The 72,089-nt window shown below is 45.8% G+C and overlaps 2 long non-coding RNA genes across 3 annotated transcripts in view; both read left to right on the forward strand.

The window, feature by feature from the left end:
* The window catches only part of LOC146056003 (uncharacterized), an 18,176-nt gene extending 16,629 nt beyond the window's left edge, over positions 1-1,547 (forward strand). Inside the window, exon 3 of one of the 2 annotated variants that reach the window (XR_014469047.1) lies at positions 1,316-1,547. This is a non-coding gene — a long non-coding RNA (uncharacterized LOC146056003). The remainder of the gene's footprint in view (positions 1-1,315) is intronic. The other variant, XR_014469048.1, reaches the window with a different exon arrangement.
* Positions 1,548-27,550: 26,003 nt separating this feature from the next.
* On the forward strand, positions 27,551-59,700 carry LOC146056004 (uncharacterized). The gene is made up of 4 exons (XR_014469049.1): positions 27,551-27,726; positions 29,121-29,254; positions 38,159-38,186; positions 57,998-59,700. It is a non-coding gene; the product is annotated as an uncharacterized LOC146056004 (long non-coding RNA).
* The last annotated feature ends 12,389 nt before the right edge of the window (positions 59,701-72,089 follow it).

A 72,089-nucleotide genomic window follows, 5' to 3' on the forward strand; every position in this document is an offset into this window, starting at 1 on the left:
ATTCGATTGGGGTGTGAAAACCGGAATCTGGGAATAACTTGTACGCAGCTATGTGCCTGGAGGGTAAAATCTGGAACCTGTGATGAAATGTTCCTGACTTAGCAAGGTGCTTGGGGGTTGAAGCCGGAACCGACGGATGAGATGTTCTGGCCGTGACGAGGTGCTTTTGGAAGTGAAAGCTGGAACCGACGCATGAGATGTTCTGGCCGCGACGGTATGCTTTTGGGAGTGGAAGCCGGAACCGACGCATGAGATGTTCTGGCACGCGATGATGTGCTTTTGGGAGTGAAAGCCGGAACCGACGCAAGGAATGTTCCGGTCGCGGCGTGTGAGTTACTTATTTTCTACAAAAGTAGGTGAAAATTGTTATTTCCACCTACTTTGGTAAAAAAAAAATGTGATCATTTATAGGCCCCATATACCAATTTCACACCGCTGTACCCTTTCACATTTGATTGGGGTGTGAAAACCGGAACCGGCGAATAGCTTGTTATGTACGCGGCTATGTGCCTGGAGGGTAAAAGCTGGAACCTGTGAATGAAATGTTCCCACCTTGGCAAGGTGCTTGGGGGGTAAAGCCGGAACCGACGGATGAGATGTTCTGGCCACGACGAGGTGCTTTTGGGAGTGAAAGCCGGAACCGGTGCAGGAAATGTTATAACATTTGATTGGGGTGTGAAAACTGGATCTGGCGAATAACTTGTCGATATGCAGCAATGTGCCTGGAGGGTAAAAGCTGGAACCTGTGAATCAAATGTTCCCACCTTGGCAAGGTGCTTGGGAGGGGTTGAAGCCTGAACCGACGTATAAGATATTCTGGCTGCGACGAGGTGCTTTTGGGGGTGAAAGTTGGAACCGGCGCAATAAATGTTCTGCCCGCGGCATGGTGTTTGGGGGGTGAAAGCCGGAAGCGGCGCATGAAATGTTCCGGCCGCGTTGAGGTGCTTTGGAGAGGTGCCAGATCCGGTTTTGCGATGGGCTTGAAGGCGGGTGAAAGCCTAAACTGGCGCATGAGATGTTCCAGGCACTGTGAGGTGCTTTGGGGGGTGATAGTCCCTGACAGCTCCTCAAGACTGGCTGCTGCAGAGCACATACCCGGGGACCTGCTCAGTTTGTAAAACTGAGTAACGGGTCCACAGTTAAGGGTCTAATATGTGCTGTAGCATGTATTTGCAATCACTGGGCAGGAACTGATAAGGATGACTTGTGTTGTCTGTATAGTACTGCATTTATGTGTGTTACGATGTAAGACACATTATTAATAAATATGCATGTATGTCATGAACATATTATCGCGCCTCCTTCTTTTTTTCAGGTAGACCTTCTCCACGAATGAATTGTGATGTCAACTGCTTACCCAGCTACGTCTCTGGACTACTGTGACATCATTTTTACTACAGCATATTCCAAACGTCAAATTGCAGGAGCAGCTACCCACAACAGGTAAGCAGGCGCGATAATATCTTCCTGGCATACATGTATATTTATCAAATATGTATGTTCTTCCGTAAATTATGTTTAAAGTTTGATGAATTGAGGTCCTTATATTATTTGATGCAGACAGCGAGCCAAATCAGGGCTGATATCAGTGCGGGAGATAGCAGTGATATTGTCTGCATTGCTTTTTTATTGAATATCAGTAATACTTTTTTCTACTAAAGTAGGTGAAAATAATAATTTTCACCTACTTTGGTAAAAAAAAAAAGTGATAATTTATAGGCCCCATATACCACTTTCACACCGCTGTACCCTTTCACATTTGATTGGGGTGTGAAAACCGGAACCGGCGAATAGCTTGTTATGTACGCGGCTATGTGCCTGGAGGGTAAAAGCTGGAACCTGTGAATGAAATGTTCCCACCTTGGCAAGGTGCTTGGGGGGTAATGCCGGAACCGACGGATGAGATGTTCTGGCCACGACCAGGTGCTTTTGGGAGTGAAAGCCAGAACCGACGCATGAGATGTTCTGGCCTGCGACGAGATGCTTTTGGGAATGAAAGCTGGAACCGACGCAGAAAATGTTCTGGCTGCGGCGTGATGGTTGGGGAGTGAATGCCAAAAACGGAGCATGAGATGTTTCGGCCGCTGTGAGGTACTTATTTTCTACAAAAGTAAGTGAAAATGATCAATTTTTACCTACTTTGGTAGAAATTAAGTGATAATACTGTATATAGTCCCCATAAACCACTTTCACACCACTGTACCCTATCACACTTGATTGGGAAGTGAAAACTGGATCCGGCAAATAACTTGTCCGTATGCAGCTATGTGCCTGGAGGGTGAAAGCTGGAACCTGTGAATGAAATGGTACTGCCTTGGCAAGGTGCTTTTGTGGGTGAAACCTGGAACCGGTGAAAGGAATTTTCCAGTAGCGGCGTGGTGGTTTGGCGGTGAAAGCCGAAACCGGCGCATGAGATGTACCGGCTGCTGTGAGGTACTTATTTTCTACAATAGTAGGTGAAAATTGTTATTTCCACAAACTTTGGTAAAAAAAATGTGATCATTTATATGCCCCATATATTACTTTCACACCGCTGTACCCTTTCACATTCGATTGGGGTGTGAAAATCGGAACCTGGGAATAACTTGTTTCGTACACGGCTATGTGCCTGGAGGGTAAAAGCTGGAACCTGTGAATGAAATGTTCCCGACTTGGCAAGGTGCTTGGGGGGTAAAGCCGGAACCGACGGATGAGATGTTCTGGCCACGACGAGGTGCTTTTGGGAGTGAAAGCCAGAACCGACGCATGAGATGTTCTGGACGCGACGGAATGCTTTTGGGAGTGAAAGCCGGAACCGACGCAGAAAATGTTCCGGCCACGGCGTAATGGTTGAGGGGTGAAAGCCAAAAACGGAGCATGAGATGTTCCGGCCGCTGTGAGGTACTTATTTTCTACAAAAAGTAAGTGAAAATTATCATTTTCACCTACATTGGCAGATATGAAGTGATAATATATAGGCCCCATATATCACTTTCACACCATTGTACCCTATCACACTTGATTGGGATGTGAAAACTGGATCCGGCAAATAACTTGTCCATATGCAGCTATGTGCCTGGAGGGTGAAAGCTGGAACCTGTGAATGAAATGTCACCGCCTTGGCAAGGTGCTTGGGGGTAAAGCCGGAACCGACAGATGAGATGTTCTGGCCGCGGCGATGTGTTTTTGGAATTGAAAGCTGGAACCGACGCATGAGATGTTCTGGACGCGACGGGATGCTTCTGGGAGTGAAAGCCGGAACCGACGCAGAAAATGTTCTGGCCACGGTGTAATGGTTGGGGGATGAAAGCCAAAACCAGTATGAGATGTTCCAGCCACTGTGAGGTACTTATTTTCTATAAAAGTAAGTGAAAATTATCATTTTCACCTACATTGGTAGAAATGAAGTGATAATATATAGGCCCCATATATCACTTTCAAACCATTGTACCCTATCACACTTGATTGGGATGTGGAAACTGGATCCGGCGAATAACTTGTCCATATGCAGCTATGTGCCTGGAGGGTGAAAGCTGGAACCTGTGAATAAAATGTTCCCACCTTGGCAAGGTGCTTGGGGGGTAAAGCCGGAACTGACGGATGAGATGTTCTGGCCACGACCAGGTGCTTTTGGGAGTGAAAGCCAGAACCGACGCATGAGATGTTCTGGCCTGCGACGAGATGCTTTTGGTTTTTTTTAATTTATTCTTTATTGAAAGTTTCTGACATATACATACATTCACCTCGACAAAACAATACATTACAATATGACAAATTCATCTAACATACGACAAACATAATATAGTGCAGCATAAGACTATTCTTCAATCGAATCCGTTAAAAAGCCAGGACAACTGTAATAAACAGACCAGTATGTCCTGCAGTAGACACAGTATCAAATCAATCACCTTTATATCGTACACTGGCCGTTACATGCAAACATACTTCCAGGAACTAGTTACCACTTGATTAATCATTAGTTAATTCAGCTAAGTTCATCCTTTCCCTTCCTCCTCCCCCCGCCCCTAACCCCCCCCAAAAAAATTTCCTAACTACCATATGTGTGGGTGTGTCCGCCGAAGTGCAGGCCTAAAGTTCCGCTTATTTATAAACCACCGGACTCTTTTATGTGGATGATTATATAATTCTTCTGATTAGAAGAATTTCCTTTAGTGTGCTAGTGAGTTACCCCCTCCCGCCGCCCTCCCTCCCGTCCCCGTTAACAACCTACAGTGTAAGACATAAATTATCTAAGAATTTTCTAAACTTACTTTAACCATTCTAACATACATATTGAAGTTGTTCCTATTTGAAGTGTCTTTTTTTACATGTGCTGGGGCGTCTTTTCCCCCTATTTTAAATTATGTGGGGTGTATTGGGGTGAAAACTCCAACCTCCAAAAAAAAAAAAAAAAAAAAAAAAAAAAACATCAAGGAATAGACCTAACTAGTATAGTATTTTGAATAGTACCACTTTTCCCATATAACATAAAATTTATCTACAGCGTTCCTGGAAGAGTACACGTAACGCTCATGCATCATGTTTGAGTTGGCCAGGGCAATCCATTCCTGGACTCCAGGGCTTTCTCTCGCCATCCACCTACGGGCGATAATGACCTTTGCTATTGCACATAAGTTTATCAACAGCTGTCGGAAACCCGATGGTACGGAGCTCGGCCATACCCCTAGAATAATTGTCAGGGGGCGAAGGTCCTCAGCCTCTAGCCCAATACTCATAAGTACCCTACCAACATCCTGCCAAAACTTCTGTACTTCACAACATTCCCATAATAAATGCCAAAACCCACAACTAATATTATGACACTTCGGGCACCGACTACAGTAATCCTGTGAAAATCTTGAAATCCTATCAGGTGTTAGGTATGTACGGTAAAGAATATTTAGCTGAACTTGTTGGATTCTTATAGAATTAGTAGACATGCGAGGGGCCTCTAACGCTACACTCCATTCTTCACTATCAATCTCCGGGATATTTACCAACCATTTATTAGTCAATCCATCTCTATTGTCTATTTGTGTATTAATCATAAGAAATTTATACCATTTAGAAAGAGTTTTTCTATTCCCTATGGTTTTCACAAATTTTTTCAGAGGGGATTCGGCCAGAACAATTTGTTTCCTGCGACTTTCTTGCGCTAAAGCACTTCTCAGCTGCAGATACCTATAAAACATATGTTTAGGGAGTGCAAATTCCAGCTGCAGCTGAGAAAAGGGCTTCAACACATTCCCCTCAAAGACCTGTCCCACAGCATTTACTCCATAGTACTCCCATAATCTCCCTCCCTGATTTGCATTTAAACTTGAAAGCTGGGTCATGGAGAAAATATATGTATCCGGATCTATCCCATCAAACCCCATTCTCTTGCACGCCCATTGCCAAATAACCCGTAATTCTTGCATGAATGGGGGAACTTTGTGATGGCCTCCCTGCTTTAGGACAACCTGCAACGGGGAATGGTTAGGAAAAATATTGGCAACATACTTCCCAAGTTCTGCAGAATACTCATTACCGCTTATCCAGGTTACAAGATGAGTTAGTTGGGCGGCATAATAGTATATTTTAAAGTTGGGCATAGCAAACCCCCCCTCACTTCGCTCTCTACACAAAGACGACATTCTAATTCTCGGAGTTTTATTTTTCCAAACATACGATGAGATCACTTGACGAATTTTACTAAATATTGTTTCTTTTATTAGAATGGGAGAATGAGTAAATATATACAGAAGTTTGGGAAGTATTACCATTTTTATTAAGTTAACCCGTCCCAGGGTGGTTAATGGGAGGTGTTGCCAATTTTTGCATCTAATTTTACACTCTTCAATTATAGGGTCCAGATTGTGCGCAATATAGTCAGCTGGATTACTTGAAACCACTATTCCTAAATATTTGAACTTTTCCACCACTGGAGGACAAAACTCGCAGTCAGGCCCATTTTGGTTTACTTTCCCAGTTATTAACAGCTGAGATTTACCATAGTTAATGGTCAAACCGGAATACCGATCAAACTCCCGTATATCTCCAATAACCTGAGGTAGCTGACTAATATGGTCGTTCATGCCGACCAATAAATCGTCTGCATATAGCGAGATAATATTGCTAATGGGACTCCGGCTCTCACCCGTTAGGCCCAGTAGCAGTCGCAATTTACATGCCATTGGCTCTATGGCGAGCGCAAATAATAAGGGAGAAAGTGGACACCCTTGACGGGTGCCCCTAGACAGTGGGAACAGTTCGGACAAATAACCGTTGACCAGAACTCTGGCTTTAGGAGATTGATATAACCTGAATATCCAGTTTATGTATCTAGGGCCTATCCCATACGCAGATAGGACTAGCCTCAGATACGGCCATTCCACCGAATCGAACGCTTTGTTGGCGTCGAATGATGCAATAGCAACTGGGGTTCCTAGCATATCTGCCATTTGTAAATACATAAATAATCTACGAAGGCTTATTGCCGTGGACTTACCGCACATAAACCCGACCTGATCTGGGTGAATTATCTTACCGATCACGGCATTTAGTCTGGTGACCAGAATTTTAGCAAAAATCTTTGCATCTGTCGTGATCAGGGAGATAGGACGGTACGAATCTACTATTGATGGATCTTTATCATTTTTTGGGATGACACTGATGATTGCCTCTGTCATTGAGCTCGCAAAGCCACCCCCCTGGTCCATTTCGCAAAAATAAAGTAGTAATTAGGGGGCAAAAATCTCTTCAAATTTTTTATAAAATTCTGCAGGGATTCCATCTACTCCCGGGGCCTTACCAGTCGGAAGGGATTTGATAGCTGCCACTACCTCCTCAATAGAGATCGGGGCATCAAGCATCTCACTGTCAACATTAGAAAGGACTGGAAGGTCAATGCCCTGAAGATAGTTTTTAATCTCATCATTGCCGTATGTATTTTTTGTAGCATAAACCTCTCTAAAATGTGCACAGAATGCCGCTGCAATATCCGATGCGTTAGTGGCCACCTTTCCTGTGTCTAATCTTATTTTTGTGACTATACATGATGGTCTGTCCAATTTTGACAGATATGCCATATATTTACTGGCTTTGTCAGTGTTCATATAGAACTTGTGAGAGTCATTCAACATTTTATGGGTCATCATGGTCTGTAAATGTTCTACCCACGCTCGCTGGGCATCCACCCATTCCTTTCTAGTGGTCTCGGTATCTTCTCTCAAATATTTCTGTTCCTTAACTGACAACTCATCTTCTAATAGCACGGCAGCTTCACGATACCTCCGCTTGGCTTGCGCAATCTTTTTCACACAGATCCCACGTATGTAGGCCTTTGAGGCATCCCAAACCGTCGACGGCTCAGCGGAACCAGCATTTGTCCCGAAAAAGCCGTCGACCATTGAGTGCACCTCCTCTATGTTATTGAATTGCGACAGCCAAGAGGGATGAAGTCTCCAGAGTCTAACACCGGTGCTGACCGCTGTGTTAATCTGCAATAGCACTGGGGAGTGGTCCGAAATTCCCCGGGCCAAGTACTCAATCGAGGCTATGTTCATGAGAACATTTCTGGACACAAAAATATTATCAATCCTTGAGAACGCATTGTGTGGAGGAGAATAAAATGAGTATTGTTTCACATTAGGGTGCGTCTCACGCCATGCATCCCACCAGTCGAATTCAGTTATAAATTCAGCCAGTTTTGTTTGGCGACCATCACTAGGTCCCCTTCTACTCCATCTATCTAAGTTAACATCCATCACGGCATTGAAATCTCCCAGGCAAATAACAATACTATCTGGACATGCAGCTGCGAAGTTGACCGCCAGCCGTAATACCTCTAACGAAAAAGGAGGGGGTATATAAATGGCTAGAATACAATATTTAATTTCCTCAATTCGTCCATCTAAAAAAACAAATCGGCCCCTTGGGTCAATATTAATCGCTAATAATTCAAAAGCAACATTCTTTTTAATTATAACAGTAACACCCCGAGAAGATGAGGAGAATTGCGAGTGAAAGGTTCTACCGATCCAGGGCCGCCTTAATGCTAGTGTTTTATCCCCATAAAGATGGGTTTCTTGAAGGCAGATTATATTCGCGGTAGATATCCTGCATTGGTTAAGAACCAAGGATCGCTTGATCTTCTCGTTCATTCCTCTAACATTCCATGTCATAAACCCTACCATATCTAATCATATATATATATATTTTCCCAGCCAGACACACTGGTCCTGCCAAATCTGACTATACCTGTCCTCGCTTTTCTGAATTCGTTGATCATAAGTAAGCATATACATTTTACCAACAACCTGCACTACATACATAAACCCCACACTATCCCCACCAACAAAGATAAGACTTACAACACTAAACATTCACCCACCCACCCTGTATTACCTCCCCAATCAGGTATACCTTTACTCTTACCCCCCCCCTAGTAGTAGGACTAATTACTTATTAGCCACCTTTCTAACGCGTGCCTGACCCTCTGGTTTGTACTTAACCAAACATTATATCCCTCCCCCACCCCCCATCCCCCCCCCCATCCGATGCCCGGTACTCTAGTGTTTTACATTTGCCCGATATCATGTAGACAGATTTTCATAACATTATTTCATAAACCCTGAGATAAATAAACAATCAATCAGCATTACAGTGCAGGATAAGATATCTTTTCATTCCAAGGACACACAGAGTTCCCCAGGGATGAAGGTGATTTCCCATGTAACAGAGCCAGTCTACTACGTATGAGAGAGCTGCCTCCGACTCGGGAAAGTCCTATCAATCCAGGCGGCCGCCTCTTCTGGGGAATAAAAGAATTTAGCTTCATCATTTTGTATCACCCGGAACTTCACAGGGTACAACATAGCATATTTAACATTCAATTCCCGCAGCCTTGCTTTAATTTCTCGAAACCCGGCCCTTCCCTTCTGAACATCATATGGAAGATCGGGAAATGCTGCGATTTTTTTCCCATTATATTCTAAGTCCCCCATATTGCGGGCGAGTCTTAAAATGTCATCCCTGTCCTTGGACTGAAGTACACGAGCGATTAGAGTCCGATGAGGACCCCCCGGTATTGGTGGCCTTGTTGGAACACGATGCGCCCTCTCAATCGAAAACATGGGTGATAGGGCCTCAGTCCCCAAACATTTACGGAGCCAGTCCTCAATGAACTTTTCAGGTGAGGTCCCCTCAACCTTCTCCTCAAACCCCACAAAACGAATGTTATTCCTGCGCATTCGTCCCTCCATATCCGAGATTTTTGTGCGCATTTCAGATACTTTTTCTGACAACATCTTAACCTGGGTAGTTAGGGGGTCCACCCTATCCTCAATTTGTGACACCCGAGATTCCACCTCTGATACTCTCTGGCGAACTTTTTGCATATCATCTCGTATAAGCATTACGTCTGATTGGACCTTATTCAATTGCTCAGAAAGCCGTGATTCACTGGTACTTATAGCTTCCAGCACTTGTGACAAGGTAACTTCATTTGCAACTGAATCGGTGCCAGCTTTAGTGGGGGTATTTTGGGGGGTAACATTTCGTGAGGCATTCGCTCCCTGAGCCTGCGTTCGGGCATATTTCTCCAGCCTTGCGGCTGCTGCAGACTGGCCCGTCTTCCCCATCTGAACTTGTAAATTTTTTTTTTTTTTTTTTTTTTTTTCACCACACGCACCCTATGAGGGGATATGCACTCTGTACAATCACACCCTATCAAAGATTTTAATTATACAGTCCCGAACCAGTCACTGTCAATTTATTAGTGCGTGTGGACTTACAAAACACAGCTCAGAGAGAAAAAAAAAAATGAATACAATTATATTCTGTTTCACTGAATACAGGTACTTAATACAATTGGAAAGTCCTGAGACACAGCCTGTTCTCTACAGGTCAGTTACAATACCCTTGTCAAAAAAAAAAAATGCCAGTGATACTTGCTGTTTTTTCTTTTTGAGTAGGCTTCCACTCATCCACCCAATGTCTTCATGCGTGGGCAATCTGTCCTCACAGCTGCAGTAATACTCTCTGTCTCTCTGGCCTCTCTTGCAAGCGTCCTTCACTCCGGTGCCAGAGCTTCACATAGGAGGTCCCCTGCTGCCGCAATATACTGCACACCTGCTACACCGATTGGTATAGCGTAGCCCACCCCGGTTATCAGGCACAGAGGGATGCGTCCTTGAATTCTCCACCAACTGGGCACACGTGGCAATCTGCCCGCCGAGCAACTGGAGGGGTAAGCAGGTTTCTGCCGGCGTCTCCGCAGCAACTATATCACAGGGTCGCGGTAGAGGGGCTCTTTTTTGCCGGTGCCTGTGTTTCAGGGACGCCGCTTCCACGCGTCCACCGCTATACGCTGACCTGCGCTCGCTCCAGGCTCCGGCCTCTGACGTCACCAGCCCAGTCCTTACAGTACGAGAGCGCGCGGCAACCCGCCGACCACAATTGAAGCTCTCCGTGCCTCAGCACACACGCTCCGGCCTCCGCAGCTCACTCAATCGGGCAACAGGTAGAGGAAGGGTGGGAAGAGGGAGCATGAGATTCCCGGCTGGTAGTCAAACTCTCCAGAGGGTCAGAACGACCTCCCTCACGTGCACGCCGTCGTGGCTCCGCCCCCGACGAGATGCTTTTGGGAATGAAAGCTGGAACCGACGCAGAAAATGTTCCGGCTGCGGCGTGATGGTTGGGGGGTGAAAGCCAAAAACGGAGCATGAGATGTTTCGGCCGCTGTGAGGTACTTATTTTCTACAAAAGTAAGTGAAAATGATCAATTTCACCTACTTGGTAGAAATGAAGTGATAATATATAGTCCCCATAAACCACTTTCACACCACTGTACCCTATCACACTTGATTGGGATGTGAAAACTGGATCCGGCAAATAACTTGTCCATATGCAGCTATGTGCCTGGAGGGTGAAAGCTGGAACTTGTGAATGAAATGGTACTGCCTTGGCAAGGTGCTTTTGTGGGTGAAACCTGGAACCGGTGAAAGGAATGTTCCAGTAGCGGCGTGGTGGTTTGGCGGTGAAAGCCGAAACCGGCGCATGAGATGTAACGGCTGCTGTGAGGTTCTTTTTTTTCTACAAAAGTAGGTGAAAATTGTTATTTCCACCTTCTTTGGTAAAAAAAATGTGATCATTTATAGGCCCCATATATTATTTTCACACCGCTGTACCCTTTCACATTCGATTGGGGTGTGAAAATCGGAACCTGGGAATAATTTGTTCCGTACACGGCTATGTGCCTGGAGGGTAAAAGCTGGAACCTGTGAATGAAATGTTCCCGACTTAGCAAGGTGCTTGAGGGGTTAAGCCGGAACCGACGGATGAGATGTTCTGGCCACGACGAGGTGCTTTTAGGAGTGAAAGCCAGAACCGACGCATGAGATGTTCTGGACGCGACGGGATGCTTCTGGGAGTGAAAGCCGGAACCGACGCAGAAAATGTTCTGGCCACGGCGTAATGGTTGGGGGATGAAAGCCAAAAACAGTATGAGATGTTCCAGCCACTGTGAGGTTCTTATTTTCTATAAAAGTAAGTGAAAATTATCATTTTCACCTACATTGGTAGAAATGAAGTGATAATATATAGGCCCCATATATCACTTTCACAGCATTGTACCCTATCACACTTGATTGGGATGTGGAAACTGGATCCGGTGAATAACTTGTCCATATGCAGCTATGTGCCTGGAGGGTGAAAGCTGGAACCTGTGAATGAAATGTCACCTCCTTGGCAAGGTGCTTTTGTGGGTGAAACCTGGAACTGGCACAAGAAATGTTCCGGCATGATGGTTGGGCAGTGAAAGCCGGAACCGGCGCATGAGATGTACCGACTGCTGCAAGGTACTTATTTTCTACAAAAGTAGGTGAAAATTGTTATTTTCACCTACTTTGGTAAAAAAAAAGTGATCATTTTTAGACCCATATACCACTTTCACACCGCTGTACCCTTTCACATTCGATTGGGGTGTGAAAACCGGAATCTGGGAATAACTTGTACGCAGCTATGTGCCTGGAGGGTAAAATCTGGAACCTGTGATGAAATGTTCCTGACTTACCAAGGTGCTTGGGGGTTGAAGCCGGAACCGACGGATGAGATGTTCTGGCCGTGACGAGGTGCTTTTGGAAGTGAAAGCTGGAACCGACGCATGAGATGTTCTGGCCTGCGACTAGATGCTTTTGGGAATGAAAGCTGGAACAGACGCCGAAAATGTTCCGGCTGCGGCGTGATGGTTGGGGGGTGAAAGCCAAAAACGGAGCATGAGATGTTTCAGCCGCTGTGAGGTACTTATTTTCTACAAAAGTAAGTGAAAATGATCAATTTCACCTACTTTGGTAGAAATGAAGTGATAATATATAGTCCCCATAAACCACTTTCACACCACTGTACCCTATCACACTTGATTGGGAAGTGAAAACTGGATCCGGCAAATAACTTGTCCATATGCAGCTATGTGCCTGGAGGGTGAAAGCTGGAACCTGTGAATGAAATGGTACTGCCTCGGCAAGGTGCTTTTGTGGGTGAAACCTGGAACCGGTGAAAGGAATGTTCCAGTAGCGGCGTGGTGGTTTGGCGGTGAAAGCCGAAACCTGCGCATGAGATGTACCGGCTGCTGTGAGGTACTTATTTTCTACAAAAGTAGGTGAAAATTGTTATTTCCACCTTCTTTGGTAAAAAAAATGTGATCATTTATAGGCCCCATATATTATTTTCACACCACTGTACCCTTTCACATTCGATTGGGGTGTGAAAATCGGAACCTGGGAATAATTTGTTCCGTACACGGCTATGTGCCTGGAGGGTAAAAGCTGGAACCTGTGAATGAAATGTTCCCGACTTGGCAAGGTGCTTTTGTGGGTGAAACCTGGAACCGGCACAAAAAATGTTCCGGCGTGATGGTTGGGCAGTGAAAGCTGGAACCGGCGCATGAGATGTACCGACTGCTGCAAAGTACTTATTTTCTACAAAAATAGGTGAAAATTGTTATTTTCACCTACTTTGGTAAAAAAAAAGTGATAATTTTTAGACCCCATATACCACTTTCACACCGCTGTACCCTTTCACATTCGATTGGGGTGTGAAAACCGGAATCTGAATATAACTTGTACGCAGCTATGTGCCTGGAGGGTAAAATCTGGAACCTGTGAATGAAATGTTCCCGACTTAGCAAGGTGCTTGAGGGGTTAAGCCGGAACCGACGGATGAGATGTTCTGGCCACGACGAGGTGCTTTTAGGAGTGAAAGCCAGAACCGACGCATGAGATGTTCTGGACGCGACGGGATGCTTCTGGGAGTGAAAGCCGGAACCGACGCAGAAAATGTTCTGGCCACGGCGTAATGGTTGGGGGATGAAAGCCAAAAACAGTATGAGATGTTCCAGCCACTGTGAGGTTCTTATTTTCTATAAAAGTAAGTGAAAATTATCATTTTCACCTACATTGGTAGAAATGAAGTGATAATATATAGGCCCCATATATCACTTTCACAGCATTGTACCCTATCACACTTGATTGGGATGTGGAAACTGGATCCGGTGAATAACTTGTCCATATGCAGCTATGTGCCTGGAGGGTGAAAGCTGGAACCTGTGAATGAAATGTCACCTCCTTGGCAAGGTGCTTTTGTGGGTGAAACCTGGAACTGGCACAAGAAATGTTCCGGCATGATGGTTGGGCAGTGAAAGCCGGAACCGGCGCATGAGATGTACCGACTGCTGCAAGGTACTTATTTTCTACAAAAGTAGGTGAAAATTGTTATTTTCACCTACTTTGGTAAAAAAAAAGTGATCATTTTTAGACCCATATACCACTTTCACACCGCTGTACCCTTTCACATTCGATTGGGGTGTGAAAACCGGAATCTGAATATAACTTGTACGCAGCTATGTGCCTGGAGGGTAAAATCTGGAACCTGTGAATGAAATGTTCCCGACTTGGCAAGGATCTTGGGGGGGTTAAGCCGGAACCGACGGATGAGATGTTTTGGCCACGACGAGGTTCTTTTAGGAGTGAAAGCCAGAACCGACGCATGAGATGTTCTGGACGCGACGGGATGCTTTTGGGAGTGAAAGCCGGAAGCGACGCAGAAAATGTTCCGGCCACGGCGTAATGGTTGAGGGTTGAAAGCCAAAAACGGAGCATGAGATGTTCCGGCCGCTGGGACGTACTTATTTTCTACAAAAGTAAGTGAAAATTATCATTTTCACCTACATTGGCAGAAATGAAAATTATCATTTTCACCTACATTGGCAGAAATGAAGTGATAATATATAGGCCCCATATATCACTTTCACACCATTGTATACTATCACACTTGATTGGGATGTGAAAACTGGATCCGGCGAATAACTTGTCCATACAGTATGCAGCTATGTGCCTGGAGGGTGAAAGCTGGAACCTGTGAATGAAATGTCAGCGCCTTGGCAAGGTGCTTGGGGGTAAAGCCGGAACCGACGGATGAGATGTTCTGGCCGCGGCGAGGTGTTTTTGGAATTGAAAGCTGGAACCGACGCATGAGATGTTCTGGACGCGACGGGATGCTTCTGGGAGTGAAAGCCGGAACCGACGCAGAAAATGTTCTGGCCACGGCGGAATGGTTGGGGGATGAAAGCCAAAAACAGTATGAGATGTTCCAGCCACTGTGAGGTACTTATTTTCTATAAAAGTAAGTGAAAATTATCATTTTCAACTACATTGGTAGAAATTAAGTTTCAGAGAAGCAGCGCTGATGTCACAATGAATAGATTGAACAACTTTATGGTGAAAAAACAATTTATATCACAAAGATAAATAAAAACATTACATACATTTGCACATGACAATATCGCACAATAAAAATGTTAAAAAGAAGGTCTCACTCTTTGATTGGATATGGATCCGTAAGGGCCAATGCCCTATTGAGTATCAGTCCAGATTGGAAAGTGCACTTAACCAATGGTATATCTGCTGATTGGGAAGATGAATGGGGAAAAGATTTTGGGGGACAATTCACCGGTCCTCTCTATGTTCACGGATAGATGGTAGTAGCCGCTGGAGGAATCAATGGAGAAATGTCCGTATTTTATCCCTTAAAGGACCTCTATTGGCTTTCAGAGAAATTGGTATTCAATACCCCATTTGGGTACCTCCCATATATGAAATTGCAGTGAATGTTGTAAGCACTGAAGGAGGGTGGGCAGGAATTCTCCAACCTGGACTAGGTTTGATAAAGGGGGGATGGCAGAACCTCTAACAGGTGGCTATGATGGTGTTGGCTCACCTGGAGGAAAAAGCTGCTGGTTGCCCCTGGTCACTATTGTGGTGGAGAGTTATCAGTCCCACTTGAGGTATTTGATGAGGGACCACTGTCTCATACAGGTGGCTATGGATGGCGGGGCTCACCTGGAGTTCAGTGTCCTGTAGAGGTCTTGGAGGGTGGATCAGAGTTGAAATTCCCAAAAGTAGGCAGACGATGGACTGGATGGTAATATGGGTCCAATCTGTAGGAGTGAGAGGCTGCACCTGACGCGTTTCGCCACTAGCTTGTGGCTTTTTCAAAGGTGGCTTCTAGTGTGGTGGCTAGGGGTATATATACCCATACTAATGAGTAGCCAATTGACATTCAATCAGAGTAATAATACATTACAATCATAATTTCAATGTTTAATCATAAAGTAGGAGACAAACATACTGATATAGTAGGTATAATACCATAAAACATTTAATATTCCCAGTGGGTATCTGTTAAATCATGAAAATATATTGTGTTAATAATTATCACTTCCGGGTCAAAAGGTCACTTTGTCCATAACTGTGTTACTTGCGGGGAACAGAGGGGAGGACATTTGGTACTAACAGTCTAGGTTGGAAAACGAGTCCTCAGTTAGCTGCCTCTGTGTTATTTTCTAAGAAAACGATATTCGTAAGCTTGGATTCATAGCGATATATGGGTGGAACGCATATGCGTTCCACCTGCCGAGAATGACTTCCCGCTTCCGCCGGAAGCTCAGTGGTTGTATTGGCCGGAATTCGGCCATATGACACGTGTACTAACACGTGGTCCAGGCTTGACAAGCCCTAATTTGTCTAGATGCGGTGACGCTGTATACCCGCGTCATCGCATCTTTAGGTGGTATGTTATGCGTCACTTCCGGGGGAGCGGAGCCAGTCGCCATAGAGATGGAATTTGTTTATCATGGATGGGTGCAGTATTAGAACTGCCCCTTTATTTGAACAAAAGCAACTTTATTTTAACACATGAATGTTACACTCGGATATCGTTTTCTACTATTAACCCCTGCCCATAGCGAAAAAAAGTCATTATTTTTCTGGGGAGCATTATTAGTAAGCAATTTTGCATATATACACAGCAAGGTCATGGGGATGAAAATAAGTACAATATATATAAAAAAAGGTAATAATATTTGATATGGTAGAGAGGGTAAATATATAGGACTTCACATATCATCTTATTATATATGGAAAGAGATGCACAAATACAAATAATAATAATAGAAAAATAAAAAAAAAATATATACACATATATATCCAACATATAACCTAAATGGTATTTTATTACTTATTACTTACAAAATAACGTTAATTGGTGGATGTATGAAGACATAATTTATACGGTATAATTTTTATATATATATAGCAGTACATTATGGAGAGACTCTTTTTATAGTTTATCACCACATAGCTTTTGTGGTGGTTTATCCAGGCTAATATTGTATTAAAAAAAGGGGGGGGGGGGGGAGGAGGGTCTAAACTAATTTATACTAAAAGAGGGGGGTCTTATCGATATTATATGTTAGGATCTCCTGTGCCACGCTGTCTGGCGAGACACCACGTGACACTGGCTGGAAGGAGATAGTGACAGGACCAGGGCAGCCTCGCCAACCTGACTCCGTTGTACTCAGATGGAGTTGACGTGTGTGTGCGGGGTGCTAGGCTTCACCAATAATAGCCGCGTTCGTGGGAGCCCGTTAGTCAGGCTCCCACCTCGATGCCACCTGGTCTTATGTTAAGGACAACACACACGCCAAGGCCAGTGATGAACAAGGGGAAACCTATCTAACAAACAAAGAGGCGAGGACCACCCTGCCCTGCGGAGAGGGGTGCCAGTGGATAGCACTCTAAACAGGAACCCGCTGTGCTAATGCTTAACAGGTGTAACCATACACAGTATGCTGACACACTAAGAACTGCTGACGGGTGTATCAATACACGATATGCTGACACACTAAGAACTGCTGACGGGTGTAACAATACACTATATGCTGACACAATAAGTACTGCTGACAGGTGTAACAATACACTATATGCTGACACAATAAGCAAATGATTAGTAAGGAGACAAAGAGGGGGAATCTCCCAACTTATCTGAACGCCGAGGGATATCAACTTAGCTGGAGCTGAGATGCTGCGGACAAGGCAGGGAACCAGCCGAAGGAAGCACCACGCTGGAGAAGGGATCCCACAAAGACCAACAGGAGCTGCAGGGACCGGGAGACGGATAAAGGACGACACACGGACACCGGGAGGACAGGAGACTGAACGGAGGACACAGCTGGGAATCAACGACAGGATGCAGGATGACAGGGAACAGGAACCAGGAACACTTGAGACCCTGAGGTACAAAAGCTATAACCGGCATGGGCCTGAATAACCAGAGGGTTTATATAGTGAGCACAATGTGGTGCTGATTACACATTGCCTAAAGGTGTGCACTGCAGGCTAGGAGCCTAATCAAGACACCTGAGTCCAGAACACACAGTACTGAAAGTAACCTGCAATGGCCCAGGCTGACCACTGGATGCCACTAGCGAGTAAACACACACACAGGCTGAGATAAACCCAGGGAGAACATGAAACTACACAGAATATGTGAATCTGAGCATAACACAGATCCGCTGGAGGCGGATCCTAACATTATATAAGGATTCTTTATATTGAAGAAGGTCCGCTGTTGTCCTTCATGGACATATTATTATCTTCGACACCTACACATAGTCACATGGTACAATCCATTAAATGATACAGAACCAGACAAGGAAAGCAATAATTGTTCTATAATACTATGTTTAATTCCATTGCCTCGTTGAGGCCTTTTTTAATACAATATTTGACATCCCTTTTTCTTTCTTTTCAAAGGTACAAGAACCATGCCAGACCAACGCACGAAAATCGTGGTGGGCAACACCCACACCCTAAAGTCTCCAGTTGGGATTGTGCGCATTCTGGCAGTCGGGGTCCCCGCCGCCTGCCCGCATCCCCCCCTAACCCCCCATAACCCCGTCCGTCTCCCTGAGGCGGAGACGGACAGGGTTTCCATCGCGCTGGCGACGGAGACTGAGACGCGCGTGCGCGTGAGACGCGCGTGCGCGTGAGACGCACGCGCTTCCCAGTGTATTCGCTGGCGCGGCTGCTGGCGGGTCGCCAGGGCGGACGTTCTGGCGATCCGCCAGCCAGGATGGGACCTGCCCCATCTGTAGTATGCTAATTATTATAAGAACTTAGAGTTGCTTTCTCTTACCATAACCCACTTTTAGGTTCTTCTATTTATCCAATTGTTTGCTATTACATATGGCGTGTATTGGTCCCATTATTCCTGTTAGACCAGGGCAAACACCAACCGAATATAAGCGAGAACCTATGTACAGTATATGGGCATGGTAGCAATGGATTACTTGGCCTAACCAGTCCGCAATACCTACTAACAGTCCCCATTTTCCGGGTCACCTAGCTGGTGCACAGGTTTAGTCATTACTGTCACATTTTCAAACATGCTGCATTAGTTCCTAACCGACACATTTTATGGACCCACAGGTGTCTTGGAAAACATAAACTGTTGGTACCGTAGATGTTGAGGACCGGTTGGGCCACCCATGACTTATCTGTCGGTGTTCAAATGCACATGCCCCGTTTATACTTCTTAGTGATCAATGCAACTCGGTGCAGGATGTGGTTAACATTGCCATCAGCGGTCACAACACCCAAACAGCAGAAACCAAGGGTTAGGTTCCACAGTATGAAGCCTTTTAAGCATAATTTGCATTCTTTGATATTTCACACTTCCTCTCTGTAATATAAAGACATTGCATTGGCTGATATCCCTCTGTCATCACCGTCCTCTTTAAGATTATTTTTGATTTCTGTGGTTTGGTAAACTTGTCTATTCATCCAGATAAGGTTGGCCTTTTTTCCAATGGCATTTTAATTTCCTGCCGGTCTTTAGATTTTTGTTTTTTCTCGTGGTCCTCCGCTTTGTCTACCTCCTCCTCTAACGACATTTCCATATTCTCATCCACCAACGATTCCCCTCTTTAACGTCCTGTGACGTCAGCTGCTCACTCCTGGCAGGCATCGTCCCGTCCGCATAGCCATGGGAACACCCAGTATTTTATGGGGATGTCCGTAAATCGCTGGGCGAACCCCCTCTCCGCTGCCGTCCGCCCCCGGCCCACCCCTGATGTTTGCAAAGAGCTCGGCAACTATGCAAGCCGGTGAAGCCATTCGCAAAGGGGAACTGTACATGTGCATAATCGATCATGCGCAGTCCCACAAACATCGGGACAGAGCAGAATATCGCAGAAATGTGAGTCAATCAAAATGACCCCTTATGTCCTTCTGCCTTTGCACCTCTGCCTAGTGTTCATTCTAGCACCCGCTATCTTTGAAAACCCATGCAGTTCCTCTTCCTTGCCTGGGGTGTCGCTGTCTGCTGTGGTGTTTCTAGCACAGTTCGGGTTTGCATATCAGTGCACAGACCACACTGTGCTAGAAGCACTACAGCAGACAGCGACACCCCAGGCAGGGAAGAGGAACTGCATGGGTTTTCAAAGATAGCGGGTGCTAGAATGAACACTATCTGCCTTTTAGACACTTTTTTTGTGCTCCTCTGCCTTCTGTATGAGTTGCACTGTGCCCAAACCTCAGTAATATTTGTGCTTTATAGCATACACACACTTTATTTTGTGTCCTTTTTCTTTGATTCCTTTGGAAAACAACCATGTTGCAATTGCATTGTTTTTTTCCAAGTCACTTGGCAGATGAATATTTATATATTTAGCCTTTTCCCAGTATTGGCATACACATTTTCTATTGTTCACTTTATAGTGTCCTCATCCAAACCTAAAATTAGCTCTGTGCTACACATGCAAAGTTTAATTTTGTTTTGCACGAACTGTATCGTTAGTATATGCTTTTTGTACACCAGTGCCTCCTGAATAATATTGTAAACCTTTAAATGTATGCTTTTGTTATTGTTTTTTTACCTGAAGTATTATTTTTGTGTATCTCTACTTGTGCTTTTTAGAAAAGATAAATAAATACATTGGTGTATAAACCTAGACGATGTTTATTTGCATGATACTTTTTATTTGGTTTTGCATAACAAACAACACGAAACCCCCCCCCCCCCACATACATGGTATAGTTGAAATGTATATCAGACAGAATCACTAAGCTAATCATACATTGTACAAATTGTTAATGTTCAAAAGGAGAACATGGATGAGCCAGGATTATTTATACATTCACAATATTCCAGAACATCTCAGGATGTATATGTATATACCCGAGGGCGCCTACTCGGGCATAGTTTGAGTTTCCCATACAATTAAAACATAAACATGTTCGCTCAGAACTGGCTCATCTAGGAGGAGCTAATTTGCCAATCATTGCATTGGTTGTCAGTAGAAAGTGATTCAGCAGTACTAGCTATACCAGCCAAACGATTCGGTCCAATCCTATTAGTATATGTCATAAAAAATAACAACCCCCCCCCCCCAAACACCCAAAGCAACCCACCTATATAACCCCCCTCCCTGTACTACCCAACCCCAACTAGGGTGCACTTGGATCCCTGAACTGTACCCCCCCCCCCCCCACCCCGGCTATCTATCTAACTATTCCCTTCCCCCTCCCAACTTGACCAACCTCCCCCCCCCTTGCTAATACAGGATATTGTATCATAGTAAATGTAGCAACTTGGGAGCGTAACCCCCAGACTCCAAAGGCATCAGATCAAACAAAAAAATAAAAAAATTCAGCCTCCCGATGAAATATGTCAGACCACATTATATCCAGTTACCTAATCTAAACGGATATATATAATAGGCATTTTGTGTTAGGGATACAAGGAGACATTAAACACAGGCATCAGCAGGGGCATGGCCTAACTGAGCTAGCGGGTGCACGCGGGGAAGCTGAGCTCCGTACAAATCCTGTACTTCTATCCTGCCTGCGGAGTTTCTGGCTTCCCTGCCCTGCTTGCCTTGATCTCTGGAGACCTCCCGATCCCGATGGACCGCTGAATGCCCACCTGACCGTCATAACTTGGACGAGCAGAGACCCCTGGCCTGCTATCCCTGCTGCGGCCGAGGCTAGGCACCATCTTGGATTTTCTATTTGGCGTCCTGTGTTTCTCTCTGCTTAATCTCCACGTTATTTCTGGGTGCTGCAGCGGGCTGGTTACGGGCGCTGGCTGCTCCCTGTTACAGTGAGCGGTGAGAGCGGGAAGTGTTCCCGTTAAGGGCGCGCTGCCACGGTCCGCGCAGGGGGTGCCTGTGCCATCCTGCCCGCTTGCTCCCTGGACTGTGGCCGCCTGCAAACATCCTCCTAGCCCTGACGCCTCGGACCTCCAACAAATCCTCTAATTTTGGGATACAACTTACCTACGGTGGGAATTAATATTGTACAGCGCCCTCACATTGCCGGTTAGTACCTCTGACGAAACAACAGGTTGCAAAGACCCAACATATTTGGTCTGGCTGTTTTACCCTTGGTAATCATCTCATCTGGGCATCCATTGATCCACTCCAACTGTGGTGAGCTCTTTGGTGAGACTGAACTTTCTAGAAATTATCCCAATCCCGGCGGAGTGCTAGCTTAAGATAAGTAAGGATGGAAGGAAAATATTGGACCACTAAAAAATAAGCAAGGTACCCGGGTAATAGAAGAAGTAGAGAAAGCGGAAATATTCAATTAATTTTTTTCTTCGGTATTTACAAGGGAAGAATTTTCAGAGATTCTCCCACAGATTCAATGATCAGCTCTTAATTGTTCCCAAACGGTATGTTTCAGTGATGAAATAGTCAAAAATATATTAGTAACAAATCTCCTGGCCCGGATGGAATACCATTATATCTGATATTCAATGAATCCTTAAAATCAGGGACAGTACCAAGGGACTGGCAAACAGCCAACGTAGTGCCAATATGGAAGAAAGGTAGCAAAACTAACCCTGAAAATAATAGACCAGTCAGCCTTACATCCATTGTGGGGAAAATATTGGAAGCAGTAATAAGAGATAGTATCCAACATTTCTTAAAACAGGAGAAGGTGATAAATAAGGCTCTTCATGGGTTCGTCAAAAATAGATCATGCCAGACGAGGAAGTCAGTAGGGGGTGCACTTGAGGAAATCTGTTACTGTAATACTGTACTTCTTGATTTCGCTAAAGCTTTTGACACGCTGCCTCATAAAAGGTTATTAATAACACTAGGTAATTTAGGGATAGGAGATAAAATTTATAATTAGATTAAAAACTGGTAACAGAACAGATATTGGTGGTAAATGGCATGCATTCCAGATGGGATAAGGTCCAAAGTGGAGTCATACAAGGTTCAATATTAGGACCCAACTTGTTTAATATATTCATTAATTATATAGGTAGTGACATTGCAAGTAAGATTGCACTTTTTGCGGACGATACAAAATTGTGTAAGGAAATGAACTCAGGAGAGGATGTGGATACTCTACATTGTGACTTAATTAAACTTGAAAAGTGGGCGGAAAGGTGGAAAATGCAGTTTAACGTTAAGAAATTTAAGGTAATTCATTATGGGAACAAAAATGAACAAGCTACTTACAGGCTAAATGGAGTTAATATAGGTGTAGTAGAGAAGGACTTAGGGGTCATTGTAGATGATAAATTGGGTAATAGTGCACACTACTCAAGTACAGCAGCAAAAGCAAAGAAGACACTGGCATGCATTAAAATGGGAATGAATTCAAGGGATGCCAATATGATAGTGCCCCTTTTCAAGGCATTGGTGAGACCACACTTAGGGCCTTATTTTGGTTCATTCTTTCTGACAAAATCCTTGGGCAAAACCATGTGCACTGCAGGTGGGGCAGATGTAACATGTGCAGAGAGAATTAGATTTGGGTGGGGTTTTACTTCAAAGTGAGATCTATATTGCAGTGTAAAAATAAAGCAGTCAGTATTTTCCCTGCACAGAAACAAAATTACTCACCCAAATCTAATTCTCTCTGCACATGTTACATCTGCCCCCCAGCAGTGCACATGGTTTTGTCCAGCTAAGAAGGATTTTGTCAGAAAGAATGAACCAAAATAAGGCCCTTAGAATTCTATGTCCAGTTCTGGGCACCGCACATTCAAAATTACATAAATGAATTGGAACAGGTACAGAGAAGGGTGACTAAACTAGTGAAATGTCTTGAATCACTAGAATACAAAGATAGGCTAACCAAGCTGAATATGTTTTCACTGGAGAAACGGAGGTTCAGAGGAGATATAATTAGTATGTTCAAATACAGGATTGGGAATGAAATGTTCAGTGTCAGGACTATACTCAGTACACACAGGCATGAGGCTCCAGGAAAGGAATTAAGAGGATTCTTTACCATTAAAGTAGTGAAATTCTGGAACAGATTGCCGGAAGAGGTGGTTGCAGCAACTACTGTTAATGAATTTAAATCAAAACTGGATACATTTATGGGCACTAAGGGAATCACATAAATATGACTTACTCAAGTCAGTAGCTACATGTCACATAGATTGACTGATGTCTTTTTTCAACCTTGATTACTATGATTACTATGTAAAATGACTGAACAAAGCAATAAAAAAAAAAAAACTGTGAATACAAACCATATAATCACGTATACATGTGGCAAGCAAAAAGTGGATAATACATACAAATCACATGAAATTGTGCTTGGCTACACATGGCCCAATTCAGACCATATATGCTGATTATCTTGACTGGGCATGTTCGGTGCGCTGTGTGCATGTACGGTGTCCCCTTGTGAACAAGTCAGCGATGGCTGTTGTTTGCAAGTTGATTGTCAGCCGGAAAGCATTGAGACGCGGTGATAGAAACTGGTGGTGCAGTGTTTACCTGAGCTCCAAAGATTCACATCCTAGCAATCAGGTGTCTAAACCAGGCCTGCAATTTAGTTGTATGTACAATATTCTATCAACAGTACTCTATCAACAATTACAAAGGAAGTAACATAAACATACAAGTAATCAACAAAAACATAGGACAAACTCCACTTAATAGTATGTTAAAATGCTGGCATCCGCCCTAAAGTCACCCTTCTCCAAGAGATGAAGAAAGTCCACTAGGGAGGCCTATGGTTAAGCCATGCAAGAGTATCTCTCCAACCCCTTCTGCACTAACTGACAGAAAATTAAAAATATATGTATAAAATTGAACATCTTTCAATGGAGAAACCAAAAAGGCACATGAAACCAAAAAGGCAATAAATATTAGTGTTAGGAAGCAGAAGCTATATACAGAAAATGAAAATACTAAAAGGTCAATAATATATTAAATATTTTAAATAAATAGTGTTAGTGAAGAAAATAAAGTGCTACAGTGCTACCTTGCAGCAACCCCATAATACTCTAATGCTGGGTACACACCAGGACGACTAGGGCCCGATCCCCTCAATCTAGATCCAATTCCGACCAATTGGATGTAGATTGTGTGGTGATTGGGCCCTTTTCTGACCTGGTGTGGACCGATACCGATCCGATGCGCGGTCCCGCGGGTCGGTCGGCCGTTATTGAGATCCTACCTGCTGCAGGTAGGATCTCAATAACGACCATACAGCCAGGTGCGGGTCGCCATCGGATCGGACCCGTGAGCGGGTCGTCAGTGTCTCGTCCGACCCGCTCACGGTGACGCGGGGGGGCACGACCCGCTCACGATGTGCATCGTGAGCGGGTCGTCCTGGTGTGTACCCTACATAAGGGGGATATTCTGCTTCACTCGGAAAGGCACAATCACTCTCTAATGGACAAAACCATATGGACTGCAGGTGGGGCTGATGTAACATGTGCAGAGAAAGTGGGTGTTTTTGGGTGTTTTATTGTTTCTGTGCAGAGTAAATACTGGCTGCTTTATTTTTACACTGGAATATAGATATCAGTTTGAAGTACCCCCCCCCCCCCCCCACCCAAATCTAACTATCTCTGCACATGTTACCCATGTGCATATGGTTCTGTCCATTAGAGAGTGATTGTGCCTTTCTGAGTGAATCAGAATAACCCCCTATGTGGCACCTAAGGACCTGCACATCCTCCTAATGCAGGTTCCTTTCTGCCTCTCACAACAGACATATACTGTATATACTGGCAGATAATCAATTACTTTAGTAAAGCCACTCAGGGGCATGAAAGGGAAGGAAAAAAGATTCTGGGTAAGAAAAAAATACATTGATTCCCTTCAGCACAATGATTGGCATTATAACCGTTTTTTTCTTATCCAGTATCACCCGTCCCTTTCATGCACCTGAGTGGTATTACTAAACTAACTGAGAATCTGCCAGTATATATATATCTCCATATCATAGGCGAATCTAGAATCATGGTAATGGGTGGTCCCAGATCTAGACATAATAGCAGGGGGACCTTTGCGCGGCATAGACGCATGTCAAAAAGGGGGCGTGGCCTCATGGGAAGGAGGCATGTCATCACAAAAAGGGGTGTGGTATTACACTTTAGACCTGGGGTAGCCAACTCCAGTCCTCGAGAGCTACCAACAGTACATGTTTTCCAGATCACCTTACAGAATCACAAATGAAGTAACTAGCTCCACCTGTGGATCGTTTAAAATGTTTCAGCTAGTAATGAGTGCACCCGTGCAGCAGCTAGGTTGTCTGGAAAATGTGAACTGTTGGTAGCTCTCGAAACTGGAGTTGGCTACCACTGCTTTAGACCATACACAGTAATGCCCATTACACATTTTAGCAAACTCCATAATACCTATTACACATAAAGCCACACGCCGTAATGCCAATTACACATAAGGCCACACACCATAATGCCCATTACACATTGTGCCACACATCATGATGCCCATTACATACTATATAACAAACCGTAATGCCCATTACATATTTGCCACATAAGTGCTGCTTACCTACGTGCTCATTGCTAGGGGGTTCTTGCTTGATGGCACCATAGTACCCATTACACATGATGCCGCACACCATAGTACCCATTACACATGATGCCGTACACCATAGTACCCATTACACATGATGCCGCACACCATAGTACCCATTACACATGATGCCGCGCACCATAGTATCCCTTACACATGATGCTGCGCACATAATGCCCCTTACACATGATGCTGCTCACATAATGCCCCTTACACATGATGCTGCACACTGTAATGCCCCTTACACATTAAGCCACACATTATGCGTAATGCCCCCACATACCGCCACTTGTAGCGTCCCTTAAGCAATGCCCCCAAAAGTGTCACTCCATCTCTCCCTGCTGCTGCGACTGAGATCAACCTCGAGCTTCAGTGATGCCGAAGGGGGAACTGGCAGCCGTTGAACTGGGTGGGGGTCGGAATTAGCGGGTCCCATGTTATCCTATAGGGAAAACGTTCCAGCTTTGCCTGGCAGTATCTCCGGTTCCCAGGGGGCTAGAGACACGGGGCTGGGCTCGTTGAAAAGCCCCATCCCTCAGCTACAAAATGGGCTAATGGGTGGTCCAGTGCACCCCCGGATCACCCCCTAGATTCGCCTATGCTCTATATGTCTGTCTAAAGGCCCATACACACTGGATGATTTTGAGCTGAAAGCCACTCAGTTTACTCGTTTGAGTTGCTTTCAGCTCAAAAGCCACTCAGTGTGCACGGGGCAGTGATGAGCGGTGATGCGCGCTCCCGTATCATCGCCACTCATCTGCTGGTATTACCAGCAGATGTGCAATGGGGTGGATGGCTTTCCATGGTGCTCCAATAATAAATGAGGATTAATCCATATGTCCTTAGAATCACATGCATGTAATAGGAGCCTGTCCCTCTTTAAGTACAGTATAAATAAGTGAAATGATCACAAAAGTGATCATCCGTTTCCAGTAGATATGTTGGAAATATTACTTGATAAATAAATAGTGACCTTACTTTAGTCCATCTTATTAGAAAGTGAATACCAGCTACATAGCAACATTAAGGGGGATATCCAATCGAAATGCAAAAACCACCTGATTACAATTTTTGCACTTCTGAGTCAATTGTCGAATAAGATCCATTGTAGGAAAATTCTGCAAATGCATTTAATGGCTACCCCGGAAGGCAAATGTGGCTTTGCACCTACAAATGTCCCTCAAATTGCCAATATGCAACCTGCCATAAACCATTGCAGGGTAGGATGACCATATAACTGTATAGTCCGACCAGGGGCGTAGCTAGCGTGAGGCAACCCCCGCGGCCGCTTGGGGGAGCGGGGGCAGCGGGGGCGCCTGCACCCTCATACCCCACGGTGCAGTGCAGGGACTGGGTCGGGACGCGCTGTCAGTCAGCGGCGCCGGCAGCAGGAACTCTCTCTCTCTCCCCTCTGACGGCAGCTAAGCTCCAAGTGTCATAGAGACAGGCTGCCGCTGGCTGCAGATAGAGGGAGCTAGTGTGCAGATCCTCTAAGCTCCAGCCTCCAGCGTGTCCTGTCCTGTACGAGAGAAGGCCTGCCCTGGAATCTTGTGGCCAGCAGCTGAGTAGGTACTAGGTAGTGGTACACTTTGCTGAAGTTTGAGGGAGTGGGGGAGGACTCGGAGGTGGTATGTTTGTGTGTATATGCTGTGTGTGTGCTTGTATGCATGTGTGTATGTATTCTATGTGTGTGTGTGACTGTGTACATGCTGTGTTTATGTATTCTGTGTGTATGTTTGCTATGTGTGTCTTCTGTACATGCTGTGTATCTTTTTTGTGTGTATGCTATGTGTTTGAAGTTATGCTGTGCTTGTGTGTGTGTGTGTATCTGATGTGTGTGTGTGTATCTATGTTATGTTGGTGTCTGTACATGGTGTGAGTATGCTATGTATGTGTGTGTGTGTGTGTGTGAATGTATGCTATGTGTGTGAATGTATGCTATGTGTGTGAATGTGTGCTATGTGTGTGAATGTGTGCTATGTGTGTGTGTGTGTGTGTGTGTGAATGTGTGCTATGTGTGTGTGTGAATGTGTGCTGTGTGTGTGAATGTGTGCTATGTGTGTGAATGCCCCTGCTCTCCCCTCAGACCATTTGCACTACTAGCAGTAATGGAAGCTGAAGCTGCAGTCATACATATATTTACACAGCAGCTACAGTTAGTAAAGAGTAGACACAGCAGAAACTGAGGTATGTAGTGGGAATAAAGGGGGGGGGGGACTTGTGTGCAGGGTGTGCATCATGTAAGGAGTGAATAAGATATTGTAGGTATAATGGCTAAGAGGGGTGGGAAATGGAATGTCATAAAATTCTGATGACAAATAATTGGCAAGGAGGAAATGTGCTAACATTATGATGAAAAATGTGAATGGTGGGAGGTGGGGGCATGTTATAAAAAATATGGACAGGTAACACAAATATCATGAGAAGGGGGCATGTGAAGAAAAATTAGAATGGTGGGGGCAATTGAGGATAATTGTGATGGGCAGGGGAGACATGTGAAGAAAAATGTGGGAATAGGGAAATTAAATGAAAAATGTAGTAGTGGGCCGTGAAGGAAAATTGAATAGGCAGGGTGTGTGCATGGATGAGAAGTTGATGAGCATGCAAGACTTTCAATATATTTTGTAAGGTCTTTGGTACTTTCTACAGATGGGCAACGGAGCCTGCCTCCGGTCCCCGCCCCCGTCGCCCTCAAACCCCCCACCCTGAGCGTCCCCCTAACCCTGCCCATCTCCCTGAAGCGGAGAGGGGCAGGGACATGCAGCGTCCCCGCCGAGAGACTGGGACGTGCGCGCGTGTGAAATGCTCGCGTGTCCCAGTTCAGTGTAGCCCCTGCCGCCAGTGCTCGCCAGCGGGGAGGGTCTGGCGAGCCCCGGCCAAGGATGGCAGGGGCTCCATCTGTATATCCATGCCTCTTTCCTTTCTTTACCTCTGCCACAATCTACATTTGTCCCTCTAGGCACCCCTCTCCCCACTCGTCCTTCCTCATCTGTACATCTGCTATCTCCTCATCCTCATGTGGGCCTGCGCCTCCTCCATCCATGGCTGGTGGCTGCCATTCAAAGTGACCAACAGAAACAAGAATTATGGCAGGTAAGCACAATTTACATAACACACATGTTGTGTGTGATATATATATATACACACACACACACACACATACGTGAGATGTGTCTTTACATATTGTGTCATATTGTGAAAGGGGGTCCTAAGGTAAGTCGCATATAGTGTAGGTGCACTATTTGGGGGGGGGGGGGGGGGGGCGCCAGAAAGTTTTTTGGCAGGGGGGAGCAAAATTTATAGTTACGCCACTGAGTCCGACAACGACCATCGGGATAAATCACAATAATAACCTGTTTCTTATTTCCCTATTATAGCTTTATTCTTTACATTGTTCAGCAAATTCTAGGCTGTATTGTTTTGTTCCAAGGACATATATGGTCATTTCCATATCATGTACAGTAGAAGAATTTGCTGTCACCAAGTTTTTGGAGAATTTATTTTGTGTAAATGTATTTTTACTGTTACAGTATCTCATTCTTCTGCTCGATGATCAATTTAATAAATTGCCCCTAAGCACAACTGTACAGATCATCCATACATTGTACACTATAGAGAAAAATGGAATTTGTACTCTATGGTGATCCTGCCACCTTCTGGCCCATCTGCGGTATTGTAAACACATGCTCCAATATACGAGACAATGGGCCAAATGTATCAAGCTTCACAAAGTGATAAAATGGAGAGTAATAAACAACCGGCCAATTATCTCTGTCATGTCACAGGCTGAGTTTGAATAAGGACCACTTTAGAGCTTGATACATCTGGCCCATAGACTTGTTAGGTTTTATTTTGTCACATTAGAACATTTTAAATAAAATATCATTTTTAAATACAATTCATACCTTACAACTTTGGCCATCAGGGAATCTGGAATGGCGGGTGTGGCATAGTGCCGTGACCCCTGTTGTTGTCATTTTGGGGGAGTGCTCAGCGCTCCCTGAGCAGCCGGTCTCCCCTCCTTGCACTGTTAGATACCATGAGTGCATCTATTCGGTGATCACCAGCTGCTTTGCAGAGCAGAGGTATGCAGACTTGCCTACCCTCCCACATTCACCGGGATGCTCCCGACTTTTGCATGAGCCTCCCGCTGCCCCGCCATCCCCCTCATACCTCCCAGTTTTTGTGACCCCTCCTTTGAAATCCAGACTGCGTGTGTGCGCACATCCGGAAATGGCAAGTGTCGGGTGTGCCCACGGGAGGGCACAGCTGTGTGTGTGCACTTACAGGAAGTCTCTGCATCAGGAGGAGCTGGAGACTAGAGCAGGCAGCCGGGGCTCTGTTTCACTCAAGCTGGCCCCAACCACCACACACACAGAGCAGGCTCTGGCTCCATGCTTCAGGCCGGGAAACGCTCATTAGGTCTACAACAACTAGGTCGACAAGCATTGGGTCGATGCCATTAGGTTGACATGGGTCAAGGTCAACATGGATTTAGGTCGACATGGGTCTAGGTCGACATGGGCAAGGTCGACAGTCAAAAGGTCGACATGGGGTTTTTCACAGATTTTTGAGCCGACATGTGCCGTCAGGCGGTATTTCATGCCCTACCATCCACTAGGGCGCGGTGGGAGAATAAAATAGTGTGCCGAGCGTAGTGAGGCAACGAGCCTGAAGTATTGTAAGCGAATTGAGAGATGCAAGGGTATGCGGTGCACTTGAAACTGTGTCCATGTCGACTGTGATTCGGGTCAAAAAACTGAGAAAAACCCCATATTGACCTTTTGACTGTTGACCTAGATCCACGTCGACCTTGACCCATGTCGACCTTAACCCACGTTGACCTTGCTGCATGTTGACCTAGTGGTGTCGACCCAATGCTTGTCGACCTAGTTGTTGGAGGTATGCAATGTTGTATCATTGTTCTAAGAGAGATGTATGGGATCAGTAGTTGGGAGGCATTCCGCCTCCAGGTGAGGTAGCTTTCAATTTAGAAATGTAGTAATGTATGTGACATTATTATATACAGTAGCAATACACAAAGGTATGACCCAAAGTGGATAGTATTATCATGTAGTGTTAGGATCAACGTATCAAAGACACTGAAGTGGTGGCGACTTAATGATATCTTTGCAAATACTGTATATTTAAGCAAGACTACTAGAACTGAGCGTTTTTAAAAATCTGAACCTGCCCACCATTATGGCATCTGAAGCAATCCCGCTGTCATATCTCAAAGTTTTACCTTGTTTGGCACTTTCAAAAATTGCCATTGAAATCAACTGGGGGCCGCTGATTGGCTGAGACAACTGGTGGGCAAAATTGACTGTAAATCAATGTAATTAAGGTTAATAATACACTTGTGCCCTCATTCGGGTTGATACACAAACCTGCAAAATTTGCAGCTTTGCATGTTCTATAATGCCACCCCGCACACATGTAAATTGATGTTTTGCATAAACATCCATTCGCAGGTTGCGTGCGGGTAAAAAATCATTCGATGGCCGCTGTATGGGAAGAGGGCGGGCAGCTGACTTACGCTAACATCAGCTGCCCACCCCCCCGCACCCACGTCACCAGCGAATTACAATGGGAACACCCATTGAAACGATGGACATTCCCATGGGCGCGACAACGGCCTGCCGCCCCACACCCCCCACCCGCAGTGCTGTGTGTGAGCAGACGTTGAATAATCAATTCACCATTGAATCAATTCACCATTTAGCCACTAAGCGGCTGCACATGCGCATAAATGATTATGTGCATGCGCAGTCATCAAATATCGCTCACCGTTGCAAATTCGCAAGTCCTCACTGCCCAATTGCAGCACAGCTGTTTCGCTCCCAGGGATTCTGACAACTCCCTTGGGTCCTAGTGCTCTGCTGCTGTTACCAGTCAACCAGGAAGGGCAATTAACTCCATGCAGCCCCAGTCCATAAAGGCTCTATAAACAGCAATTGGCCGCAGTCAAAGTTTAAGCACACAAAAAGGGGTACCACAAGAGTGGGCTACCACAAATTTCCCTGCTGGAATTATGCGTGTCCTCAGGCATACTAAAATTATTCCCAGTCTTGAGCAAAAGTCTTCGGAATATCACAACAAACTTAAACATTTAAATGCAATCAAGTTAAACATAAACAGGTATACATTTCTACTTTTTACTCCATCACATAAATGGCTAAGGGTCAAGCAAGGGTATGTCCCAAGTGGCCCCTATCCCTCCACCACAGGACTCCCATCCCTCTGTGGTACAGGTTCTTCCATGATGCACATGGATGGTACCCTATATCACGGTGTGCAATCTGCTATATCACTGAGCCTGTGGTGTGCCTTTATTATGTCTGATGGACCTCTTTATAGTCTGCTGTATATGAAATTCAAACTCTTCTCCAGTAAGCGTTGTATAATCCTGAAGCTCTGGGCTTCTGGGTTCCAATGGCTCCACTTTTTCTGTCATGGCCACTGCTCCTTTTCTGGTCGGTCGCACTGGCATCAGTCTGCCTGAAGTTTTGAAGCCTAGTAATTGTTTTCTGTTCTTGGGATGTACTCCCGATTTGGTTCAGGGGAAATCTGAGGCCTAGCTATCTCTTCCAGGCTTTGCTGTACTGCCTCACTCTGCACAACTGGTTTCTTCCTTTCTTCCAGCAGTTTACATTGCTTTTGGACGTCAGGTTCTGGTGGTCGGGGCATTTGGTCAGTTCAAGGAGGATCGATGTTATGCCTATCAATCTCACTGTTAAAATCTTTGGGTTCCTCTCTGCTTGCACTTTGCCGGTAATCTTGCTGGTAGTAGGGTGGAGGCTCTTTATAATGCAGACAGCGCCTATGTTGGCTTTGCTCTGTGGCAGGTCTGTTACCTTGTACTGGTCACTTTCACAGCCTTTATGCATTTCTTTCCATTTGTCAGCTCAAACTCCACAACTTCACCTCTTCTGAGACTCCTGAAACTGTTTTCAGGATTGTCATTCATATACACTTTGACTGGTATCCGCACATTTGATGAATCTATACCCCTGTGGTACACTGAACCACAGGACATGACCTGCCATTGATTTGTTATAAACGGCATTTCATACACCAGAGCATTGTGCTCTGAATCACTTCAGGTGTACCTCCTCGTATGGGACTTCTTGAGGTCTGTTGGCATAAGGCCTTCTTTGAGTATTGATTTGATTGGCGGGGAGTCGTCTTGACCCCTGTAGAGCATCCCACTGTTGTCAGATTCTTCTACTGGATTTGAGGTGCCATCTTCCATGTTCATTTTCCATCTGTAACGGACGTATTTCACAAATTATTTCAATCGCTTCCAAAACCGATCAGGCTATGGCCACGAAGGGGGCCTGACTGGCTTGAGCTTGTTGAATGGTGGTTCCTTGAGTTTTCTCCGGCTCCTTAAACTCTTTGAAGGAGCTTGCTCTTTGCGTGCAAGAATCTTCTGCATAGGTCAGTAGCCATGGGGCTCCACATAGTAGGGCATGAGTGCAGGTGGTATCACTGTGGGTGCTTTAGGCAAACATCTTAGGCTTGTTGTTGAGTCTGCGTACATCTTGCCATTCACATCTATCTATCATTCTACAGGTATCTGTAATCCTATGCATAGTTGTGATAGCACCCCTGTGATGGTGTGATATCATACCTGTAATCCCTGAGGAAATGGCTGAATTAGGACCTCTTCCAATTTCTTCATGCAGGAGTCTGTGGCAGAAGGATTGAAACCCCAAGGAGAACTCCACAAATAGAATGCTACACAAAATAACAGTGACAATAGTTTATTATGCAGGAATATATTGGTCACCACTGCAGAATCAAACTTGGTTAATGTCAAAATGCATGTAACAATAATTTGCATAATACACTGGTAAGATGGTGGGCTCAATCACAACCGCAAATGACACATTGAAAGGGACATAGAAAATATCCTTAGTTATTCACATATATTACAGGTAATGGCACCTTCAATTATAATGGTCACAGATAAATAATATGTCATGAACTGTCATAATATATAAACTGTCTACGGGATGGCACTGCACCAATCATGTGCTGGGGAATGTCTTCCAGATGAAAGCGTGAAATGAAGCAAACCTGTGCACAGTATTTGTAATCCAAATTGGTTTTATTGAACAGGCACTTGTTGTGTAAAGAATAAGCTTCCAACAGGTGGTGCTAGGTACAGCATAGGCTTCCGATGGAGGATGTTGTGACTAACAAAACCTCCTGTCTCTCTGTGCTGCTGGCAGTAAGGTTCCTGATAAGGGCTCTTCAGGATGTCTGCAGCTGCTGGCTCTGTCCAGTCAACCAGGGGTGTGGTATAACACACCGACAGTCGGGATTCTGACAGTCATTACTCCGACGTCGGAATCCCGACTGCACAGCGGGGGGAGCACATTGAAGCCCCTTGCAGGCTCGCTGACCTCGCCACGCTGTGGGCACGGTGGCGAGCTGTGCTCGCCAACTATTTTATTCTCCCTCTATGGGGGTCGTGGACCCCCACGAGGGAGCAGTCGGGATTCTGATGTCAGAGTAATGACTGTCGAATCCTGACTGTCGGGGAGCCGTCCGGCACCCTCAACCAGGAAGGGCAATTAACCCCTGCAGCCCTAGTCCATGAGGTCCACAGTTTAAGCACACAAGAAGGGTACCACAGGAGTGGGGTACCACACATACACACTATATGCACAAAATATCTTTAACGATAACCATCATTTGGGATGCAGTTCATTTATTGTCTGTCAAAATACGGACGACCAAAATACCGGCAACCATTGGTACATATACAGACAAGTTCAAAATGTCAACTTTTTGGCATGTCGACATTGTAAATATCTGTATTTTGTCCATGTCAGCATTTTGAACATGTTAGTATTTTGACTCTCTGCTGATGCTTGTCGGTATTTTGACTGTCTGTATTTTGAATGTCAGAAATCATAATGAACCCCTACAATCCCTGTTCAGGAAGAGCATGAGACTTGTACAGAACTCACACAGGTGGCTAATCTGCAGCTTCTGTAGCAGCAGAGGCAGAAAGTGTTTGCGAGCCTGGTACAAAATCCCAGTTGCCCTGACTTGCAAACTCTTTCACACTAGCTACCTGCCATGGCATAAAGCCAGGCGTGTGGCATAATTGGGAGGTGGGCCCAGGGCAGCGCTGGGAGATGTCCCGGGTCTAATCCTGGTCAAGACCCGGGTTGAAATCCTGGAAAGTTGGACCAGGGACAATTTTTTCAGGACCCTGATATTTATGAGGAGCTGCCTGTGCCGCTACTGTAGCTCCCTGCCGCCGCTTATCGGAGAGTCACAGAACCAGCCGCCTGCCACACGGACCACACCGCTGCCCCACGCCACATGGACCCCACTGGCAGCACTACCGGCTGATCGCACCACAGACCACACCACAAGGACCCTGTTGACTGCCACTAGGAGCTGCACACCCCAAGTGCCCCGCTGCCTGCCTCCGCCACACGGACCTCACTGCTGGCTGCACGCCGGTGCAACCACAGGGTCCGGGTCCGATGCGCACGGGAATACGCATGTCAGGGACAGCCGATTTGGTCCAATTTCAAGGCCCGATCCGTTGGAATCGGCTGAAATCGGACCAAATTAGCTCCGTGTATGGGCACCTTTACATGAGAATAGACTGGATGCTGCCTGGCACTTGGTGTAGTGGTAGAGTCAGACCATATTTTGCATTTTGCTGTGAATCCTTAAACCAAGGAGCACCCTCTGAATCATAGTGTTCACTCTAGGATTTTTTTAGGGCAGGGTGGTACCACTGAAGAGGGCACATGTCCACAGAAAGTGGTGCAGCCTCATGACATGCCCCCTTTTTCGTTACTTTGGCCAGGTGCCCAACCACCCCTACATCAGACGTTACCTAACCTTTAATATAACTTTATTTCTGTGACCACAGTTCTATAGTGTGATTCTTGTAACAGTGGTATCACCACCACCAGCTTATACAGAAGGCTAGCATAGGTGTGTGCACATTGTGTGTTAGGGGTGCACAGGAACCCCCTAATGCTGTGCCCCACCCTTATGAACACCTCTGCCGCTACCAATACCAGCAATACCCTTAGCCAAAGACTTTTGCTTTCTAGCACTGTATTCATTCAAAGAAGCGCCTATCAATCAATTATATGTGTGTTTGCATTGTTAATTGAACTAGACCATTGTCATATCACTAAATACCTACGGCATCCATATATGTTTATGACTTTATTTGCATGTACTGTTACACAGAGTAATTAGAAGATTAAAACTGAAATAGGCAGAAGATTTTGGTGTGGCTGAGAGACTTTTTATATGGTAGCGAGTGCCAATAGATGATGGAAGACACGCCTGGTTGGCGGTGTTAGATACGCCCAATAGGTGGAGCTATGCACACTCCTTTGACGGTGCACCCCCTAATAAAATGTGCTGCACACGCCTATGAAGGCTAGTTATGTATAATGGACGCTACAGGCTACATACATATGGTAAGACATTACCACCACACAGTCCGTGCGGTATCTAGACATTTTGGTGCCCTGTGTCAGGAAGAAATTTGCTGCTCCTATAGCAAATAAAGGCACAGTGTACACGAAGGCACACGTAAAAAATTAGGGGCATGGATTTATAGGGAAGGGGCGTGGCCACATAATACCAATAGCACTGTAATGTTCATTACACACTTTGCTGCACATTATAATGCCCATTACACATTATGCCGCACACCGTAATGCCCATAACACATTAAGCCGCACACCATAATGGTCATTACACATCACACCATAATGCCCCTTACATTCTACACAGCAAACCGTAATGCCCATTAAACACACTACATGGCACACTGTAATGCCCATTACACAATATGCTGCATACTGTGATGCCCATTACATATTATTCTTACATGTAATGCCCCCAGTACTGTTTATAAACTTAATGCCACCAGTAGTGCACCTTAAACAATGCCCCCAAAAGTCCCACTTAAATTTTGTTCCCAGTCCAGTCAGGCCGGCATCCTCTGCCTTCACTGCTGCTGTGGTGAGAGGAGGAGAGCAGAGCAGCAGTGAGAGATGTGCTCGGTAGGGTGGGGGAGAGGCAATCTACAAGCTCCACACTGCTGCCAGCGGAGGGGCATCCGTCGCTAGAGGGACAGGGTTGGAGCAGGTAAGAGGCAGCTTCTGCTTCCAGCTGGGAGTGTCCCAGAGCTGCTGCCAGCCAGAGTGGGATGGGGAGGAGAGGCAGCTTCAATCTCGGGGGGGAACTGCAGCCATGCGCACAGGGCAGCAACGGACTGCGGCCCACAGATCGGAACCCCGGTCACCGCAGTCCCTGTATCGGCGGGTGGCGTGCTCACCTAGGACACAAAAAGAATGGGCCCACTGATGTCAGGGGTGGGCCCAGCCACCACCGTCACTATTGGGGGCAGGACCGGCACCTATGTAGATGTTGGGCTTCCTTCCCCCAAGCTCTCCCTCGCATCGATTGACACCTAACGTGGCGGAGGGGACGTCCAGACCCGGGCCCGCTGTTTTAGGCAAAAGGATTTGCCTAGCGGGAACACTACTTCTATATAACCACATGCACAGGTAAAATGCTCTAAGTAGCATTGCACCCATGTCAGTATCCCAGGGCCTGCTACTCAATGTACATATGCGGGGAAATGTAATAGGGTCCAAGTTTGCAGAGGTTTGGGATTTTGTCTGAGATTGACCATATTTTTAAAGCAGCAGCCATTTACAAGGCAAAATAAACCTGTTTTTTTCCTTGATGGCTGCGTTAAAATTGAGGGCAATCTCTGCGATATCCTGGACCTCCGCAAAGTCTGACCCAGGAGGATTCATCTCTCAATCATTGAGGTGAAACCCACAGGACATGTCCATGCTGAAGTCTTTAAAAGAGTAGAACATGGTAGGACTGTCTAAAGAGTAATACCCTTTGACAAATTTACAACCCCCATATTGGCTTGTCATTTAAAATTTATTGCAGTAATGTTTTGTTTCTATGTTACAGACACAAGAAAACAATAATGCATCCTCAGGTGAGATTCAGCACTCTCCAGGGCTTTATATGTCCACCTGTGCCACCCCATCCTCCACCAGTGGCCCATTTATAGTAGTCCATACTGGGATTAGGGCAGTGCCAGATTAAGCCTTCGGGGGGCCCGGGGCACTTTAGACAGGGGGGCCACCTTGCACTTGTCATTACTGGCCGCAAACTGCATAGGAGAATATTACACTGTCAAAACACAGAGTAAAGGCAGTATAAACTTGGTCAATGGGTAACTGCAGGGGATATATACAGTAGATTATATATATATATATAGCAGTTTTTTGTCCAGAAGGGCAAAATGAGTCGGCACTCCACGTTTTTTCCCCAAAATTCAATTGTATTAAAAAGAGAAATACATTACAACGTGCTCCAGCAGTGTCATCAACGTTTCATGGCCCCTACGGCCATTTCGTCAGGATGTGGGCTGCGGGGTAAGGTGTACCAGTGCCAGGACAGTATTTCTCTTTTTAATGCAATTGAATTTTGGAAAAAAAACGTGGAGTGCCGACTCATTTTGCCCTTCTGGACAAAAAACTGCTGTGTATCTACTTAGGTACGGCACCCCGGACGCTGCTTTATCATCCAGAGTGCCAAAGATTTCGCATATATATATATATATATATATATATATATATATATATATATATATATATATATATAGTTAGAGAGATAGAGAGATAGAGAGAGAGATGTGTGGTAAGTGGCACTCCTTTGGACTTCACAAAAATGACTATGCAGACGCAATCAGCTCCAACATTTCAGATTTTACTCAGTTTTCAAGGATAGAACCATTTCTTTGAGTGCAGCACCCGGGCAGTTGTCATGTGTATCTTGGAGTGCCGGTAATCACGTATCTATTTATATATCTATATCTATATATATCTATATACAAACACACACATACATACTTGCATGCATACATACATACATACATACCACATGAAAAGCCTGTGTTTGACCCAGTGTTGCCTCTGATTAAAAACCCTCCCATGACTAGGCTGCTGCTGCTGTTCTCCATGGGCCTGAGACGCATGTAATGAGCTCTACCAATCAGAGCTCAGCACAAACGTCTAAGCCTCTGCCCTCTGTTCCAAAGTGTCATGGGACTTAGTCAACTCCCAGTAATGCACTGCACACTTGTGCAATCAGTATGCCTTGGCTCCTGATGCTCAGCACCATTAATCATTGTCACATTGGCAGATAGGTGAAGCTGCAGCACTACCCCATTCCCATGCACAAAACCTTTAGCTAAAAAAAAAAAAAATGACCAGTTTTGATTTTGCAGTGTAAATGATTGCCACTTTAAAAAAACTGGAGATTTCTTACCAAATCTCTCACTTTCTGAATCTCTCATTCTATTAAATCTCACCCTACATCCCTGGCCCCTCTATATCCTACAAAACATCCCTGACCTCTTTTTACCCTAAACAATATCCCTGACCACTCTTTTTAGCCTACACTACATCCCTGGCCACTTTATATCCTACACTACATCCCTGGCCCCTCTATATCCTACACTACATCCCTGGCCTCTCTATACCCTACACTACATCCCTGGCCCCTCTATATCCTATACTACATCCCTGACCCTTTGTATAGCCTGCAAACTACATCCTTGGCCCCTCTATAACCTACACTACATCCCTGGTCCCTCTACAGCCTACACTGCATCCCTGACCTCTTTATACCCTACACCAGTGGTCTCCAACCTTTTTCGGGACGGGAGCTACTCGCGACAAAATAAACCGCCCGAAGAGCTACTAAATGTAAAAAAAAAATTAAAATCTGCATAATACCCCAAAAAATGCCCTTTACACATAATGCCACACACCGTAATGCCCCTGACACCTTATGCCACACACTGCAATGTCCAATATGTCACAAACATACCTCCCAACACGAGGCAGAGGAGACATCCCAAAATTAGAGGGTTCACCTACTACCGTGGAACTCCTGCGAGGCTACATCCCCCATTTTTTCCAATATGAGGGCATGGTCAGCTCTCTAAGAGCTGTAGCCACATGTGGTGCGGCCATGGAAAATGGAGATGTGATACACATATGTCCCCAATAGTACAGTGCCAGATACACATGACCCCAATAGTGCAGTCTGTGATGCCCATTATACCTATGCCGCATACTGTGATGCCCATTATACATATGCCCCGCACCGTGATGCTCCATTATACATATGCCACACACATGATGCCCATTATACATATGCCCATTATACAGTACATATGCCCCACAACTTGACGCTCCATTATGCAAACGTCCCGCAGCGTGACGCTGAATTAAACATATGCCACACACATGATGTCCATTATACATATGCCGCACACCGTGATGCCCATTATACATATGCCCCACATCGTGATGCTCCATTATACATATGCCCCACATTAAGCTCCATAATACATATGCCCCACACACCGTGAGGCTCCATTATACATATGCCACACACAGAGATGCACCATTATACATATGCCACACAATGTGATGCTCCATTATACAAATGCCCCACTGCGTGATGCCCATTATACATATGCCCCACCGTGATGCTCCATTATACATATGCCCCACTGTGATGCTCCATTATACATATGCCCCACTGTGATGCTCCATAATACATATGCCCCACTGTGATGCTCCATTATACATATGCCCCACTGTGATGCTCCATTATACATATGCCCCACTGTGATGCTCCATAATACATATGCCCCACACACTGTGATGCTCCATTATACATATGCCACACTGTGATGCTCCATTATACATATGCCCCACTGTGATGCTCCATTATACATATGCCCCACTGTGATGCTCCATTATACATATGCCCCACACACTGTGATGCTCCATTATACATATGCCCCACTGTGATGCTCCATTATACATATGCCCCACTGTGATGCTCCATAATACATATGCCCCACTGTGATGCTCCATTATACCTATGCCCCACTGTGATGCACCATAATACATATGCCCCACTGTGATGCTCCATTATAACTATGCCCCACTGTGATGCTCCATTATACATATGCCCCACTGTGATGCTCCATTATACATATGCCCCACACACTGTGATGCTCCATTATACATATGCCCCACACACTGTGATGCCCATTATACATATGCCCCACTGTGATGCTCCATTATACATATGCCCCACCGTGATGCTCCATAATACATATGCCCCACTGTGATGCTCCATAATACATATGCCACACACCGTGATACTCCATTATACATATGCCCCACCGTGATGCTCCATTATACATATGCCCCACTGTGATGCTCCATAATACATATGCCCCACTGTGATGCTCCATTATACCTATGCCCCACTGTGATGCACCATAATACATATGCCCCACTGTGATGCTCCATTATACCTATGCCCCACTGTGATGCTCCATTATACCTATGCCCCACTGTGATGCTCCATTATACCTATGCCCCACTGTGATGCTCCATTATACATATGCCCCACACACTGTGATGCCCATTATACATATGCCCCACTGTGATGCTCCATAATACATATGCCCCACTGTGATGCTCCATAATACATATGCCCCACTGTGATGCTCCATAATACATATGCCACACACCGTGATACTCCATTATACATATGCCCCACTGTGATGCTCCATAATACATATGCCCCACTGTGATGCTCCATTATACATATGCCCCACACACTGTGATGCCCATTATACATATGCCCCACTGTGATGCTCCATAATACATATGCCCCACTGTGATGCTCCATTATACATATGCCCCACTGTGATACTCCATTATACATATGCCCCACTGTGATGCTCCATTATACATATGCCCCACTGTGATGCTCCATAATACATATGCCCCACACACTGTGCGCACACAGTTTTCATTTTTTTTTTACCTAATGTAGTCTGAGCAGAGGCTGTGGCGCAGGACCTGAGCAGAGGCTGTGGCGTCGATGAGAAAGTGCGCTGGGGACGTCAGGAGGACGCGGCATGAAGTCACTTTCAGACCTCCTGCCGCCAAGTGAGGATGGAAACGCTACGCGGCAGGAGGTCACTTCCGCCACGTCAGGACCACAAAAGCAGCATTAAAACACTTTCTGACCTCCTGCCGTCAAGCAAGGTACCGCTACGCGGCAGGAGGTCACTGAAACAGCCCCGAGCTACTGGAAAAGTCCCGGCGAGCTACCCGTCGCTCGCGAGCGACGGGTTGGCGAACCCTGCCCTACACAATATCCCTGACCCCTATGTTTAGCCTACACTACATCCATCGCCCCTCTATATCCTACACTACATCCCTGGTCTCTCTATACCCTACACTACATCCCTGATCCCTCTATATCCTACACAATATCCCTGACCCCTCTGTTTAGCCTACAATACATCCCTGGACCCTCTGTATCCTACAATTAGGGTTGCCACCTCAGTCATTGGGGATTCCTGTAGATACTCTCCCCCCTGTTAATAATGTGCGCCCGCTCCTGGGAAAGTGGGCGTGGCCTAAAAGGACATACATCTGAGACATATATATATATATCCCTGGCCCCTCTATAGCCTATACTACTTACCTGACCCCTCTGTTTATCCTACACTACATCCCAGGCCCCAATATACCCTACACTACATCCCTGATAAAAATAAAACAAAAGGTAAAGTGGTCAAAGTACACTGAGACACAGAAATGTTTGGGGAGTGAGCCATGGTGTAGGAAAAAAATGCTGCAAATGCTGGCAAATGTAGTTCTTCACAACTAAACACTCATATTATCTTTATACTAATGAAACATGTAGAGGGAGACACAATGGGGGAAATTTACTAAGACAAATATGTCTGAAATTTCCGGGATTTACTATGGCCGATATACGCTGTTCATATTCTTTTCACAGGCGTATTCATTTTAAAATGCATACTACATCAAAATAATAGGACTCATTGATCCGGACCTGGTTCCAAAAATACGGGGGACAAAAAGCATAGGGGTCCCCCGTATTTCTGAAACCAGCCCTGGACTCTTGGACCGGTCCTGGATCCAAAAATCTGGGGGACAAAAAATCTGGGGGTCCCCCGTATTTTGAAACAAGCACCGGGCTCCAACAGCCCGCGGTGTAATGCCACAGCGGGGGGACACTTTTTATATAAGGTCCGCCGGCCGAATCATGAGCACCGTGGCTGGTCAGCCTTGGACGGGGTACCAGGAGCAGTGGCAAACGCAGGATTTTCAGAAGGGGGTTTCCAGAGGGGCGGAGCAAAGCACAGAGATGGACACTTAGGTGACCCAGTATATGCCGGGTCAGTTAAAGTATTATAGATAGACATATATATATATATATATATAGCGTGGATAGATCAGGCGGCACTCAAGGATTTTCAATGCAAAAACGTGTTTATTCCTCCGACATGTTTCGGGGTATTGCCCGTCCTCAGGGATCCCTGAGGACGGGCAATAGCCCGAAACATGTCGGAGGAATAAACACGTTTTTGCATTGAAAATCCTCGAGTGCCGCCTGATCTATCCACGCTGTATAGGGACACCACGATCCCATGAGGAAGGCACCAGGTGTTACACCATTTATGACTGCGGAGTGCCGGGCAACACTGGAAGTATATATATATATATATATTGTGGGGTTTTAGCATCAAACGGGTAGGCACAGGTGAGGATTTGGCACAGACTTAGACAGTGACATCACGGCTTGGGTCCAAAACAGGGCTTGCCTGAGTTTTATTGCAGCACTCAGAGCAAGAAACTAACAACAGCCTTTACACTTCAGGCAAAACAGAAAACAAAACCTGCTCGTCTGAGCTCTAACTAAACAGAATAAACGTCCCTCTCTATACCAGGGCCACACTATGTGACACTGGACACACACAGCAGATATAGATCAAGTAATGCAGTACTTACAGCCTTGTCTCTCTCTAGCAGCAGCTTACTGCCTCCAACACCCAGGGAGAGAGAGAGAGAGAGCTCTAAGGAGAGGGCTGACTCCTTTTTAAAGAATCAGGTGTTCTCCTGATTACCAGCCCAGGACAGAACACCCTTTGTAAGCCGGAGCTTACCACACAGATTGAAATAGCCTGCAGTCTATATGCCATAAGACAGGATTCTAGGGGAAAAGTACCTGCCGTCTATGACTTTCCCTGCCACTGTCTTACATACCCTCCCCCTCTGTTCGAACCTGTGGGGTCGGACACTGTCTGCCAACTGGCAGTATGTTCGGGATAGGACATCGGCATTACCCTGAAGCCTTCCTGCTCTGTGTTCCACTGTAAATTTGAAATTTTGCAAATTGAGAAACCATCTCATGACCCTTGCATTTCTCTCTTTGGCTTGGTACATCCATGTAAGTGGGGAGTGGTCAGTGATTAATCTAAAGGAGCGTCCTAAGAGATAGTACTTTAGGGATTCAAGGGCCCACTTGATTGCTAAGCACTCCCGCTCGACTATACTGTAGTTTCTCTCCGTAGGTGTGAGCTTCCTGCTCAAATATGTTACCGGGTGTTCCTCTCCACCAACTTCTTGGGAGAGGACAGCACCTAGTCCCACATCAGAAGCATCAGTCTGTACGACAAACTCTTTTTTAAAATCTGGAGTGATCAGGACTGGTTGATTACAAAGGGCCACTTTTAATTCTTGGAATGCCCTTTCAGCCTCTGGGTTCCAGCTGACCATAACTGCCCTACCTCCTTTGGTAAGATCGGTTAGGGGCGCTGCCATGGTTGCAAACTGGGGAATGAACCTACGGTAATACCCCAGAATTCCCAAAAAAACCCTGACTTGTTTTTTTGTTGAAGGACGAGGCCAGTCTTGGATAGCCTCCACTTTATTTATTTGTGGCTTTATTATACCTCTCCCGATAACATACCCCAGGTCTAACATTTTCTGGACCTCCCCAGATATGGCCTGTCTACGCGCTTCTGGTACTCTATAGGGTTTTAAGCGTACCCGAACTCCAGGTTCGGTGACAATGTCATGTTTTATGGCTGTGGTGCGCCCTGGAAGTTCTGAGAACACATCATAATTCCTTTGTACTAACTCTTTAGTTTCCTGCTTCTGGGATTTGGACAGGGTCTCTGACACCCGCACCTCTGGGCTATCACTAGAGGGGGCACTTACAGCTGTCAGAGTCTCTCTGTCTTTCCAGGGTTTAATTAAGTTCACATGGTACAACTGTTCTGGCTTCCGTTTACCTGGTTGATACACTTTATAATTTACACTTCCCACTTTTTTATCTACCCGATACAGTAGATCCTGGTTAATGGCCATATTTGGGAACTCTTTGTCAGCATTGGGGTATTGGGGCTCACCATTTATGACTTTAGGATTTTCCCTAGCTCTTAATAAGGTGGGATCTCTAAGTGGAGCAGTCCCAAAATTATCACGTGACATCTCTAGCTCAGGCATGTCACACGCTTCTTCCTGCTCCTCAGCTTCACCTGCAAGAACAGCTAGGGGAAAACGGTCAGATTCAATAGTGGTCACCCCTACCGTTTGAACCTCAGTATCCTGATCAAAAGGCTCAGGACTAATCACAGGGCACACATTCTCATTATTAACAGCATTTCTAGTGCAGTGTACATTCTGTTTCCACAAGTCCCAGAACAATGGGAAGTCTCTTCCCAGGATCACACTATGCATCAGGGTCTCTACCACGCCCACTTCATGGGACACAGTTCCACAAGTACTCTTTAGCTGGACTAAAGCTGTGGGATACTCCTTGGTGTCCCCATGTATGCACAAGACCCCTATGTAACGTCCTGTGAGTGTCCGAGGGTCTACCAAGCTGGCATGGATGAGTGTAACTAAACTCCCAGAGTCCAGTAGAGCCCTCCCGGGATAACCATCCACCTTTACATGACATATTTGCTGTCCAGTTTCTGACACAGTCTCAGCAGAGAAAACAGAACGTGCATATAAAGAGCTTCGCCAGGTTGTATCACACTCCATTGGCTCAGAAGTAAGGGGGCAATTGGCAGCAATATGCCCAGGTCCATGACAACGCCAACACTGTATGCGGCCCCAGTCTTTTTGCGACCCAGGTTTGGACCCTACTGTCCCTTGGGAACGCCTCTCCACTGTTTGTTCCCCATCTAGGCCACCTCCCTTTACAACATTATTCACCCCTCTAGTAAACGGAACAGTCTTACCAGATGACCTGGCCGCTTTGCTGTTCTTGAGGGTGGAATGTCCAGGAGGCACTTCTTGGATTAGATTTTCAGTAGCTCTGTACCTCTCAACCAAGTTGACAAGCCCCTCGGCATCATTAGGGTCGCCCTGACCGACCCAGCGCTGAACCTTTGGAGGTAAGGAACAAAGATACTTGTCCAGCACGACTCTCTCCACGATCTGCACTGGTGTAGACTCCTCTGACTGTAGCCACTTCCTTACCAGGTGGACCAGGTCATACATTTGGGACCGCGCAGGTAACTGTTCAGAAAAAGTCCAGTTATGCACCTTCCGGGCACGCACACTCATGTTTACGCCTAAGCGAGCAAGGATCTCTCCCTTGAGTTTCGCGTAGACCTTAGCATCCTGCTCACTCAGATCAAAATACGCCTTTTGTGGTTCTCCAGTTAGAAAAGGCGCTACCACACCTGCCCATTGATCCACGGGTAACTGTTCACGCTCTGCTACACGTTCAAACACTGCAAGATAGGCCTCTACATCATCCGTGAGAGTCATCTTTTGCAGAGATTTCTGTACTGCAGCCCGTGTGGTTGGAAGCAAGGGTTGGGGTGTTTGCACACTCTGCGCCACACTCTTAGCCACATTCTGTATTTGCTCTTGTAATTGCAGATTAATTTGCTGCTGTTCCTTTAAGGCTAGTCTGTTGGATTCAAGCAGCAAAACATTGGTTTCAGCCTGGGCACGCATGGCCTCCTCATGCACCTTTTGCTGACATGCGTTTGCCTGCCGCTGCAGCTCATTTGCCTGCACCAAGTGTTTTAAAAGGTCCTCCATTTTAACAGTCTCCTGTTGCAGTGTTACAGCAGCCTTTAGCCAGGACATGCAAGTATCAGTGCACTCCAGACACTCACTTGTGGCTGGTTGCCTTTAGCAACAACTTCCAGCTTGCTGTAGCAAAAGTCCTATAGTTCGATGTATGTCTCTTTAAGTGAGATGCTTGCTTGCATTCTCCACCATATGTGGGGTTTTAGCATCAAACGGGTAGGCACAGGTGAGGATTTGGCACAGACTTAGACAGTGACATCACGGCTTGGGTCCAAAACAGGGCTTGCCTGAGTTTTATTGCAGCACTCAGAGCAAGAAACTAACAACAGCCTTTACACTTCAGGCAAAACAGAAAACAAAACCTGCTCGTCTGAGCTCTAACTAAACAGAATAAACGTCCCTCTCTATACCAGGGCCACACTATGTGACACTGGACACACACAGCAGATATAGATCAAGTAATGCAGTACTTACAGCCTTGTCTCTCTCTAGCAGCAGCTTACTGCCTCCAACACCCAGGGAGAGAGAGAGAGAGAGCTCTAAGGAGAGGGCTGACTCCTTTTTAAAGAATCAGGTGTTCTCCTGATTACCAGCCCAGGACAGAACACCCTTTGTAAGCCGGAGCTTACCACACAGATTGAAATAGCCTGCAGTCTATATGCCATAAGACAGGATTCTAGGGGAAAAGTACCTGCCGTCTATGACTTTCCCTGCCACTGTCTTACAATATATATATATATATATATATATACACATACAGGGGCATCAACAGCAGTGTAGACCCCTGGGCATAGCAATGTATTGGGGCCACTACTGATCCTCCAGGTAGGGGTGGGGGAAGCTTTGATGTCCCACAGGTGGTAGGGGGTATTATATCAACTGCTCAGCATGTAGGGCCTGGATCAGTAATTTCCACTAATTACCCCTTTACTGCACAGATGGTGGGAGATGGGGTGGGAGAAGGGGGCACTGGGCTGAATGAAGGGGCCCTGACACATAACTTCCAGGGTGGTAGAGGATGTTTAATATGCAGAGGAGGGGCGTATAGTGGAGTGGGCTTATTATTCATACTTTTCTGGTGGGAGGACAGCTTGCTTGACTGTAGATATCTCCAGTTCCCAGAAATACATTTATTAGATTTTAATGGATTTAAAAACTAGAGAATCCCACCTACCAAATGGTATTGGGGACTAGGGAATCAGAGTTCAGGAGACAGAGCAATCTGCCAACGAGAATATAAAACTACATACCAGGTGTGTGGAGCTGGAGCAGTAACCAGCTGCTGGAAGGCTGATATCTCTGGTTCTGGGAACAGTAGAGACAAGCTACTAGTGTCCTCCAATGAGGGAGAGTCCCAGCTTTCGGATTATACCCTCAGAGAAACTCTAAGTCAGAGAGAACCTGAAATATCTGACTGGGAAGAGCAATTAACAGGCTTGGATGGGGACCACTGCTTTGAAGTCAGATATCTCCGGTTCCCAAGGGCCGATTTTTAAAATTCTTGTACCCATGGAAAGAGGGGACCCTCAGCTTTCAGCCTAGGTCCCTTAGAATCCTGGGGGGTTCTGGGTACCCAGAAACCCCCCCCTGCGTGCGCTACTGGGAGGTAGCACCAGTGACCTATACAGAACTGGGCACAGTATCTAGATGAGGCCGCACCAGTGACCTATACAGAACTGGGCACAGTATCTAGAGGAGGCCGTACCAATGACCTATACAGAACTGGGCAAATATCTAGAGGAGGCCGCACCAGTGACCTATACAGAACTGGGTACAGTATCTAGATGAGGCCGCACCAGTGACCTATACAGAACTGAGCACATTATCTAGATGAGGCTGCACCAGTGACCTATACAGAACTGAGCACAGTATCTAGATGAGGCCGCACCAGTGACCTATACAGAACCGGGCACAGTATCTAGATGAGGTGGCTCCAGTGACCAATACAGAATTGGGCACAATATCTAGATGAAGCCGCACAAGTGACCTACTGTATACAGAACTAGGCATAGTTATCTAAATGAGGCCGCACCAGTGACCAATACAGAACTGGGCACAGTACTTTTTTTTATTTTTAAATTTCAACTTTATTTTCATTTTTCTTTTCTTTACACATAAAAAACGTATGTTTAAAATAACAGGAATACCTTACATACAATACCCTTCAGTTTCCCCATACCAGAACCATCCATTTTATACTGTTGTTTTACAACTGATCTTTACATCAGGGGGGCGAACTCCACCTCTCCCGCGTCTTTATAGTTTATTTAATTTTGTTTATTATTTATTCGTACCTTATTTGGTCCTTACTTATGTCAACCTTACTATATACTTTCCATAATTAGTGTTTTGTTTCTTCAGTGTTCACCCCTTCACTCTCTCTTGGGATTTAACTATTTCTACATACCTACTCCCTGTGTACTATCACCTCCTTTCATCTACTTCATATATGTGATCTTCTCAAATCTTATTTATTCTATTCTTGAAATAGTTTCTATGTGCTTCAACTTTTATTTTATCTTATTCTAATATATGTGAGATTCAAGTGCCTATTTCTTTAAATTTCATTATTCACTCTATTGCGTCCTATTTATTCTATTCTTGGACCTTTTTATATATAATTTCTATGTGCTCTATCCTTTTATTTTATCTTCTTCTAGTGTGTGTGAGGTTCACGTGTCTATTTCTTTAAATTTCATTTTTCCCTCTATTTTCTTCCCCCCTCTTCGGGAGCCGTGGGGTTCGCCCCTCGATTTACACTTATTCCACCTGTATCCTCCCATAGGGAAATTTTACTTTGACTAGTTCCAGTCAATTTTATTTCATTCCAAGGTTTTTGGCATGCATTCCGGTATTCTTTACATTACATCTTACCATAACATTTATAACTAACTTCTATCCCTCCTCCCCCCTCCCTCCCCTCTTAGGTTGATTTTTACTTTTCTTGCCTTCACCTTCCTGCCTCATATTATAGTCCTGGTTGCTTTGGTCTTCCTTAACTATTGAGACTCCCCCTTCTACATCTTCCAGTTGTTCCAAACCTTATAAAAAGTGGTTATCTTCCCCCTTGCCATGTACGTGAATTTTTCATGTGCCATAGTAGTATTTATAAGGGCTTTCCAAGTATCTACATCAGGGCCCTCTTTGGCCATCCACTTTCGGGCTATACAGGTCTTGGCCAGAGTAAATGCTATAATAACAAACAGTCTTAGATGTTTTTCCATCGCTCCCTTCTTTATATTAGACAGTACGCAAGCGGAAGGTGTACAACTTTCCCTAGGGACTCCTCTATCGACCAGTGCTTTAATCACATTTTCCCAAAATTCAGTTACCTCTGGGCAGGACCAAAGCAAATGCCAAAATGTGCCTATGTTGTTTGTACATTTGGGACAATTAGCACTATCTCTCCCACCAATTCTATATAATAATTCTGATGTCATATACGTTCTGTGAACTATAAACAGCTGAATCTGTTGCTGACTCACTTGGTTGGTTGCCAACCGTACATTTGCAAGAGTCTCCTGCCATTCCTGTTCGGAAATAGGACCTAGGTCTATCTCCCATTTAGACTTTAATTCCACCAGATCATACCTATGGATTTCTTGACCAAGAGCCCGATACATATAGGATACCTCGTGTCTCCCCGGGCATCTCTTCAGCAGTTTTTTAGTCGCCGCATGTTCTAATTTCGGGCTAGCCCTTCCAAATTGAGTATTGCAGGCATGGCGCAGCTGCATATAGCTAAACAGGTATTTAATGGGGAGGGAAAATTCGAGCTTAAGGGACTGGAATGACCTTAACTCATCGTTCTCATATAATTGTCCCAAGACTTTGACTCCTTTTGGTCCCCATATCTTTCCTACTTGTAATTTCCCTAGTTCTGTTAAAGCTCTAGCTCCTTCCAGGGGCGTTTCAGGGTCTATTCCCTGGCTTCCCAGTAGTCCCTCCACCTGTTTCCACACTAGACTCATCTGTCTAATAATTGGTGGCCATTTCCGTCTCGTATTGCCACTCAGTAGCATCTCTAAAGGTGTATGCCCAGAGGTTAAAATCCTTACTATCTCTCTAAAACCATCCTCTTCTGTCCCGCTTTGGATCAGTATTCTTAGGTGTGCCAATTGTGTGGCTAGGTAGTACAGCCAGAGGTTCGGCAGTGCCAGTCCTCCCTCCCCTTTTGGCCGAGTTAAGGTTTCTAGTTTTAATCTTGGTCTTTTATTAGACCAAATTAAGGATGATATTAATCCTTCTATTTGGCGAAAAATCCGTCTTGGGAGGTATACTGGGGAGTGCTGTAGCACATATAGGATCTTCGGCTGCACTATCATCTTAACCAAATTGATTTCCCCCGTTATCGTCAAAGGGAGACACCCCCAGGGTTCTATTTTAGATTTAATGTACTCAATTTGCGGGGTTATGTTTAATATTTCGAACCTTGAGGTGTCCCTAGTGACCCTTATCCCTAAATACTGGAACTCCTCAACCAATTTAAGTGGAGCCGGGGACGTAACCAATGGAAGACATGGGCCCTCCAGGGGTAATATGCATGATTTACTCCAATTGATGTTGAGGCCCGAGTATCCTCCGAATCTCTCCACTATCCCCACCACCCCCGGCACTGCCTCCAGATGATTATGTACAAACAGCAGAATATCATCTGCATATAAAGCTATTCGGTCTTCCTTTTTCCCAATATTAATTCCCTTTATTAATCTACTTTTTCTTATGAGGCATGCCAGGGGCTCGATGGGCACAGCGAAGAGACCCGGGGACATCGGGCATCCCTGCCTTGTGCCCCTTTTAATCTCGAATCTAGGGGATATATAATTGTTTACTGAGACTCTTGCAGCTGGACGGTAATATAATAGTTTGGTCCAATTAATGAACACTGGGCCAATCCCTATCCACTCCATGGTTTCCCATAGATAGGTCCATTCGATAGTATCGAAGGCTTTAGCCGCGTCGAGTGAAATGACGGCCGCATCCTGCCTCTCCTCCTGCTGAACTTGCAGATGGAGAAACAGTCTTCTCAGGTTGGAAGTTGTGGACCTTCCCGGCATAAATCCGGCTTGATCACTATGTATAACTTCTCTTAGAACCTGACTCAACCTATTTGAAAGCCAGAATTTTAACATCATTAGTTAACAGGGATATTGGCCTGTAGGATTCCACCTCTTGGGATCTTTATCTTTTTTTAAAATTACTGTTATTAAAGCTTCTGACATTGAGCCAGGAAGTTTTCTATGTAGATAAACTTCATTGAACAAAGTCAGGAACCTAGGGGAGAAGAATCTACTATACTTCTTATACAGTTCTTGGGGTATCCCATCCATTCCTTGCGCTTTTCCCCCTGGAATAGAGACTATTGCCGCATCAATCTCCTCCAAGGTTATGGGGGCGTCTAAAATTTCCCTAGAAGCTAGGGACAGAGTCGGATATTAGCTAGATAGCTTCGGATCTCCTCTGGGGTATGTGTCTGGCTGGATTGATATAGTTGGGAGTAGAATTGTCTAAATTCCTCGGCTATCTCAGGTGTCTGATAGACTGAGCTTCCTTCTTTTACTTTTATTTCCGTTACTGTATTTGCAAGTCTATCCTGTCTTACAATGCCCGCTAAGAAACTCCCAGGCCTATCCCCTTCAATATATCTTAAATGCCCTGCGTATAATTCACGCATTTTTTCCTTTTCCGCTAGGCATTGTCGCCAGGCCTCTTGGGCATCCCTCCATCTTATTTTATGTTCCTCGGTGCTACTAAGGAGATATACTGATTCCATGGTACAGCAGTTTTTTTCCAGCTCCCTTTCTTTAGCCCGAAATGATGCCTTTCGGCCTGCTATCTCCCTTATCAAGGTTCCCCTAACACTGGCTTTGAAGGCATCCCATATAACTTCGATGGGTGCTGAACCATTATTGGTCGCAAAAAACTCATACCACATAGCTTCAAATTTCTCCCCAGACTCCAGTTGTGTCAGCCAGAATGTATTTAATTTCCAGAATGTGAATCCCCTTTTATCACCTAGATCTACTTTGTACATTATTGGGGAGTGATCTGAAATACCCCTTGTTAAATAAGTGATTTCCTGGGTGTTCGGGATCAACTCTTCAGACACCACTACTAAGTCTATTCTTGAGAATGTATCGTAGGATCTCGAAAAGCAAGAGTATTGCTGTACATCCGGGTATTTTTCCCTCCATACGTCCCGTAACCCCATTTCCTTAACTGTTTCTGAGAACCCTGTTTTCCGTATTACGCCTCCCATACTCCTTGCCCTCTTTCTATCCCGGATTGGATCTATTACATTGTTAATATCCCCCAACATAACAATGGGAACATTTGGATATAGTGCCATGAAGTCCGCTGCTGCTCTCAATACGTCATAGCTGAACGGTGGTGGTATGTATACCGACATCAGCAGCAGAGTCCTAGGCCCAATCCGACATTTTATAAAAATGTATCTTCCCCATTGATCAACTGTGATCTTATCCATAGTGAATGGGACCCCCCTACGTATCAACACTGAGACCCCCCTGGAGGTGGAGGTGTGGGTCGAGTGGTAAGCCCACCCTATCCAAGGTTTTTTTTAATGATAACACCTTACCACCTTCCAGGTGGGTCTCCTGTAAGCATATTATATCTGCTGCCTGCTGGCGGATATTCCTCATGACAAGGGATCGTTTTATTTTGTTGTTCATTCCTCTCACGTTCCACGTGAGGAAGCTATAATTTACCGACATTCAACTTTTCGCTTGAACATATGACCAGGGGTAATTAATTTTATCTCAATAACCATTCCATCACAACATAAGGCTTCCTTACTCCCATTTTTCATCAACCTAACCCTTTCCCTCCCACCTCCTCCCCCCCCTCCCACCCCCCTCCCTGCATGCCCTCCCTCTCTTTTTCCCATGACATGCTTCATATCCAATCCCGCCCACATCAACCCATTCCCTTTCCTATTTACACTGTGTTGAATTGAGGCAATCAATATAATGGCTACAGGTTGGGGGCTCTCCCCCGCTCCCAGAACCATTATGCTCACAGGATCCCCAGTGAGGCAATTAATCTTTTTCTATCATGGAGGAGTCATTCTCCAATTTCTCCATCGGAATATGAAGCAGGAGACCGTAACCCAGTCGTATTCCTGTCACCCTTTATACTAAGAATATCATTTACTATCATAGCAAAAAAAAAAAAAAAACCCTCTTAGTTTCAGCAATTAGTGAGGCCCATCTGGCCTATCTTACATCACCCTTTACTCCTTGTCCTGACACGTTAAATAACATTCATTATACATTTGCCTGGAGATTTAAATACCAACTTAACTACTACTTCTTTTGATGTTTTAGGAAAAGATTTAATTTCCCCAGTGGACCCCCCAGGGCCAATCTAATGGCTACATGTTGGGGGTTCTCCCCCACTCCCAAAACCATTATGCTCACAGGATCCCCAGTGAGGCAATTAGTCATTTTCTGTCAGAGAGGGGTCACTCTGGAGAATCTCTGTTACAATATCAAGCAGGAGACAATAGACCAATCACATTCCCGACACCCCCTTTAAACACTCTCATTTATGGGGGGAGGGGGGGAAGGGGTGGGGGGGGGAGGGAGCGGGAAAAAAAAAAGGGGGGGGGGAGGAAAAAGGGGGGGGGGAAATAGAAAAGGGGAGACAGAGAACACGTTTTTACTTTTTTACATATTTTACACCTCACATACTTAATCATTTCCCTGTCCCGGGTTTCAGCCTATAATTGAGACCAATCTGGCCTCTACTCTACTCCTTATATGACAAGTTAGCTAGAATTCATTGCACGTTTGCCTGGGAATTTGCCTGAGTCCAGCCAGGCTGCAGCTTCTTTTGGTGTTAGAAAAAATTTGGTATTTCCCTCATGGACCACCCGGAGCTTAGCCGGGAAGAGCACTGCATATTGAATCTCCAACTCTCTCATGCATTTCTTGATCTCATAGTATTGTGCTCTTTCCCGCTGAACCCCGATAGCATAGTCCGGGAACACTGAGATCTTTGTAGTGTCCCATAGTAATGGACCTTTGAGTCTAGTTAATCTGAGAATTGTGTCCCGGTCTGAGTAATGGAGTATTTTTGCAATATAAGTTCGGGCTGGTGCCTCCGGGGGAGGTGGTCTCATAGGGACACGATGGGCTCTCTCCACTGAAAAATATTTAGAAAAGGCCTCTTGCCCATATACTTTTATTAACCAGTTCTCCAGGAACAGTTCTGGATTTGCTCCTTCTATCTTTTCCGGCATCCCTACAAATCTCAAATTATTTCTCCTGAAACGTCCTTCCATATCCGTCATCTTTGTATTGAGTGATTTAAGTTGAGTGGCCATATCCTCAATTTGTGCTGCCAGAGGGGTCACTGTGTCCTCTAATACTGAAGTGCGGTTTTCCACTTCTTTGACTCGCTCTTTAACCCTCTGGACTGACTGTTTAATCACGTCGAGGTCCTCTTGCACCTTCTCAATTTTATTAGCCAGGTGCCCCTCGCTTGCCGCGAGGGCATCCAGCACTTTTTGTGTAGAGGATTCGCTTTGTTCTGACTCTGGAGGGGTAATCGGAGGGGAAATCCCTTCTCTGGTAGTAGGTGTTGGGGTGACGGGCTGCCTTGAGAATTTTGCCAGCTTATTAGCTGCAGCTGTGTTCTGAGTTTTCCCCATTTACTATTTTGGGGAAAAAACTATTCTGCTATTTGCGTTTTTTGGGGAGAATCCTCCTATACTCGGAGGAAGGAGACAGAGGGAGAGGGCGGGTGTAGAGTGTCTTTTTATGGCCTTTTAGATATATAATAGTATAGGTCTCAGTCCGAGCTTTTATTTTCTGATTTGCAGAGATGTAGTTCAAACCTCTATTTTTAGAGTTTTTTAAGTGCTTTATAAAGGAAAAAGAAAAAAAAATGATGCAAGGTTACTCACATACAACACTGGCCCCTATGTTTGACCGGGGAACACCACTCAGCTCCAATCTTTCCTGCTAGTACCAGGCCAAATCCTGTTCCTCTGGACGTCTCTCACCCGTCCCTCTTCTCCCCTTCTGCTTTGGAAGGTATTAGCACCGCTCTGGCTGCTGTGAGTGTTGTCCGGCTCAGTCCTCTACCAGCCAAACCCGCACCTCCTGCTTCACTCCCTTGCTCCCAGGCGCAGTTTCAGATTCTTTCCGGGGTCACCACTGCACTGGGTTCCCCTGCTCTGTCAGCAGCCGCCTCGCTCACTCGGCGGTACTGCTGTACGTCTCCGGCTTCCAGCCCCTCACACTCGTCAGCCTCTGACGTCCCCTCCGCTCCCGGCGTCCTCCGTCCTCTCTCAGCACCGCGCCACAGGTGATACGGCAATGCTGCTATCTGACTCCGGCTTCCAGCCCCGTGCACTCGTCAGCCGCTTGCGTCACCTCCGCTCACGGCGTCCACCTTCCTCTCACGTGGTACAAGCCGCCGGCGCCCTGGGCACCTATTCTCTCCTCTCCACGCCGCACTGCACAACGTCACAGGTAATAGGAGCAGATAGTGAAGGGGACATAACTCCTCTCTTTGCCGGGATTGATCCTTCCTCACTGGGGAGCTCTGCACAGGATCATTGCCATTATTATGGAGCGGGAGAGAGCAACGACCTATGTCTCAATCCCTACCCTCCGTAGCCACGCCTCCAATCGGGCACAGTACTTTAGACAAGGTCGTACCAGTGACCTATACAGAACTGGATACATAACTAGAGGAGGCCACACCAGTGATCTATACATGGGTGCCGGATGGGGTCCCTATAGTCGGGATCCCGACAGTCATTTACTCGCAGTCGGGATCCGACTGTTAAAACAAAGACAGACGGGTTCCCGACGGCCACCGGCTATTCTCCCTCGTGGGGGTCCACGACCCCCATAGAGTGAGAATAGAATAGGCGGCGAGCATAGCGAGCCACCGTGCCCGCAGCGTGCTCGCCATGCTGTCTGAGTCTGGCCAGTCGGGATCCCGATGTCGGGCTAATGACTGTCGGGATCCCGACTGTCGGAACCCTATACCACACCCCTATACAGAACTGGACACAGTATCTAGATGAGGCCGCACCAGTGACCTACAGTATACAGAACTTGACACAGTATCTAGATGAGGTTGTGCCAATGACCTACAGTATACAGAACTGTACACAGTATCTAGATGAGGACGTTTCAATGACCTATACAATGGCTTTATTCTTTCTTTCTTTCTTTCTTTCTTCCTCTGATTCCTCTCCTAAGGCACCAAGCATCTGCCTTCCTTATTGCTTTTTGTATATTGCTTACCTGTAAACCTGAAATATTGATCTATTAATTCAGTGAGCCAGGCAGCATGATTTTTTTACATGATCTACCCCAAGTAGATCCATGGTCTTTGGGATCTTATTGCTGGGTTTGTGATATTCTATAAATACTTGTGGCTCCATCAACCATTCTACTACTGGTGTAAGGTACACTGTTTGATAGTTACAGTATTTGCTTCTTCCCTGCTTCCACTTTTGTGCAGTGGTATTACATTCCCTCTATTCCAGTCCTCTGGAATTGTACCTGTAGATGGAAACTGGTTGACTATATAGTTTAATGTAGCTACCAGCACACCTTTAATCTCTTTTAGGATCATTTGATTTATCCACTTTCCATTTTGAGAGTTCTGGTAGGACCTTCTCCTCTGTAAATGTTCTTGTAGTTACCCAATTTCACTCCTTCTGTAGTGAATATGCAAAAATAATAACTTTGATCATCTGCTATTGCTTTGTCTCCATCTGATCTGCTATCGATTCCCTCTGTGTATTATTCCTCCTGTTGTGATAATTATTTCCTTTATTCTACAGGTTTCCCTATCCAGGGGTAGAGGCAAAAGCTCTGCTGCTGAGAGTGACCTGTCACCAACTGCTGTATTATAACAGATGAGCTTTAGAGAGAGGGGTAGATGGGCATTTCTTATAGGACTTTGTGTAATCATCCACCAATGGGCTTAGTTATAAGAGAGAGCCTTGACACTGGCACAGGGCGCTGGGAGACATGTTCCGGATCTTCACTTCAGCATCATCACTGCACCCCTCCCAAATACAACATCTGAGTTAAGGGTTGGTGCTTCACAAAGAGAGGGAAACCTGCCACACCGGGTTCCTCTGACCCTCCTCATCTTTCACCACAGATTACATATTCCCTAAGATTCGCATTCCGAATTGAAAAAGCCACACTGAGCGCGGCAAAACGCGTTTTTGAGGAGTTCCTGAGCACCACAGAGCGAGGACTGGAGGGACAAGCACATATTTGCAATTGTCAACTTGCATGTCCCATCCAACTACGGTCCCGGCAAAGTTGGTGGAGACGGCACAGAGAGTGTTTCTTCTAATTACAAGGAAGGGTGAGTATACTCGAGATGGGGTACTCAGAGTAGAAACAGGCGCCTAGTGGGGTGTTGTGCCAAGCTGCTCCAACTAAGGGGTGTCACCCCTCTAAAAATATGTATATAGAAACCAGAAAAATGTGGAGCGCTAGTTCGGATCAATTGAATATTACAATGTTAATTTATTAAAAGAAGATAAAAATACATGAGTAGCAATGACAATAATAAATTGAAATGTGTATCAATCGCGAAAATGGACAATAAAGGTTAATACTTATTATGTCTGGAACACTGCTTGATTTGTATTGTTCCCAGGGAGGTGGTGACTCCTTGAATCACTTGGGGGTATGTCACTTGGAATGCCGTACCGGATAAAGAAATTTTGCTGGAGGATGTTCTTATTCACGATTATTTCTGGTATCCTCACGATAAATGCAAATTTTTGTAATCCCCAGTGGGTTAGTCCACACTGGAGGAAGATCTTGTTCAGTTCTTCCACTTCTGAAACTTCGCTCCTGATGGCTGAAGTGATGATGATCCTTGCTAGGTGCAGGAAGGTGTCACACTCTGTACGCACTTATCAAAATGAACTTTCAGGTTGTGCAAGCTGTTTAAGTGAGGATTCAAGGATTGAAGACTGTTGGATTGTGCTTTTAGACAGCATTCTTCTAATTACTGCTAACCTGGAGGAGTGAATGCACAGCCCAGCAATTCGGGCACCGTCACAACAGGAGTGTGCTCTCACCCCCCAACGCAGAACGTACCCGCTGAGAACAGTCAGTTCCTGCTTTCCATTCGGCCCACTGGCCGGTGCATCAGCTTGGAGCTCGTCAGACGCCGCAAGGTGTGAGCGGTGGTGCGTGTTTCCAGTGACCAATTAACTGGTCATTTCTATTAGTGGCAGCCCAGCACGAAGGTCTGGCAGTCGGTGACGGCTGCTCCCACATCTACTGAGATCTGTCTACCAACAGTGGATTTCAGAATACCGCTGTCATCCCCAAACTACTATTATTGGAGACCCAGGTGTGAGTACATACCAACTAACTTACCCATTATATATTGGTAGGACATAAAACCTTAAAATTGTTGGGAAACTTACTCTTCGTTTTGGGACTGATAGAAAACTGTACAAATCTGTGCATTTTGACGTGTACTAGTCAGGACATAGCAAATACGGGTAACTAATACGGATGTTCAATTGTATGTGTTTTTTCCTGTGGTCATTTTAAATGTACCCTTTTTTTGCATGCATGCAATTAATTAATTTTATTGTTATTTATTAAAATAAATTGTCTTTTGTGTACACACAGCGCCCACTGTTTTTTTCTTCGATATTCCCTAAGATGTCCATAGACAAGTAATCATGCAAAATAATGACAGCAAGCATGAATCTTAAGATGACCTTTACCCTTTGAAAACTGTCCGGTGCCTCTAGTGGACTCAATGTGGGGGACATGCGGTCTTGATTTGGACTGTCTCCCTTGTGCAGGTCTGTAGTCTTGGCATTGTCCAATGGCAGCACAACATTTAAACATGTATTTGTATCATCATGCCCAGACTACTGCAATGCCATCTACCCTGTTCTCACAGCAAAATAAATTCACTGCTTACAGCTGGTACAAAATGCAGCTGCCATTATATGACCCCATCTGGCCCCATCCAAGCTACATAACACACATCCTCTGCCCCCTCCACTGGGGAATTGTCGGTACTTGTGTATTATCACGGCGCCCACAAAATCGGCCGCAAATCGCATGGAAAAATCGGATGCGATTTTGCGGCCGATTTTTGGCCGATTCTCGACTGATTTTTCACTTTTTCCGGCCGATTTGCATGCTGTTCCATCATTGCACACCTTGCACACCCCCGATTTCCATCGTAGTGATGAATGCCATGCGATTCATGTGAAGCGATTCGATTTGTAATTGTACAATCACCCTGATAGGTGCTTACAATGTTAAATGCACCACCATTGTTAACGCCACCCCCACTATCAACGCCAACCCGAAGCGTGGCGAGCGTAGAGACCCCGCGAGAGGCGGCTGTACGCGTCCTCCGACCTTTTCATACCCCCATTATCCACGTCAGCGCAGAGTTGACTTTAGATAGTGTGGCGAGCGTAGCGAGCCACCGAGCCCGAAGCGTGGCGAGCGCAGCGAGCCCCGCGAGGGGACGCGGAGTACAAAGTATTCCATAGGACACAAGGCATGTGTGTGTGTGTTCCCTGCTGCTGCGGGCAGGTGAGCTGGCTGGTGAGTTTGGACGGGCAGGAGTAGGCGGAGCAGCAAGCGGCAGGGAGGGTGGGCGCCGGGCGGACTAACTGACAGTCAGGTCAGTGAGAAGGGCGGCGGACATTACTCACCGAGTCACCGCCGCCGCGCTTCCGTCGGCATCCAGCGGCCGCAGACAGTGCAGCATTGCCCATAACAAATATGGCCGCCGCATCTGTGCATTTAATATATGCATATATGCGGCGGCCATATTTGTTTTGGGCATTGCTGCCGTTGGTGACCAGGCTGGGCTGCGGCCACTTCTAACAAAGGTAAGCGGCCCAGCCTGAGTGAAATCTGGTCCGGCCCACCGGGAAACGGCCCGGTTTCCCGTGGGCCAATCCGCCTCTGCTCTACTCAATATCCCACCAGTATCTCCGTGGCCTCTGTATTACATAAAATGCTTTTCTGTGCCTCATTGTCTCTGTGCGGTATTGGGCTCCCTCCCTCCCATGCCTTGTGTCCTATGGAAGCAATAAATATGATCACTCCGAATAAGGCCCACTATTTATTCCATGCATTCTCCACTTTTACCACAAGATGTCACTGTCAGTTATATATCCCATTCTTCAACCTAGAAACAGTATTGTGTATTACCAGTTATATATCTAATGCTGTGTACACACGGGGAGATATATTGCTCAGCCATATATTGCTGAGCAATATATGGCTGAGCAATATATTGCTCAGTTTCTCCTGTTCATCAGCGACCAGAGATGGTCGCTGATGAAAAAGAAACTGCCAGGGGGAGCCCGGCAGTGGTAATCAGCTCAGTGGCAAACGCAGGATTTTCAGAAGGGGGTTTCCAGAAGGGTGGAGCAAAGCACGGAGATGGACACTTAGGTGACCCAGTATATGCCGGGTCAGTTAAAGTATTATAGATAGACCAAATGTTTATAAATAATATATATATATATATATATATATATATTATAAATATACATACATATAGGGGCATCAACAGCAGTGTAGACCCCTGGGCATAGCAATGTATTGGGGCCCCTACCGATCCTTCAGCAGTAGGGGTGGGGGAAGCTTTGATGTCCTGCGGGTGCTAGGGGGTATTATATCAACCGCTCAGCATGTAGGGCCTGGATCAGTAATTTCCACTAATTACCCCTTTACTGCACAGATGGTGGGAGATGGAGCGGGAGAAGGGGGCATTGGGCTGAATGAAGGGGCCCTGATACATAACTTCCAGGGTGGTAGAGGATGTTTAATATGCAGAGGAGGAGTATATAGTGGAGTGGGCTCATTATTCATAATTTTCTGGTGGGAGGACAGCTTGCTTGACCGCAGATATCTCCAGTTCCCGGAAATAGATTTCTTAGATTTTAATGGAATTAAAAACTATAGAATCCCACCTACCAAATGGTATTGGGGACTAGGGGATCAGATTTCAGGAGGAAGAGCAATCTGCCAACGAATATATAAAACGACATACCAGGTGTGTGGAGCTGGAGCAGTAACCAGCTGTTGGAAGGCTGATATCTCTGGTTCTGGGAAAAGTAGAGACAAGCTTCTAGTGTCCATCAAAGGGGGAGAATCCCAGCTTTTGGAATATACCCTCAGAAAAACTCTAAGTTATACAGAACCTGAAATATCTGACTGGGAATAACAATTAACAGGCTTGGATGGGGACCATTGCTTTGAAGTCAGATATCTCCGGTTCCCAAGGGCCGATTTTTACAATTCTTGTATCGATGGAAAGAGGGGACCCTCAGCTTTTAGGAGAGGCCCTTAGACTCCTGGGGGGGGGGGTTCTGGGTACTCAGAAACCCCCCCCTGCGTGCGCTACTGTTCTGGGTACTCAGAAACCCCCCCTGCGTGCGCTACTGTATAGCACTGGCTTACTGACACATTGTATGTATCTATAGCAGTTCACCCTGTATAGCACTGGCTTACTGAAGCATTGTGTGTAACTATAGTAGCCTACCCTGTATAGCACTGGCTTACTGACACATTGGGCGAAATGTAATAGGGTGCGATTTTTTTTTGCGATTTTTCCCGCAAAATATGCCGTTTTCGCCCATTTCCCGAAAATCGCATATTTTATAGGGTGCGATTTGCGGGAAAAATCGCATTTTTTAAAGGTGCGATTTTTAGTTAGACTAAAAATCGCATCCAGATGTTTTCCCATTAAAAAGGATAGAAGTCGCATATTTAATGGGTTGCGATTTTAGTAAAGCTTACTAAAAATCGCAAAAAAAATAGACCAGGTTCTGCCTGGCGCTTTTATCAGAAACATGCACAGATCATTGAGATCTGTGCATGGTTCTGTTGTAAAAAAATAGTTAAAACAAAAAAAAAGAAAAAAAACGGCGTGCGGTCCCCCCCCCTAAGCATAACCAGCCCCGGGCTCAAAAAGCCGGTGCTGGTATCATAAAATCAAAGGAACAATCAAGTTGGGGTTCCCTGGATTTTATAAAACCAGCACCAGGCTCAAGGTCCGGCGCTGGTTCCCAAAATACGGGGGACAAAATGACTAGGGGTCCCCCGTATTTTAAGAACCAGCACCGGACACAACCAGCCAGCAGGGTAATGCCACAGCCGGGGGAAACTTATTATATAAGCTCCCGCGGCCAAAGCATTAACCCCCTGGCTGGTCAGCATGGGCAGGGGTCCTGGGGAAGTGGGGACCCCCCCAATGAAGGGGTCCCCCCCTCCAGGACTTACCAGTCCATGCTGATAGTCCGGGGCTGTCCCCGATGCCCCTGGGCGGTGGGCATCGGGCTGATGACTTGTGTAAAAAAAAGGATAAAAACTATTGTTCTTTACTGGCGAACTATGAGTCCCAGCAAGCCTACCCCGCATGCTGGAACTTGGAGAACCACAAGTCCCAGCATGAGGGGCATTAAAGGGCCCGCTGGCACTTGTAGTTCTGCAGTGAAAAAAATAGTGCACAAAAATCACACTGACACCCTGTAAAATAAAACTTTAATACACACAAAACACACACACACTGATACTTACCTACCTTGAGCCCGTAGGTCGGTCCCTGGATCCTGGGTCCGGGCTCCGGGGCTCCAGGGCAGAAGAGTCCAGTTCCGGGGCCTTGGTCCTGGTTCCGGGGCTGGTCCTGGGGTTCCGGGGCTCCTGGCGTGAAGAATCCGGGGTCCGGGATCCGTGGTAGTCCCCAGGGGTACCTAAGGAGGCAAATCCTACTCACCTGCTCCCCGGCGGCGACCTCCGGTGACAGCTCTGCTCCAGACTGGTACCCGGCTTGAAGGACTTTGCCCGGCGCTGAGATGTTTCCTCTTCGCCGTCTCTGCACAGAATGATTTCTCGGCCAATCAGGAGCCGAGAAAGACGGCTCCTGATTGGCCAGAAATCATTCTAACTAGAGACGCCGACGAAGTAACATCTCTGCTCTGGATGCGCTGAGATGTTACTTCGTCGGCGTCTCTAGTTAGAATGATTTCTGGCCAATCAGGAGCCGACTTTCTCGGCTCCTGATTGGCCGAGAAATCATTCTGTGCAGAGACGGCGAAGAGGAAACATCTCAGCGCCGGGCAAAGTCCTTCAAGCCGGGTACCAGTCTGGAGCAGCGCTGTCACCGGAGGTCGCCGCCGGGGAGCAGGTGAGTAGGATTTGCCTCCTTAGGTACCCCTGGGGACTACCACGGATCCCGGACCCCGGATTCTTCACGCCAGGAGCCCCGGAACCCCAGGACCAGCCCCGGAACCAGGACCAAGGCCCCGGAACCGGACTCTTCTGCCCTGGAGCCCCGGAGCCCGGACCCAGGATCCAGGGACCGACCTACGGGCTCAAGGTAGGTAAGTATCAGTGTGTGTGTGTTTTGTGTGTATTAAAGTTTTATTTTACAGGGTGTCAGTGTGATTTTGTGCACTATTTTTTTCACTGCAGAACTACAAGTGCCAGCGGGCCCTTTAATGCCCCGCATGCTGGGACTTGTGGTTCTCCAAGTTCCAGCATGTGGGGTAGGCTTGCTGGGACTCATAGTTCACCAGTAAAGAACAATAGTTTTTATCCTTTTTTTTTACACAAGTCATCAGCCCGATGCCCACCGCCCAGGGGCATCGGGGACAGCCCCGGACTATCAGCATGGGCTGGTAAGTCCTGGAGGGGGGGGACCCCTTCATTGGGGGGGTCCCCACTTCCCCAGGACCCCTGCCCATGCTGACCAGCCAGGGGGTTAATGCTTTGGCCGCGGGAGCTTATATAATAAGTTTCCCCCGGCTGTGGCATTACCCTGCTGGCTGGTTGTGTCCGGTGCTGGTTCTTAAAATACGGGGGACCCCTAGTCATTTTGTCCCCCGTATTTTGGGAACCAGCGCCGGACCTTGAGCCTGGTGCTGGTTTTATAAAATCCAGGGAACCCCAACTTGATTGTTCCTTTGATTTTATGATACCAGCACCGGCTTTTTGAGCCCGGGGCTGGTTATGCTTAGGGGGGGGGACCGCACGCCGTTTTTTTTTGTTTTTTTTTACAACCAAAATCGCATATATGAAAATGCGCACATTTTCAGGACTGAAAATGCGCACATTTTCAGGACTAAAAATCGACCTAAATCGCGGCAAATCGCATTTTTTGCCGCTAATTCGCATCTCATTACATATGCGAATTAGCATAAAAAAAATGCGATTTTTAAAGGTGCGATTTCTGGCGAGTTTGGAACTCGTCCAAAAATCGCAGCCTATTACATTTCGCCCATTGTGTGTAACTATAATAGCCTACTTTGTATAGCACTGGCTTACTGACACATTGTGTGTGTAACTATAGTACCCTACCCTGTAGAGCACTGGCTTACTGACACATTGTGGGTGTCTATAGCAGTTCACCCTATATAGCACTGGCTTACTGACGCATTGTGTGTAACTATAGTAGCCTACCCTGTATAGCACTGGCTTACTGACACATTGTGTGTAACTATAATAGCCTACTTTGTATAGCACTGGCTTACTGACACATTGTGTGTGTAACTATAGTACCCTACCCTGTAGAGCACTGGCTTACTGACGCATTACATGTATCTATAGCAGCCTACCCTGTATAGCACTGACTTACTGACATATTGTGTGTAAGTTTAGCAGGTCACCCTGTAATAGCACTGGCTTACTGACGCATTGTGTGTAACTATAGTAGCCTACCCTGTAATAGCACTGGCTTACTGACGCATTACATGTATCTATAGCAGCCTACCCTGTATAGCACTGACTTACTGACATATTGTGTGTAAGTTTAGCAGGTCACCCTGTAATAGCACTGGCTTACTGACGCATTGTGTGTAACTATAGTAGCCTACTCTGTATAGCACTGGCTTACTGACACATTGTGTGTAACTATAGTAGCCTACCCTGTAATAGCACTGGCTTACTGACACATTGTGTGTAACTACAGTAGCCTACCCTGTAATAGCACTGGCTTACTGACACATTGTGTGTAACTATAGTAGCCTACTCTGTAATAGCACTGGCTTACTGACGCATTACATGTATCTATAGCAGCCTACCCTGTATAGCACGTCTTACTGACATATTGTGTATAGCTATAGCAGCCTACCCTGTATAGCACTGACTTACTGACATATTGTGTATAAGTTTAGCAGGTCACCCTGTAATAGCCCTGGCTTACTGACACATTGTGTGTAACTATAGTAGCCTACTCTATAGTATGAAAGTAATATAAAGGTGTTCAAATCGTGCTTAGAATGCATCTTGGTGGATGAAGACACAGGGATGGTGTCCCCACACCATATAAACACATGAAAGAAAAAGATCATATGCAAGACCATATGAAATCGTGTCTCGTTCATCAGCGCTATCAATAGATAATACATCCCTATGAAGGTATATTAGTCTCCTCTTCTCCGCCTCAAACTGGTCTATACAGTAGAGATGACCGCAGTATTGAAAGGGATTCTTGTTATATATGGATACCCATCACCGAAGATGCCTGCCTGAGTGGGGAGAAAATACCACACATCCCTATATTATTAATTTATTTATTAGCAGTTTCTTATATAGCGCACACAGATTCCACTGCACTTTACAGAGAATATTTGAACATTCACATCAGTCCCTGCCCCAGTGGAGCGTACAATCCATATTCCCTACCAAATGTGGATTGGGCGTCTCCTCTTCTCCGTTTGTATGAAATAAAGTGTGGCCAAAATCGATAATCATCTGACTATACCACTCTCCAGTGGTGTGTACATAAGGAGAGAGATAAGTGTGCCACGTGTGCTGTTCATCAAGGCTTGTTGGTCTTTTTGTATGCTGTACACTGTATTGTCAGGACATAATTACCCATTTCCTTGTCTGCACCAAATAATCTCTGGACTTGAAGTGTTCGGAAGAAGCCTGCTGTGTCTGTAAGGAGGATATTTATCAAAGATTGGAGAGAGCTAAGTTACCAACCAATCAGCTCTTAGCTGACATTTTTGAAACACAGGCCGTAACATGGCAGTTAGAAGCGGGTTGGCTGTTTTTATCTCTTTCCAACCTTTTTCACTTGGATAACTTGTTATAATTTATTATCCACGTGGCCTACAATTGGTAATGGTAAAGTATGGCGAGGGAGGCACCATACGAGGGTACTTGGTACACTAATTGAGGGTCTATGTCGACTGTTGTTGACCTAGGCACTAAAAATCTTAAAAAGTCATGTCGACCTTTTGCTTGTCTCAAACTTTAGTCCATGTCAACCATAGTGCATGTAGACCTTTTTACTGTCGACCAATAGTGATTGACCTAATGACCATTGACCTAGTTATCGTCGACCTACTAATACACTTTTTGACAGACAGAAATGCTAATATTGCATTGTGTGTATTATTTTAGCACAAACTTGTTAGGAAGATGCAAAATATCAGTCACTGTGAACAAGGGGCCTCACTGCAGCGCTTTTGTGAAGTGGCCATTTTGTTTCCTGAGGTAACATTTTGAATGTGCCGCAACCTACTGTATGAACACCCCAGGCATTTGTAACATTACTGAAATTACAGGATTTTAATGGCTGTTTTAAATACTGCAAGGACCAAAGCAAGGAACCCTCTGAGATGTGTGTAAACAGGAGAATGATAAAGACCTCAGTAGAGGTGGAAACGCGTCGGAGGGGCCCAGAAAGTTTCTGTTTGGTGAGCATCGTGGATATCTTTACCCGTGTCCCTGGATCTCAACGGAGGTGTACCGGTACCTGCTTAGAGTCCTTGGATACCTTATGCGATCGATGAGAGCTGCCTAAACTCAGTTCTCTACTTAGAGGGTAATTATCCACCTGCATCCCACCAGTACTTGGCCCATTATTGTTTTGGTGTGTTATTTGTGTTTGCATGTTTTATATTATATGATATTGGATTACTTATTAAAAAGAACTTACTTCACTATTGGATATCTTTGTGCCTTTTATCCTGGTCTGCAAACCCACGGTTAATACCGAGGAAGCAGATTTGTCTACACAGGAAAAGAGGAAAAAAGGTGTCCGAAATTTAGCTAAGGGGTAATCCGGGAACAGTGACCCTATCCCCGATTCGGAGGCGGAGAAGAGGAACGTTGTCCACTCACTAGGGACGTAACATTCCTTTATCTATTGGTGTGCGCCGGTGAAGGGATCTCCTCAATCTGTGTATCTATACACTAAACCTGTTGAGGAGAATGATGGGGTCTCCTCCTAGACCAAGGGGTCTCCTCCTAGACCAAGGAACCCTCTGAGATGTCCTGTATATAGACACAATAATGATGAGGTAATGGCTGCATCTCCTCATAGACCAAGGAACCCATCTGAGTTGTGTGTAGACAGGAGAATGATGGGGTAATGGCTATGTCTCCTCATAGATCAAGAAACCCTTTGAGATGTCTGTAGATAGGAGAAAGGAACCAAGGAACCCTCTGAGATGTATGTAGATAGAAGAATCATGGGTAATGGCTATGTCTCCTCATAGACCAAGGAACCCTCTGAGATGTGTGTAGACAGGAGAATGAAGGGTAATGGCTAGGTCCTTCTCATAGACCAAGGAGCCCTCTGAGATGTGTGCAGACAGAATTATCGGGTAATGGCTAGGTCTTCTCATAGACCAAGGAACCCTCTGAGATGTGTGTAGACATATTTAAAAAAGCATTCACTCAGCATGGAGACGCTCCAAATGAGGAAATAACCACAGAGATACAGTATTATTCACCACTCATTTTATTACCCAAATTGTTGTTGGAAATAACACATGATGGGGTATAAGATGGGAATTCTGTTGAAGATGGGATGTTGCCCATAACAACCAATCAGATTCTATCTAGTATATCCTAGACAATACTAAATAAATAATTTGTCTATTATCTAGACTACTCATTTATTTAGTATCGTATAGGAGATAATAGATACAGTCTGATTGGTTGTTATGTGCAATATTCCATATTTAACAGTAGTTTAAATGTAGTGGGACGCCTCTACATTGGGAGTGCATGCCACTCCGTGATGGTGACAGGGGTGCATACCACTCCTTGGATGGTGTAGGGGGTGCATGCCACTCCAGTGACAGGGACGCTTGCCACTCCGTAAATGGTGACGGGGGCGCATGCCACTCCGTGGATGGCGGCGGGGGTGCATACCACTCCGTGAATGGTGACGGGGGCGTATACCACTCTGTGGGTGGTGACGGGGGGCCACTCCATAGATGTTTCCTGGGTCTCTTGCCGCTCCGTGTAGGTTTCCTGGGACTCTTGCCACACCATGGATGCTTCCTGGGACTCTTGCCACACCGTGGATGCTTCCTGGGACTCTTGCCACTCCGTGGATGCTTCCTGAGACTCTTGCCACTCCGTGGATGTTTCCGGGATCTCTGAATACCAGTCCATTGAGAATGGGTTCTCATGCCACTCTGTGAATTGAAACGGGGTCTCTTGCCTCTCCATGGATGGTGATGGGGGCGTATACCATTCTGTTGATCGTGGCGCTGGCTCTTGCCACACCGTGGATATTGACGGGGGCGAATTCCTCAGTGGTGAGGAAGCCTGTCTCTCCCTTGGTGCCGGTGGGGCCTGTCTCTCCCTTGGTGCCGGTGGGGCCTGTCTCTCCCTTGGTGCCGATGGGGCCTGTCTCTCCCTTGGTGCCGGTGGGGCCTGTCTCTCCCTCGGTGCCGGTGGGGCCTGTCTCTCCCTCGGTGCCGGTGGGGCCTGTTTCTCGCGGGGAGGCGGTGGGGCCTTTCTCTCGCAGGGAGGTGGTGGGGTCTTTCTCTCGCGGGGAGGCGGTGGTGCCTTTCTCTCGCGGGGAGGTGGTGGTGCCTTTTTCTCACGGGGAGGCGGTGGGGCCTGTCTTACCCGCGGTGCCGGGGGCATCTGCCTCTCCCGGGGTTCTTGTTTGGCTTGGCTCTCTGTCGGCAATTGGGCCATTTCCCCTCTTGTAGCAAGTTTGACTCACTGCGTCACCTTAATTAAAGATAAAATAGAAATATTAAATAATAAATAAGCTATTCATAAATATCCCTTCTAGTCATAATGGACGGAAACACAACGAACAGAGGAAAAATCATTCGATGCGGGTGCTTACGCGTGAATGTGTAAGCGTACGCGTTGCAACATAGTGCGGGTATTTGTGTGGCGGGGTGGGCGTGCTTTTGGCGGGATGGAGTTTACCTGCTTGATAGGCAGCGGAAATAGGCAGCCAAGCAAGCCCTTTACGCTACTATACGCGACCTCTCTGGGCGCCATGAAAAGCAAAAAGTGAATATGGTCCCCGATCTCCTGTCACAATTCATTTTATATTCATACGATTATAATCCGGAATCACAATGCTCCGCTAGTAGGATCAGTATAAATATGTGTTACACAGCTGACCACAGATATGCAGGTATCAGCGAATGCAATACCATAATGGAGTAATGGGGGAAATAAAGGGCTTTATTATTTAAAGTCCATTTATCAGCAACCTCATTTGCAGTGAAATGTGGGCATAATATCGGTGCCCATTGTCACATGCAAATTGTGATTATTTAACCACCAACAAAAAAAAAAGGGTTTAAACCAAAATAAAAAAGTGTTTGTGTGTGTGTGGGGGACACGAACCCACTGGAATCGAATAACCATTTTAGCGCATATTGAACGCCAAAAATGTTGGGGGTCATTGGCAACCGGCACTGATATAAATAATAAATAACCCCACAGGTTTGGGCAAAGACCCCCTGAAACACCCACTAAATTGGGACATAACCGCCTTCTATGCTATGACACGCCCACTTTCAGGTGAGCCTCGCCCCTTAAGAAATCCATGAAGAACCCCAATTGCTCAAACAAAAAAGTATGAATAGAAATAAGAGCGCACTTACCTTGCCACTATAGAACGGGACGCAGCGCGGGGCTGCTCCCGTTTATCTCCTCCTTCCTCCTCTCTCTCCTCTCTCTCCTTGCTCCTCTCCAAACACAATATATGAACTGAAAATGCTGAATAATCAGACACGTTCAAAAGCTCTGACTGCACAAGTCGGGACCAGGCAACAGAATGACTCCTAGTGTTCCGTCCTGGCTCACCAGGCATTGTGACATCATAGAATCACTGTTATGTCATCACAGGGCCATTGTGATGTCATCACACAGGTATTAGCAGCAGCCATACAGGCAAATATATGTATACAAATAAAGTGGTGCCCATACACTAGTAAGAGTTATCTTCAGATCTGGCTGGTTGGAACAAAAACATGGTTATGGATGAGTGACAGTTTGTCTGTTTTCCAACATTTCCAAGCAAAGGATCAACTGTCATTTGCTCTCATCCATAACCATTTTTTTGTTTCAAGCAGCCAGATCTGAAGATAAATCTGCGTGTGTATGGCCACATTTAGACTATGTGTATGTATAAGCAAGGGCAGAATAGCATATCTCCTACCTGCCTCAATTTACAACCCTGAAAGGGGCAAATATATTACCAAAGTGGGAGGCGCTTTGCAGATTGGGGCAGGGTTTTTTATACCAATATAACATGTCTTAATGCTGTCAAGTGTATCAGGCCTTGCCAAGTACCATACTAAAGTTTGGGTAGGGGTCTGTCAGTGCTGCTTCAGCCTCTGTGGGGGTCTGTTCGGGCACCGCTACTGGTCATGTGCGACCCAGATAAAGCCATTAAAGTGAAATGCGCATTGGCGGAACACCTGTGTTGTTATGGTAACAGTGATAGGTTACTGTGTGTGGCCTAGACAGAAGGGCTCAATAGTGGAGTTACCTGTAAGCCATAGGATAGATAGCTGCGGAAGGCTGATTGGATATACTGAATCACCTCTATGCAATATTGTTAGCAAACGAGATATTGATAAAGATATCGCTTCACCTGGTGGGCAAACGATCTAGGTCTTAAAC

Source organism: Crinia signifera, unplaced genomic scaffold (assembly GCF_055691185.1).
Source record: "Crinia signifera unplaced genomic scaffold, ASM5569118v1 HAP2_SCAFFOLD_69, whole genome shotgun sequence".
In the NCBI taxonomy this organism is placed as follows: domain Eukaryota; kingdom Metazoa; phylum Chordata; class Amphibia; order Anura; family Myobatrachidae; genus Crinia; species Crinia signifera.